Source organism: Haliotis rubra, unplaced genomic scaffold (assembly GCF_003918875.1).
Source record: "Haliotis rubra isolate DU_JTF1 unplaced genomic scaffold, ASM391887v1 Scf1, whole genome shotgun sequence".
Taxonomy (NCBI): Eukaryota; Metazoa; Mollusca; class Gastropoda; order Lepetellida; family Haliotidae; genus Haliotis; species Haliotis rubra.
Window position 1 is genome coordinate 7,902,180 of NW_025764891.1, and position 72,089 is coordinate 7,974,268.

A 72,089-nucleotide genomic window follows, 5' to 3' on the forward strand; every position below is an offset into this window, starting at 1 on the left:
TGTTATAGGCCGGATCCAGATATCTAGCATAATGGGATGGTGGTATAGTGGATAATTTAGCGTGCGGAAAGCATCGCGATCTTCCGTGCAGCGACTCGTGGCGTTGTTATGAAACATCGCCCCTAGAGAATTCTGAAAGGATTTCTTTTCAACTCTGATTTTTAGCTAGATTTGCATCGAAATACATTTTGTCACATCTCTCATCACACATGAAGTTGCTTCGCTTACAAAGTTACATTACCCAGGTTAGAGGGTATTCTCTCTGACTGACTGACTGAGTTTGGTTTTCCGCCGCTTTTAGCAATATTCCAGCAACATGACGGCGGGGGACACCAGAAATGGGCTTCACACATTGTGCCCATGTGGGGATTCGAACCCGGGTCTTCGGCGTGACGAGCCAACGCTTTAACCATTAGGCTACCCCACCGCCCCTATTCTCTCTGACCATGGCTTACCAGTTGCCTGCTGGAGAGTATTCTCTCTTATCTCGGCTTACCGGTCCAATGCTTAGAGTGCATTCTCTCTAACGTTGGCCTACCAGGTACCTGGTTTGAGTGCATTCTCTCATATCTCGGCTTACCGGTCCGATGCTTAGAGTGCATTCTCTCTAACGTTGGCTTACAATTACCCAGGTTAGAGCGCATTCTCTCTAACGTTGGCCTACCAGGTACCTGGTTTGAGTGCATTCTCTCATATCTCGGCTTACCGGTCCGATGCTTACAGTGCATTCTCTCTAACGTTGGCTTACAATTACCCAGGTTAGAGTGCATTCTCTCTAACGTTGGCCTACCAGGTACCTGGTTTGAGTGCATTCTCTCATATCTCGGCTTACCGGTCCGATGCTTACAGTGCATTTCTCTCTAACGTTGGCTTACAATTACCCAGGTTAGAGTGCATTCTCTCTAACGTTGGCCTACCAGGTACCTGGTTTGAGTGCATTCTCTCATATCTCGGCTTACCGGTCCGATGCTTAGAGTGCATTCTCTCTAACGTTGGCTTACAATTACCCAGGTTAGAGTGCATTCTCTCTAACGTTGGCCTACCAGGTACCTGGTTTGAGTGCATTCTCTCATATCTCGGCTTACCGGTCCGATGCTTAGAGTGCATTCTCTCTAACGTTGGCTTACAATTACCCAGGTTAGAGTGCATTCTCTCTAACGTTGGCCTACCAGGTACCTGGTTTGAGTGCATTCTCTCATATCTCGGCTTACCGGTCCTATGTTTAAAGTGCAGTCTCTCTAACATTGGCCATTTTGATGTCAAGAGTACATTTTCTTTAAATTTGGCTTACCATTACGATTTTAGAGTACATTCTCTCATATCTCGGCTTACCGGTCCTATGTTAAAGTGCAGTCTCTCTAACATTGGCCATTTTGATGCCTAGAGTACATTTTCTTTAACTTTGGCTTACCATTACGATTCTAGAGTACATTATCTCTTATCTCGGCTTACCCGTCCGATACTTAAAGAGAGCATTCTTTCTGACCATGGCTTACCATTACGATGGTTAGAGTAAATTCTCTCTTATCTCGACATACAGGTCCGTTGCTTTTAGCGCATTCTCTCTAACGTTTGCTTACCAGTACTCTGGTTAGAGTGCATTCTCTTTAACACTGGCTTATCATCTGGATGCCTAGAGTACATTTTCTCTAACTTTGGCTTACCATTACGATTCTAGAGTACATTCTCTCATATCTCGGCTTTGAAGTCCGATGGTTAAAGTGCATTTTCTAACCTTGGCTTGCCACTAATCTGTTCAGAGTTTCATTCTTCTTGAAAATATCAGTGGTCACATTCAGCGTAGAGTCTTCGTGTTGTAAAAGACAGCACTAAATAATGAAAAAAAATCATGGTCACTTAAAATTACTGGATGGATATACGTTTAAAAACATAACAGTCATCACAGCTGTCAGATTTCTCCATATGCATTCATTCTTTCTCAACAAAAGCCCCACCAGATAGCTGGAATATTGCTGAGTGCGGCGTAAAACTACACTCACTCACTCACTCAACGAAAGCCACTGGCAGAACGACTGATTGGGTCAGTAGAATCTACAATAACGATGCTGAGAGTACATTCTCACTAGCCTGGGCTTGGAACAGGTTACAGTTCCGCTGCTGAGTGACCAATGTCTATACATTCAGATACCACGTTGAGAAACATTATCTTTGACCAATGCTTATATATTTAGGATGCTAACGACATATTAACCTCAGGGGCATGTAATGAAGACACCAGCAGCTAAAACATGCATGTACGTTTGAAGCCCATTTATGGTGTCCCTAGCCGTGATATTGCTTGAACATTGTTAAAAGCGGCGTAAAACGCAATTCACTCATTTACTCATTACTGGATAAAGGGAAAGAGATCCAGCGAGACCAACTCACAAAGATCGTTGGAAGACCAGTTCAAATGGTGTCTTCGCATGACGGCGAATGAACCGTTTGTTGTAATTATAGTAATCATTTGAACGGTTCATTCGCAGGAATAAAACTACACACATATCAAACTAATATATACAACTAGAGAAGGAGACATGGATTGTAATATACTGAAGCCGTAGTTTAGGAGCTGGCGCATTTTTCTATTCCGTGCTCAAATATCTACTCAGAATGTTTACAGCTGTCGAACGAAATTTGGACGATTTTGTTTGTTTAGTAGAACGTGTACATAAACATCAGGTGTCAAAACAGCTGAATCGTTGGCACATGTCAGTCCGCCCATTGTCTTCATTTCCGGGTCACATAAACCTGATGGCATAACTGAGTATGATAGATAGATAGATATTCTTTATTTCCTCCAACTGAATGAAGATTACAATGTGTGGTAATAATATATTTTACGTGAAATGATTAAGATAGATTATTGATAGATTGCGTACAGTCTTTAGCCAGGCTTACCATTACTGTGCTTAGAGCGTACATTCTTTAGCTAAGGCTTGGCATTACTCTACTTAAAGCGTACGCTCTTTAGCAAAGGCTTATTATTACTCTGTTAAGAGCGTACATCCTTTAGCCAGGCTTACCATTACTGTGCTTAGAGCGTTCATTCTTTAGCTAAGGCTTGGCATTACTCTACTTAAAGCGTACGCTCTTTAGCAAAGGTTTACTATTACTCTGCTAAGAGCGTACATTCTTCAGCAAAAGCTGACCATGAGCGTTTTCTCTCTACTTAAGACGTACCATTAAGAGCATGAGCAGGTTCATGGTACAAAAGGCTTACCACTACCCAGTCTTGAGCTTATACTCTTGATCAAAGGTTTATCATTACGCCCCTTAAAGCGTATTTACTCCAGTTTAGGCATACGATTACTCAGCTTAGAACGTATACTGTTTAGCAAAGGCTTACCATTACACCTCTTAGAGCGTATTGTCCCTTCTTAATGCTTACCTTTAGGGCCTTTTCTCTCTTACAAGGCCAACTATTACACCGATAAGAGTATATTCCCTTTACTAAAGGTTATCCCCACGGTGGTTCATGCATATACTCTGTAAGGAAGGCTTAGCATTACACTATATGCGAGACATGTTCTCCCGAGCAAGGGCTAGTGTATTATGCTCATAAGAGCATGTTCCCTTTCAATACAAGCTACCAGTTTTATGCTCAAGAAATGATCCCGTTCCTAAAGCCTGTTCTTACGATTCTTAGAGGTATGCTATCTCGAGATATCCTGCTGGGAGATATACTCTGCAGAAAACGTTAACCATTACGCTGCTTAGAGCGTATAATACCCAATAAAAGATTGCCATTAAACTACTTAGAGCATATTCCTTGTACTGTATAGTACAATGCTGGGCTATACTCTCCAGGAAGGGCTCACGATCTCTCTGGGTAAAACGTCATCTCCTTAAAATGGCTAACAGTGACTACGCGTAAACGTTGCTTCGAGTGAATTCTTTCTCGCCATGAAGTGATGAAATGGCGTTTGACTTCGCATTCACGTGCTCGTGCGTGCCTTCGCGCGTGTGTTTCTACTGGTCTCGAGGTAGGCCGGTTTTATGATACTAGCCAACTGAGTTATCATGCCAGTTTAACATATATATATCTACCTCATTCAGACATGGTTCACCGGTTCCCATCGCAGATCCATTTGTGTATTCCTTTAATGCCTAACGCCAGGCAGAGAAACAACAAGTACCAGGATGTAACGTCTTTTGGAATGACGCGGTCAGGAATCGAACCAACGACCCTCCGTTCTCCAGTCCGAAGCTCCATCCACTGGACCACTGGTTCACCATGACACAGATCGCATTTCGTCTCCAACCATAGATAACATAAGCCTGCATTCTTTCTAAAACAGGCGTACCAGTCACTGCTCTAACGTGCCCTGTTTTCCAACACGTTTAATGATCTAAATCTGGCTTCCCTGCTTCCCAGAGCTTCCTTGTTTCGCCTCACCGCTGTATGAACCCTTGAAATGATGATACATCGTGGTGTTTAATCGATGACATGCTCCTATAGCTAACAGGTATGTGATAACGTTTCACATTCATGTCACTCGAAGTTCGAGAGTAACGTTAATTACACAAAACGTGTTCCATGAACTGTGTGATAAAATGTGCATCTTTCATTAAGTATGTGTATCTGGAACTACCGCTGTTTACCTAGTTCCGACGTTCCTTGGTGCCAACACCCTTCCAGAGGAAGGGGATCGAACGCTGGGCCAGCGAGAAGTAATATCGATTCATGGACAAATCTTGGTCATGCGTCACGTGGTAATCACGTGACAGGCAGCGTCAGTGGCAGAGATCGAGGGGCATTAGGAATAAACCGCCGTTCCAGTGCATTGCATCTACTCATAGTTACATGGTGTGGTGTGTTGCAACGGGCCGTGTGTCTTTGTGTTAACCATAATGACCAAAAAGCCGATAAACATGGTTGCATCAATTACCGTTATGAATAAACCTAAGCATACAGAAATTGTTATCAAATAGGGTTGCAGTCCACACTTGAGTGGCCCATGTTTCCACAATGCATGCATAGCATAAATCTACAGTTGGGAATGATGTCAATGTCAAATTTTGGTCTTTGAAACGCCTCTCGCTTCCTACAGATTCGCGGTGGCCTCAGAATTCCGCGCTTACTGAGAGATAATGAAAACACAGTACAACACAGCGACCAAGTAGGCAAAACAACCTGATGCATATTTACCTACGTAAATGGATTCCTTGTTTAAATATTCATGATAATCTCTATCACATGTGTCTGTTATACAGCGGATGGAAATACCTAATTTACATTCATATCAAGTTTCACAACACGGAAACTTACAGTAAATATCCCATACCAATCCATGCAATATTGTTTCTTATAGAATGTGTATATCGCACACAATTAACAGGCTATAACAAGAGCCACCGAACCACACCCTTATACACTACATGGGAAGGTGTTTCAGTGGTACACGGGGCACCCAGCTGTTCTGCCTGCCCAAGTGAGGTGGGCTCTACACACGACACTTTATAGGTACCTGGCCAGGCACAGACGAAGTCACAACCTGAATGTTGAAGGTACCTGGCCAGGCACAGACGAAGGCACAACCTGAATGTAGCTGTGATGCCGCCATGATGCCGCCCCTGATGCCACCAAGTCCATCAATCCATTGTGACCAAACTACACCGAGATGACCTAGAGCTGGTGGAATCACGTTCGATAAGTATCACCACATGCCTCTCCAGCCGTGACAACAAACGGCAATGTATTATGAATTAAGTCCTAATGTTTTGAAGACAACTGTTTTTTGATGTTTTCATTTAACAATCATTTCTACTGTATAGTGTGTTTTGTTCTGTTAAGACTACTGTTGTATGGGCCTTGCAAATATTCCCGGATATGTTCACGGTAAGGAAGAAGTAGGCAAGTCTTTTTTGTCTGTTTGCTGTTGTCATTCCCCGTGGTGGAGAGTACATGACAAAGCCTGTACAAGGTGAGTGAGTCTAGTTTTACGCCGCACTCAGCAATATTCCAGCTATATGGCGGCGGTCTGTAAATAATCGAGTCTGGAACAGACAATCCAGTGATCAACAGCATAAGCATCGATGTACACAAGTGGGGTACGATGACATGTCTCAACAAAATCAGTGAGCCTGACCACCCGATCCCGTTAGTCGCCTCTTACGACAAGCATGGGTTACTGAAGATCAATATTGTAACCCGGATCTTCACGGTTGTTTAACGTTACATTTGCCTATACCTTCGTCTTTGAATGGACGCACTAAGCAATATTCCAGCTATATGGCGGCGGTCTGTAAATAATCGAGTCTGGACCAGACAATCCAGTGATCAACAACATGAGCATCGATCTGCGCAATTGGGAACCGATGACATGTGTTGTACAAGGTAAACTCGTTTTTGTGCGACCACAGCTGCACACCGTCTGGTTAGGTGAGACGAGTGAGTATAGTTTTGCGCCGCTTTTAGCAATATTCTAGCAATATCACTTCGGAGGACACCAGAAATGGGCTTCACACATTTGACCCATGTAGGGAATCGAACCCGGGTCTTCGGCGTGACGAGCGAACGCTTTAACCACTAGGCTACCCACTGCTCCTGGTAAGTTGAAATGGGGTGTAACGTCGCGTTAACGGTTATTATCCCCCGCTATAAAGACGGAAAAGTTTTCTGCAATATTTAAGTTAGAGAAAGGGAATTTTAAAACGTGATGAGACAGACGAATTTGAAACTTTGAATCTTAAAATATTTGTTTTACAGAGAAGACCCGGGTTCGATTCCCCACATGGGCACAATATGTTAAGCCCATTTCTGGTGTCCCCCGCCGTGATATTGCTGGAATATTGCTAAAAGCGGCGTAAAACTAAACTCAGTCAGTCAGTTGTTTTACAGAAATAATGCCTGTTATAGTTTTTTTCAACTTATTCCATTCTGTGTAAAACGGGGACACGTTTTTAAAAAATGATATTTATATCAGGGAAATGAAATCTTACACACTGATTCCGCGATATCAGAACAAAGTTATGTGTTAAATCAATTGTTACATAGTTATGGCCGCTGTTCCACGGTTTTTATGTTATTGAATGCCGCATAAAATGGGTACAAGTTTTCTCAGAGACTAGTGACGGCACAGGAGTGAATGTCATGGTTATCTCAGGGATACATGTGGATACTGCGTTCGAAAATTGGCGTCGTAAATTATTTTGAGGATACTGCGTTCGAAAATTGCGGTCGTAAACTATTTTGAGAATACTGCGTTCGAAAATTGGCGTCGTAAGCTGTGTTGAGAAAACTGCGTTCGAAATTGGCGTCGTAAACTATTTTGAGGATACTGCGTTCGAAATTGGCGTCGTAAACTATTTTAAGGGATACTGCGTTCAAAAATTGGCGTCGTAAACTATTTTGAGAATGCTGCGTTCGAATATTGGCGTCGTAAACTATTTTGAGAATGCTGCGTTCGAATATTGGCGTCGTAAACTATTTTGAGGATACTACGTTCGATAATTGGCGTCGTAAACTATTTTGAGGATACTGCGTTCGAAAATTGGCGTCGTAAGCTGTGTTGAGAAAACTGCGTTCGAAATTGGCGTCGTAAACTATTTTGAGGATACTGCGTTCGAAAATTGGCGTAATAAGCTGTGTTGAGAAAACTGCGTTCGAAATTGGCGTCGTAAACTATTTTAAGGGATACTGCGTTCAAAAATTGGCGTCGTAAACTATTTTGAGAATGCTGCGTTCGAATATTGGCGTCCTAAACTATTTTGAGAATGCTGCGTTCGAATATTGGCGTCGTAAACTATTTTGAGGATACTGCGTTCGATAATTGGCGTCGTAAACTATTTTGAGGATACTGCGTTCGATAATTGGCGTCGTACATGTAAGCTGTTTAATTATATACAGTAACGGCACTTGATCCATGTTACTTCACCCACTGCATGTTGTCTGGAATAGGTACAGGACATACTGAAGTTATGTGAATGTAACTTTGCAACCTTATCTGAATGTTAATTGGCAAGAATCGCCATAACATAAGTTTTTCCAGAGATTGGTCCATTTCTGTAAATCCATTATTTTTTATGACATGAAGTGACCCAAGTTGGTAATTTCCTGATCAACAATTTGATCGAATCACGTTGTATAATCATAAGCCCCTTAAGATCCTCATCATCCACAAAATAGTATGGGAATGACTGCATGGATAAATGCCTCTTGGAACATTATTTGAGACACAGCCAAGCGTCATAACTATGAGTGAGTGAGTTTACTTTACGCCGCACTCAGCACCGCAGCAACATACAGCGCGGTCTGTAAATAATCGAGTCTGGACCAGACAATCCAGTGATCAACAGCATGAGCATCGATCTGCGCAGTTGGGAACCGATGACATGTGTCAACCAGGCCAGCGAGACTGACCACCGGATCCCGTTAGTCGCCTCTTACGACAAGCATGGGTTACTGAAGATCAATTCTAACCCAGATCTTCACGGATCGTAACTATGTACAGATAATTTCGATAGGACTTACTAATTACACACAAGTCCTTCAACTGTGGTTAGGTAACTGGTCAGCTTCACTGATTATCCCCTTCAAGCAATTTGTTTAATGGTTTCATTTGGTCTGGCCGTGGATCCAAATTCTCTGACGTATATCAAGTTGGTAAGGGTACTGTTAGTAATATCAAGCCGTTACAGGGGACACCCAAAGTGGTACCATGATGGGAATCGAACTCGAACTTTCGAAAGTACAACTAGGCCATAAAATAAATCTATCAAAGATGGCAGCGGATACATTATGGCAGATTAAGGTGACAATTTCAGGGAGAGAAGGAAGCCTTAATAAAAACAAGACAGCATTAATATGCCGTAACGTCAGTGGAAGATGGACAAACTCAGATATGGCAGCCCTATCTTAATATGACAGCCTAAATGAAACACCACAGAGTCCTTTGAATATGACCGACTCGTTTAAATATGGCAGAATCATTTAAACTTGTGACAGCCCGTTACAAAAGGCAGCGTCTGCACAAGTCAAAGACGGCAGTCAAAACAGAACTCAGCTAAGGCGGTAATGTAGAACACACACACACACGCACGCACGCACGCACGCACGCACGCACACACATCATTGATGATGACATCACGTCCACAGAAGAATCAGCCTGTGATAGCATCGTAAAGGCCTACAGAAGCATCAGTTTATGATGGTATGCTAAACAGCAAAGGGAAGCATCACCTTATGATGATATCCTAAACAGCCAAGACAATCATCACCTTATGATGATATCCTAAACAGCCAAGACAATCATCACCTTATGATGATATCCTAAACAGCCAAGACAATCATCACCTTATGATGATATCCTAAAAGCCTACAGAAGTATCTGATGGTACCCTAAACAGCCAACAAAAGCATCACCCTGTGATGGTACCCTAAACAGCCAAGAGAAACATGACCTTATGATGATATCTAAAAGCCTACACAAGCATCTGATTGTGTCCTAAACAGCCAAGAGAAGCATCACCTAATGATGATATCCTAAAAAGCCTACACAATCATCTGATGGTATCCTAAACAGCCAAGAGAAGCATCATATTATGATGATATCCTAAAAACCTACACAAGCATCTGATGGTATCCTAAACAGACAAGAGAAGCATCATATTATGATGACATCTCAAAAGCCTACAGAAGCATCTGATGGTACCCTAAATAGCCAAGAGAAGCATCATATTATGATGATATCCTAAAAGCCTACGGAAGTATCTGATGGTATCCTAAACAGCCAAGAGAAGCATCATATTATGATTATATCCTAACAGCCTACGGAAGTATCTGATGGTATCCTAAACAGCCAAGAAAGCATCATATTATGATGATATCCTAAAAGCCTACGGAAGTATCTGATGGTATCCTAAACAGCCATGCGAAGCAACATATTATGATGATATCTTAAACAGTCAACAGACGATTCAGGTTACATCAATAATCTTTAATAAGTATGATATGATTAAAACGTTTAAACATTAATAGAAAACGCAGAATATACAACAGATATATGGCTGTCTCAGAATCTTATCTCTGAAAATCATTAATTTGCTCCAAAAGGTTATATATCAAACATGGTAGGGGTGGTGTGGTTGCATATTCATTTCTTACTCATTGACGTCACAGAACAAGCTTACTTTACACTTAAGTACCCTACTACAGAGTACTTCATTTACGGAACAGTGGGGTAGCTCAGTGGTTAAAGCCTTCTCTCGTCATGCCGAAGGCCAGGGTTCGAATCTCCACATGGGTACAATTTGTGTAGCCCATTTCTGGTGTCCCCCGCCGTGATATTGCTGGAATATTTTAGCGGCGTTAAACTCACTCCTTCATTTTCACAATCCGTTGCAGGGACGAGTGATGGTTGGTTAGACAATTTGGGGTGATGGGGTAGCCCAGTGGTTAAAGCGTTCGGTCGTCACACTGACGGCCCGGTTTCGATTCCCTACACGGGTACATTGCGTGAAGCTCATTTCTTGTGTTCCTCGCCATGATATTGCTCGAATATTGCAAAAAAAGCGGCGTAAAACCCAACTCACTCACTCAGTCACTTACACAACACCAACACCAACACCAACACCAGTACTCTCAGACTCGATAGGCTTTCTTAGACGCTCAATTTATGTAAATTTGTACCAGGTATGTACAACATATGATCATGTACTGGTCAGTTATCCAAAGAACAAGCAACTAGTGCATTTTAGCATACTGCAATGCATTCAGGTTACCAGCCACACAGCTGCATAACAGATACATATTAATGAACCACCTGTGACTGACCTCACCACGAAGGTCAAGGTCACCAAGAACCTGGTCTGACGGGCAAGTGCAGCACGAGGGTAAGAATAATGGCCAATCACTGCATTTTCCTGACAGAGCTAGACTCACTTTTATCTGGAGATCAATCCAAGAGCCCAACAAACGTGAGATGACTTACAGTACACTGCCGCAGCCATTGCAGGCGAAATAGGAGAAACGAGAAAAATAAAATCTCAGTTTATTTTAAGCTGAGACAAAATCGGTCAAGATATGTAGGTTGGGTTCATCTAAAGCTATAATGGTTGAATGTATATCAAACATCCTTCTCCATGTTCCTGCCATCCACATCAGATTATAAGTGTATTTAAATGTACCTCAAACCTCTTAGAGCAATCCTGATTGTACATATATGACATGATCTTTAATTAAGCACCACCTGAATCAAAGAGAATTTTTGAACATTTGGTCCAGTCGTATCCGAGGATACTGGAATGCACCTGTAATGCACGTGCTTCATACAAAATCTCACAAGGTCGCATGTTCACGTGATAGGATGGCGCCATACTAATTGGGGTATGAATTTCATAATTGCACTATGTGCGCTTAGTTTTCTGACCTGATTTAAAAGACGACAGTACTAAAAAATATTTTCTTGACGTGGCAAGTGAGAGACAAAATACACGATGGCAAGTTATTGGCAGGCATGACGCAGGGCTATCATTGCTAACTTGAACATTAACCGCCTGGAAATATGTTACAGTTACCATGTTATTCCGCGGAGGTTGGTTTTCAAAGCAGATGTAACGACATGTGTGTGTGCGTGTGCTTGCGCTTGTGCGCGTATCTATGTATTCACGCCCATGGACCACGGTTGATTGATCATATACGCGCCGTCTCAGACCTCTTCAGACTCAACTGCGGACTTGGAGGTGGGCTGCAGGGATGCGCAATCCCTCCCTCCCACTTCAAATAAATAATACATACGTTATCACTGATAGGTACTTGTGTTTGTGTTTGTCTGGCCTTGTTATCATTACCTCGTTAAAACGTTTTCACCACAGTTGCTTTACCACACATATACTAAGTTCATTGTATGTACCAGAGACCATAAAATATCTATATGGTCTCCGATTGTGCTCATACGAGATCTGAACCTCGGCTAATTACATACACACAAGACATATCAAACATTTGCCGGTCTCATTTCCTTATGACCCAAATTAACAGCTAGCCTACGTCACTACTCGGCAAAACGGAAGTCTACACTGATACCGTAACATACAGTATGGGTGAGTGAGTGAATAAACTTATACGTCCCATCGGCATTGTTTCAGCCAGAGCGACATGTACCATACGCACGGTGGCTTAGTATACAAGTAACAACTAAAACGTGTTGTAGCAAGTTGGTAAGGTCGTAACTTGCCGATTCAGTAATTTCCGCAATAACAATCCGTATCAGTAAACTTCCTACTTGTAAGTAATCAGTTAATATTTTATGTCCGCTTCAAATATGACGCGTAGCCGGTATCTTGAAGCAATCGGAGTGCTTTACTTCTCGGTCAACTGTAAGCGTGAAGAGCAATTGCTCCATCTTAACTGCGTCTGACGTTTTATGAAAAAATATACTTGTTGTAAAGAATATAACACAAATGAGCTGAATTCATACCCAATTATTCTAACAATGACTAGAGAGATCTCTAAATGTCCCTTAAATTTCACCCCCCTTAAATTTCGCAGATATACATCCTATGCCGTATACCTATAGATCCTGCCTGTTATACTATACACTGTAATATAACATTGTACTATATTTAGACAGTGCTGGATTGTACTACCCTCCTCTGCTGAAGAGACCTCCCGTGGAAATGTCTAGCAACCTATTTTTGTGTATATAAGGGGAGCTAGCTGTTCTCTTATCTCTCATTACATTTCAAGTCACTAGAAGACCAGCCTTGTGGGTGATGATCATATCCTAGTTTGCTTACCCTAGATGTCTAACCCTAGTTGCAAGATGGATTGCTGTTGCTAAGGAGTGAATATTACCGTGGCCTTTATTGCTATAACCACTGTTCTGGTATATATTACCTCTGCATTTGTTCTGCCAGAGTGTCACACAGAAGACCCTGGTTCGAATCCCCACATGGGTACAATGTGTGAAGCCCATTTCTTGTGTCCCCCTGCGATGTTGCTGAAATATTGCTAAAAAGCGGTGTCAAACCAAACTCAGTCAGTCTGCAGAGTGATACCTTTATTTTGATAAAAAAAATATTTATATTTGTGAACTTACTTTATTTTAGAATACACTGTTAATGACAGCAAATCTTTTTCGTTGCTTGTTGTTTTCTCATACAGTTCACTTATGGGCTGATTCCTGGTACACTTTCTAGTTTCACCATGGGAATCAACAGGTGACACACCTAACATTAACTGTGCCCTCAGCCAAGCCACAGGCTCGGGGATTATAGGCATTTTTTTTTTAAATCCTGGATTAGCCTCAAACACACATAATAGAATTTTAGTTAACAAACTGTATTTTTTATTTTATTCAAACTAAAATAAATAAATAATTGTTATAAAAAATATGGTTCACAGTAGAAAATGATGAAGACCTGCTAGTCTTTTGTCTTTGTCATACTAAACATTCCCTGTTGTTAAACAATGACAATATTGCAATCAGGCAATGACTGGGCAGATCTTCTTATCAGTGTAACCTGAGAGGGGTCAAACTGTACATACTGGACTAAACAAGTAGAGGATCATGAATATTTTGGGCCATATTCTTGTGCCGTGGAGACAGACACTGTCAGGTGCAGCATACATATATGTATTTATAAACTTATCCCCATAACTTTTCTCATTATCCATGAATGTTTTTGTTCACTTAAGTCAATCAATCAATCTTTATTCATACTGAAGGCCACAGGCCCATAGTATACAAGAACATAGTACACAATATCATAGAAAAGAGTAATATAGTCATATCACAACATGTCATATCACATCAAAATGTATCACATCATATAACATCGCATTACACATACTTTGTCGTATCACATCATATCATAACACCCCATATTACATCATGTCATATCATACCATGTATCATATCATATCATATCGCACCACATCATACCATATCGTAACAAATAACAATATGAGTACATACATTCTATGAATTATTATGTTTGTTTCTTAGAGACAATGCTTGATAGATAAAGGTTGACAACTTATAGATAAGAACATTGTCATCAGAACTCAATAACAGAAAATTTCACCCTATCGGGATATACAGAATAGTATCTTGGGACCTTTTTTTTTCTTAACTCACAATATAATGGGCAAATTAAGAGGAAGTGATATTCATCTTCTACACAATTAAGATCACAAAATGTACAAATTCTATTTTCCCTCTCTATTTTATGATATCTCCCTGTTTCGATTGCCAAGTCATGTGAGGAACACCTAAACCGAGCAAAAACCTTTCAAAATTTCTTGATATTTAGTGAGAGCAGATAATTCTCTCTGTATATATGGGATTTAAACATTCTATAATAGAAACATTTACTTGACAATGACAGTGCTCCTACCAATTCTTGTGTATATATATCTTTGAGCCTTTGAGTAACATTATTCACAAAAGTCATGATAATGTCAGTCTTTAGGTCACACCAACAGATTTATGTTTTGCATATCTTTAATCTTCAGAATACTTGAAAGTATAAAGGACACAAACATCAATAAAAGAATTTATATTTTTATTATAAAAAATATACATTTGTTCCAGTTCCATGAATGCCATATTGAAGACACATTATACCAACATATACTAATAATACAAAAAGCATGATTTTATAACCTTTATCACGTGTATAACATAAAATTTGCTGGTCAATTCAACAAAGTTAGGTCTTGGAAATATTCTGCATATAATATATATACAGCATATTTAAAAATTAAAAAGAAATCCTGAAAATGAAATCACCCTGTGTTTGGAATTCAGATGTATATTTGCAATATGCAACAAGTTCACAAAATATAACAATTGTATGAAATATTCATTTCTGGTAAGCACTGAATACACAGCCAGTGTTAAAATAATTCATTTGGTGATGGTCTGACATGACAGACATATGCATGAGTGAGTGAGTTTGTTTTAAGCTTCTTTCGGCAATAATATGGCCCCATCACATATGGGACACCTTGAAACCATTTAAATTAAATCAGACCTTTCAGTCCAACAAGCTATCTCCCTGTCTGAAGACCTGAATACACTTTAAAGGTGGCGTCATTTTAAGACATTCAGGATCAGACAGTGAAACTCAAATAATGAAACCTTTAAAGTTGAAAGACCTCTAATTCAGAAACTTTCATTTGCTCTATTCAAGCTCACTATTTTATTATATATCTGATAGCTAGAACCCTTCTTGGATACCAGCTACCAGATACATTTAAGGGTGACTACAAATAAATGATGAAATAACTGTTTAGAAATATTTTCTGGGTCCCTGAATTTTCAAATTTATTGTTAAAGCTGCAAAAAGACACTTCTCAAAGACAATATGTTCAACATAATAAGGCATGGAAACACTAAACATAAACAGCAATCAACAGTAACAAATATATTTAAAAGAAAAATAATAGTATCACAATTATCACAATTAAAATACAGTCAAAAAGACCCTCCTGACTAAGTAAACACTGATATATGTTTTAGTAATAGATGTCGAAATATTCAGCAATACATTGTAAAACTCGACACCTGTCACTATAATGATCATATTCCATCATGAAAGAAACTTAGAACCCTCACCATACAGTAAATTTGAGTCCATTTAAAACAATATTGACTAGAGAGCAGAGAAAAAATATAATTCCTTTTGATATTTATTTCTCATGGCTTCAACATGTATTGTATTGTTACATTATGTTTCACAATGTATGAAACAATAGGTGAATAACTGCATCCCTAACCTCATAAACAGTGTCATCAAAAAAGATGCAATCTCTGAAGGACTTGTTTGGTTAAAAAGTTAATGAATAAACCAATAAAACTAATCCAAATGATAATGAACGATACATATGACTTTATGATGCTTGCATAAGTGAAATTATTGCAGCATATTATAGTCAAAAGCAGACTGATGAATTGGGATCTAAATCGAAAACTAATAAACATGTAATACTCAATGAAACACTGATCATAATCAAAACATCAGACCAACTCTGTGATTTGTGTGCAGAATTTATGTCATAAAAATAAGAAAGTTGTTTAACAAACTATCATTAAAATAGTTCACTATTGAGGATCAGCCAGGTGTACGCGAAGCACGTAAACAAGTGCCGACAAAGTTATTCATTTACCTGTGCTGTGCCGTCTCCATCCTTTCTCGCACACCTGGCTGTTCCTCTCTTTGCACCCCTCCCTCTTAACAAATAGTGAACTGTGTCAAAATTTTGATGATAGTTTGTTAAACAACTTGTTTATTTTTGGGAAAAAAATCACAGAAGTGGTCTGATGTTTTGATTACAATCAGTGTTTTATTGAGTATTATATGTTTATTAGTTTTAGAGTTAGATCGCAATTCATCGGTTCACTTTTGAGCCAAATGGACTATATCAGGCTTTTGATGATTTATGTATAAAGAACCCAGTATTATACTGCAATGACAAGGCTATCAGTACCTACAGTTATGTACCAGCAGAGACCATATAATATCTATTATATGGTCTCTGGTACCAGGAGAGTCCAAAGGATCATGAGGTAGTGTTATCTCCCCTTGCAACCAAAGCCGTTCCTTCAACAACTTAAGTTTTGTTAGTTTGTTTATTGTTAAACAGCACTCAGCAATATTACAGCAGGGGGTGGAAATAACCCATTGCCCGACGTCCGAGTCCAGTGTTTTATTCTGTCGAGCAAGCACATTTGTATATCACGCTGTACCGGTGTCCAGTTGACATTCCAATGTTAATTATGTTGTTTATTTAAAGAATCACCAAGAAAATCGGCCGGTATAGCGGATAAATTATCAGGGCAAGTGATTTTACATGTGCCACTGTACCGGAGTACACTAGCAATTTTAAAGTTATTTCCACCCCTGTACAGCTATATGATGGTGGTCTGAAATTAATTAAGTCCGGACCAGACAATCCAGTGATCAACAGCATGAGCATCGATCTACACGATCGGGATATGATGACATGTGTCAATTAGTCAGCCAGTCTGACCACCCCATCCTGTTAGTCACCTCTTACAACAAGCATGGGTTACTGAAGATTCATTCTAACCTGGATCTCCTCAGTATCAACAAGTTAAGTGGAATCCTCATCATGAAACTTTAGTATGGTGTTGCATCAGTGCTTTGCCACTTTATTTCTTTCGCTGAAGCATCTTCACCCAGATTCCATTTTCTGCTTCCAGGATACCAAGTTTCTTGAAAGTCATTGGAACCTGTTGATAATTAAGTGCCATATTAACCACTTTATATGTTGAAACTAATAACAGACGTTTGGTTTTGTGGCCTTACATGTTTGAGCTACTTACACAATTCTAGAATTTTATCATGTTTCAACTGATCATCAATATAGAAAGACAGACATTTCGTAGCGTTTTCCTTACCTGAGTTTTCTCACTCCTGATTGGTTTAAAGTTCTGCAGAAGTCTGGCAATCCCAATCTTCGCTTCCAATAGCGCCAGTCTCATCCCAATACAGTTCCTCGGCCCAGCACCAAATGGAATATATGCGAGAGGATTGCGTTTTGCTTTGGCTTCGGTGGTAAATCTAGAAACATGGACATAGGAAACATCAGGCTGAACTCTCCACAGCATCACATTACTGCCTCAAGCTAATTTGTAGATCATGTCACCATACTTTTGTCTTGTTTGTAAAAAAACATGCTTATTCTGGATTAAACAGACTGGCCTAATGTTAAGTTCAGAGTGCCTAACATGTTGTATCGTGAAGTGTCATGTCGTGTCTTGACGTGTTGTGTCGTGTCGTGTCGTATCGTCTCTTATATACAACAACAGTAAGGAGGATAACAATATATCTCATAGGGAATGTATCACAATCTGTTCAAAGAGCTTTGATGACAGCCAAAGGAGAGGTAAAAACCAATTTAGACCAAGCATAAATATTCAAAAGGACACAATTTTTAATGTTTTTGCCCATGTTATCAATGAAAGGTAATCATTTTGTCTGAAGGTGTAGACGTTTAAAACATACGACAGATGAAAGATATAATTTGTTAAATAAAGTGTGTAAGAAGTGAAGAATGACTACATCTCACTAGTCTTCAAAACCTAAATCTAAACTGTAAACCTAAAAGTCCCATACTTTTAACTACTTTAATAAGAAAGATAAATATATTGTCATATGTAGAGTGACCTTTAAACAAAAAGACATTCATGATTTATTTAGACCTATTAGGAGGCCAATATTGAACCCCAGGTCAGAAACAAATGTCTGTAAAAAAAACCTAAACACAATAAAACACTACCCATTTCATGGTGTTATATGTAGATGGCTTGAACACCCAATCGTGAAGGTCCGGGAAAGAATTGATCTTCAGTAACCCATGCTTGTCGTACGAGGCGACTAACAGAATTGGGTGGTCAGGCTCGCTGACTTGGTTGACACATGTCATCGGTTCCAAATTGCGCAGATCAATGCTCATGCTGTTGATCACTGGATTGTCTGGTCCAGGCTCGATTATTTACATGCCGCCATACAGCAGGAATATTGCTGAGTGCGGCGTAAAACTCACTCACTCACTCACCCATGGCTTGAACAGCTGGGATAAATTCAAAAGGTGATATATACCTCTCAGGATCAAATCTCTCTGGGTCGGGCCAGTACTCCTCATCGTAGTGGATGGCAGCTATTGGGATTGTGATGTCCATATCCTTCGGGATCCTGATGCCACAGACCTCAACATCTTCCGTGCAGTGTCGGTCAAACCTACAATTAGTCATTAGGTGGTTGATTTATTCAGGTCTGAATCTATTTCAGCTTATAGTGAGGTCTGCTTGTCCATCTGTTTCAGAGAAATGTTGAAATAAAGCTTACAGACTGATGCAATGTCATTCAAATGAGAGCTGATCTTCTACACTAATTGTAGCACTCCCATGTGCTTCACGAACTAACTCCGGAGAGCGGAAGGTCGCGGGTTCGATCCCTGACCGCGTCATACCAAATGATGTTAAAATATGGTACTTGTTGGTCCCTGCCTGGCGCTCAGCATTAATGGGTACATCAAGGACTGGTCGGCTCGGAGTCAGTATAATGTGTCTGAGTGGGGTATTCATGCTTCACTGCGGCATGGTATCTCAGTGGGCTAGCACTATAAAACCAGCTTCAGTCTGGGCTAGTACAAGCAGCCGCACCTACACATACACAGGCATGCACGTCGTCATACGAGCGAAATATTCTCAAGCACGACGTTAAACCCAATTTCACCTCACGAACTAACTAAACTACAAATGTCATGAGGTTTGAGTCAAATGCCATGTGACCTCTGTATCTAGTGACCTTGACCTAAATATCGAGGTCACTCATGTGATTGTGGCCTGAACCAGACCTGTTTAAATGGACTGCTCAAGACACATAAACAGAGATTACACGCCCTGGACAGAGAGACAGATGACCAGGACATGAGCAGAAGCTACTGACCTGGTAGAGGGAGGGAAGAGTCGGATTTTCTCACTGACGCACATATCCAGGTACTGAAGCTCACTACTGACCTGGTAGAGGGAGGGAAGAGTCGGAGTGTCTCACTGACGCACATATCCAGGTACAGAAGCTCACTACTGACCTGGTGGAGGGAGGGAAGAGTCGGAGTGTCTCACTGACGCACATATCCAGGTACAGAAGCTCACTACTGACCTGGTGGAGGGAGGGAAGAGTCGGAGTGTCTCACTGACGCACATATCCAGGTACAAAATCTCACTACTGACCTGGTAGAGGGAGGGAAGAGTCGGAGTGTCTCACTGACGCACATATCCAGGTACAGAAGCTCACTACTGACCTGGTAGAGGGAGGGAAGAGTCGGAGTGTCTCACTGACGCACATATCCAGGTACAGAAGCTCACTACTGACCTGGTAGAGGGAGGGAAGAGTCGGAGTGTCTCACTGACACACATATCCAGGTACAGAAGCTCACTACTGACCTGGTAGAGGGAGGGAAGAGTCGGAGTGTCTCACTGACGCACATATCCAGGTACAGAAGCTCACTACTGACCTGGTAGAGGGAGGGAAGAGTCGGAGTGTCTCACTGACACACATATCCAGGTACAGAAGCTCACTACTGACCTGGTAGAGGGGAGGGAAGAGTCGGAGTGTGTCACTGGCTCACACATATCCAGGTACAGAAGCTCACTACTGACCTGGTAGAGGGAGGAAGAGTCGGATTTTCTCACTGGCAGCACATATCCAGGTACAGAAGCTCACTACTGACCTGGTAGAGGGAGGGAAGAGTCGGAGTGTCTCACTGACGCACATATCCAGGTACAGAAGCTCACTACTGACCTGGTAGAGGGAGGGAAGAGTTGGAGTGTCTCACTGACGCACATATCCAGGTACAGAAGCTCACTACTGACCTGGTAGAGGGAAGAGTCGGAGTGTCTCACTGACACACATATCCAGGTACAGAAGCTCACTACTGACCTGGTAGAGGGAGGAAGAGTCGGAGTGTCTCACTGACACACATATCCAGGTACAGAAGCTCACTACTGACCTGGTAGAGGGAGGAAGAGTCGGAGTGTCTCACTGACGCACATATCCAGGTACAGAAGCTCACTACTGACCTGGTAGAGGGAGGGAGGAAGAGACACATTACATCCAGGAGTGTCTCACTGACCTGGTACATATCCAGGTACAGAAGCTCACTACTGACCTGGTAGAGGGAGGAAGAGTCGAGTGTCTCACTGACGCACATATCCAGGTACAGAAGCTCACTACTGACCTGGTAGAGGGAGGAAGAGTCGGAGTGTCTCACTGACGCACATATCCAGGTACAGAAGCTCACTACTGACCTGGTAGAGGGAGGGAAGAGTCGGAGTGTCTCACTGACGCACATATCCAGGTACAGAAGCTCACTACTGACCTGGTAGAGGGAGGGAAGAGTCGGAGTGTCTCACTGGCACACATATCCAGGTACAGAAGCTCACTACTGACCTGGTAGAGGGAGGGAAGAGTCGGAGTGTCTCACTGGACGCACATATCCAGGTACAGAAGCTCACTACTGACCTGGTAGAGGGAGGAGAGAGTCGGAGTGTCTCACTGACGCACATATCCAGGTACAGAAGCTCACTACTGACCTGGTAGAGGGAGGGAAGAGTCGGAGTGTCTCACTGACACACATATCCAGGTACAGAAGCTCACTACTGACCTGGTAGAGGGAGGGAAGAGTCGGAGTGTCTCACTGACACACATATCCAGGTACTGAAGCTCACTACTGACCTGGTAGAGGGAGGGAAGAGTCGGAGTGTCTCACTGACACACATATCCAGGTACTGAAGCTCACTACTGACCTGGTAGAGGGAGGGAAGAGTCGGATTGTCTCACTGACACACATATCCAGGTACAGAAGCTCACTACTGACCTGGTAGAGGGAGGGAAGAGTCGGAGTGTCTCACTGACACACATATCCAGTTACTGAAGCTCACTACTGACCCTGGGAAGAGGGAGGGAAGAGTCGGAGTGTCTCACTGACACACATATCCAGGTACTGAAGCTCACTACTGACCTGGTAGAGGGAGGGAAGAGTCGGAGTGTCTCACTGACACACATATCCAGGTACTGAAGCTCACTACTGACCTGGTAGAGGGAGGGAAGAGTCGGAGTGTCTCACTGACACACATATCCAGGTACTGAAGCTCACTACTGACCTGGTAGAGGGAGGGAAGAGTCGGAGTGTCTCACTGACACACATATCCAGGTACTGAAGCTCACTACTGACCTGGTAGAGGGAGGGAAGAGTCGGAGTGTCTCACTGACACACATATCCAGGTACTGAAGCTCACTACTGACCTGGTAGAGGGAGGGAAGAGTCGGAGTGTCTCACTGACACACATATCCAGGTACAGAAGCTTACTGAAGCTCACTACTGACCTGGTAGACCTGGGAGGGAGGGAAGAGTCGGAGTGTCTCACTGACACACATATCCAGGTACTGAAGCTCACTACTGACCTGGTAGAGGGAGGGAAGAGTCGGAGTGTCTCACTGACACACATATCCAGGTACAGAAGCTCACTACTGACCTGGTAGAGGGAGGGAAGAGTCGGAGCGTCTCACTGACACACATATCCAGGTACTGAAGCTCACTACTGACCTGGTAGAGGGAGGGAAGAGTCGGAGTGTCTCACTGACACACATGTCGAGGTACTGAAGCTCACTACACTGCTCATAGGAAACCTCTTGCTGGAAAAGACAGATACTCTTTCTTACAAAGGAAACTACACAAACGAAAGAAACAAACTTTTATGCACTTCTTCATGATAAAACAAAGCCACCGGATTTGCATTCTGAGATACGTTTTTAAATTATACTTCAGTTGGTAACACTTGAATAAAGAAATATTGGTATGTGACTGCTTGGTTTGTATTTAGGAAACAGTTTGACATCACCAATAATGTCGTCATCATCAAATGCTGAAATGTACTGCCCATCTTGCTGCATTATTATGCATTATCAATTCAAGGATTGTGCAGGTTACAGGATAACAAGGGTGTAAGGCGGAAAGTATTTACAGGTATCTGCTCAAATAGAAGCAGCACTTTCGCTGATATTCACTTAGCATTTTAACATACCACCATCTACATCCTACCTCAGAACATTACTTATTGCCTTGAAATTAATCAAGCTAAATTGTAAGGCCCAACAGTTACCCAGTCTCAGGTTTGTACAAGAAAAAGAATATCAATGTCTGGTAATGAAAGATATAACCATATTTTACAAAAACTCAAAGATGACCTTGACCTTTGATAGAGATATTACCAATATTGCATGGGTAGGAACTATGCAAATGTAAGGTTCCATGCCTGTAGAGGTAACCAGGGCTCAGAACATGACAATGATATAACCATCTATAACGAAACCATGACCAATGACCTTAATAAAGTGAATGCAGTTGACATTTGAAGTGGCTGGAGTTGTCAAGAAACATACAAATTTAATATTCCATACCAGTCTAGGTACACATACCTCAAAATCTGATTATAATCTACCAAAGTTTGAGAAAGTTGAGAAAAACGGAATGGTGACCTTGACACATCACTGATCTTGATCAAAATCTTTTCATAGAAGAGCCCCATACTAGAGTAGGTATATACAGTGTATATAACATAGCCCATCCCATCGTCCTTGACGGTCTATTTTTGTGAAGGATGGCCTATTAAATAGCACACTGGTAATAATAATACACTTGTATATACTGTTTCTAATGATAACACATGAACATTTTGATTAAAATCTTTTTTCATCTTATGATCTTGACCTTGAAATCTATGAAAGATTAATGTCTAGTGTCAATATCTTTGAAAAATTGAAAAATTCACTGAATTCAGGCTTCATTAGGCTGCATATTATCAGGAAATCAATACCAGCAGATTTATCAACCTTTTGTACATGTCTGTTCTTACGTTCATTGATTCACCTTATCTCCCAGTACTCTGTCTACCTCCTGGATGACTTGTTCACAGACGTCCGGGTTGAGGGCCAGGTTATAGATGAGGAACGCCATGGTGGTGGCTGTCGTGTCGTATCCAGCGACAAGGATGGTGAGGGCCTGGCCGTGGATATCTTCTGTTGTCAAGCCTGGTATGAAATTATCAAATTATTGAAGAACAAATGTGTGAGTGAGTGAGTGAGTGAGTGAGTGAGCGAGGTTCTGTAGCTCACCATTGAGTGAGTGAGTGAGTGAGTGAGTGAGTGAGTTTCGGTTTTATGCCGCTTTTAGCAATATTCCAGCAATATCAGGGTGGGGGGGACACTGAAATGGGCTTCGCACATCATATCCATTTGGGGAATCGAACCCGGCTCTTCGGCATGATGAGCGAACGCTTTAACCACAAAGCTACCCCACCGCCCCATATTGTTTGGAACTTTTGCATCATTAGAGGTATGTGGAATAAATTCAGCAGCATGTTTAAGATTATGTAACTCCTACAGCAACATGCATGTGGCTGCTTGTGCTGGTCTGCTGTTATACAGGTCTTATAGTGCCAACCCACTGAGAAACCATGCAACAGGTTAACAGCTTCCTCAGACACAGTATACTAACTGAGCGAACCTGTCCTTGTTTTATACTCTTAATGCAGAGCACCAGGCAGGGTAACAACAACTAACACTTTTTAAACATATTTGGTAAGATGCTACTGTATGACTTCCCACTTGCCGGGCAGATACTATATCAATGGAGGCAGTCTAGCAACGTTATATCAAGAAGAATAATGACAATTATTATGGATATACAACATCTTTTATTCTGTGGAGGCGACGTTTCGACATATGTTCTAATGTCGTTGTCACTTGCTTGACAACGACATCAGAACCAATGTCGGAACGTCGCCTCCACAGAATAAAAGAAGTTGTATATCCATAATAATTGTCATTATTCTTCATCAACTCAACTTCTAAATGCCCATCAAAGAAAACTTTAAATCAAGAAGATGAAAATACACCAAAATGTTACAGAAGTTTCTATTTGGCAATTATCACGTGTCCCTGTGTCTTATCTCTGACTCACCCCTGCTGCTCCAGGTCTGTGAGGTCACTAGACTGTCTCTGTGATCAATCTCCTTGTCCACCTCCTCACTACCAACCTCTGCGTCGATCATCATCTGGAGGAGGTCGTTACTTTTCTACAATAGAAGTCATAGTTCTGAACAAACCATCTCAGAGCTGGGTCAGCAAAATATCATGCAGTCAGATGTCCAATATATTATTATTATCTACAAAAAGAAGTAAATTGTTTGGTGGTGAAAATAGCTTTAGAATTGAAACTGCTGATTTTGGGAAAACCAAGGTATTCAGAAACAGTGAGTGAGTGAGTGAGTTTAGTTTTACGCCACACTCAGCAATATCCCAGCTATATGGCGGCGGTCTGTAAATAATCGAGTCTGGACCAGACAATTCAGTGATCAACAGCATGAGCATCGATCTGCGCAATTATCAGAAACAGTGGTCACACACTCTTCAGTTACAGTAATTTTGTATTCTATATTGTAGGTTGTTATTGCTTGAACACAATTACCTGGCTACTGCTTCTCCGTTGTTTGATTGCATCATCAGTGACCTTCACAAAGAAACAGGTGAGACTCTTCGGCCAGATACTAATATTGAACAGTTTCAGCAATGGCACAAGGAAGGGAAAGAAAACTGAAAGAGGTGAGTAACAGAGTTAGTGAAAGTTTTATTATGCCAGGGTCAGAAACAATCAATCCCAGTAGCCTGTAAATGATCAAGTCTAGCCCAGTCAACAGGTTGATAGCATGAACAGAGACCAATATCATTAGGTCACAATGACCAGTCATAAATATTCTAAGACAAACCAGTGATTGGCATCATGAGCAGTGTAGAAATATGACAATATGTGTAGAGATAGTTTAACAGATGTGATTTTTCAGATCTTAACTGACTAAAGATGATGCGGAAAGTTTGTTCAAGACAGTTTCACTAAACCAATAATATACAGACAAAAGGTCTAATTTTTTTACTGATTTGTGACACCCCCCATCATGACTCTCTTGTAAACCAGAATCCCCTGGGTAATGTGATGAAGTAGCCTGTCTCACAGTGCCTGAAAATTATTTTCTGCTCCACCCTGTAAAGATGTAAATGAATGAAGTCTAGCTTTTCCTCTGGTTCAGGTTCTCAATCTCCAGCATCAATGCTGCTCCTTCTCAGTTTAAATTACATATTTTCAGAGACTAAGGGACCATTCATAATTTATGGCTAGGGGGGTTGATGATGATTTTAATGGGGGGGGTCACCCATTTTGTTCTGGGGAGATAGGTGGGGTCAGTAAATTTTGTACACACTTACTAGGGGGGTCAGTAATTTTGTCTGGAAATTGGTAATATAGTAAAGAAGTCAGTGCCACAAGACCCACTTACAAATAAGAATAATCAGCCAGATCTTTGGGTTAAAGAATGCCTTGGCACCCCTTACAAAGGCATTGTTGGGATCATTCATGGAGTCGATGTCAATGCCAAATGCTGTGCTGCATATGGTGTCCATTGTATATGCTCCAGTCAACCTGTCAATAACAAAATGAGTGTAACAGTAAAGTCCATCCTTGCTTGGACAGCATATGTTTTTAATTAATCTTAACTCTAAATAAGTTGCTAAATGTGATTTAAAGAGTGGTAATTTCTGAATTTTCCTAAATCTGATTAACATAGAATTGGGTTTGAATACACTGTCATCAACAGGGATGGAAATAACCCATTGCCCGACGTCCGAGTCCAGTATTTTTCCCAGTTGGGCAAGCAAATTTGTATATCACGTTGTACCAATGTCCAGTTGACTTTCCAATGTTAATAATGTTGTTTATTTAAAAAATCAACAAGAAAATCGGCCGGTATAGAGGAAAAATTATCAGGGCAAGTGATTTTACATGTGCCACTGTACCTGAGTACACTAGCAATTTTAAAGTTATTTCTACCCCTGATCGATATCACATCCATTGTGTATAGATGATCATTAGCAGCATCCTGTAAACTTGGGGTAAGATGTCATGAAACCTCTTGTACTTCCAAAAAGGTGTGTCCAGCTTATTCATCAAAATAGTGGCAATCAGTGTGCTTATTCCAAGCCAAGCAGTGCTTGTTTTATTCACTTACTGCAGAGTACCATATGTCTACACTCTTTCATATGACACAGACCGCCTCCGTGGTGTTGTGGTTAGAACGTCCGCCTGGAGAGCGGAAGGTCGCGGGTTCGATCCCCGACCGCGTCATACCAAAAGACCTTAAAATATGGTACGTGTTGGTCCCTGCCTGGCATTAATGGGTACAACAAGGACTGGTCGGCTCGGAGTCAGTATAATGTGTCTGAGTGGGGTATTCATGCTTCACTGCGGCATGGTATCTCCGTGGGCTAGCACCATAAAACCAGCTTAAGTCTGGGCTAGTACAAGCAGCCGCACATACACATACACACGCATGCACATCGTCATATGAGCGAAATATTCTCAAACACGACTTAAACCCAATTTCACCTCACCTCATATATGACATGGCCAGGCATTAAACCAACAATCTGCTCTCAAGGCAGATGCTCTTATCTATTGAACCATAGTGGTGGCTTATTACAATATACTGTAACATGTAAACAATGAAATTTCAGATTTGTTACTTATTAATTGACTGACTGAGGTTGGTTTTACGCCGCTTTTAGCAATATTCCAGCAACCTGGCGTGGGACACCAGAAATTGGCTTCACACAGTTACTAATTAAACTTCCTTGAAATTGTCTTTCTTAAGGAATGCAAAAGAGATAAACTTTATTTTTGCAATCAACCTCAAGTCAAGTCTCATTTGAATTTTACTCTTTTTCAAAGTAGCTGTAATATGAATATCTTGTCACTTTAAATAATATTTTGGTATCTTTTCTCTTTTCCTAGATTAACTCCCCAACAAAAAAACAACCCAGAAAGCAATTTATTATGTTTGTCTCACAAACCTGGTCTATATAGCTGTTGATTTCAGTATAATTGTTCATACTTTGGGGTGGTATTGTTTTGTTGCTGTATTTCTTTGACCCAAGAATGGGTTGCTGAAGATCAATTCTAAGCTGAAGCTCCCTGGGTACTGTCTTAAGTGTATGTTTATACCATCGGTATGGCTTCATCTTGACATACTAAATCTTCACTTACTCTTTCACCTCAAATTCTTCTCCAGACTCGGCCTTGACCTTGAAGTGTTGGACAAGAGTGTCTGAGGTCTTGTTAAGCAGGCCGACCATCTATATTACACACGGACATTATGGTTCACAAAATGCATGACAGTAGTTACAGCAGCAAAAGTACTAACGACACCTTTGGGAGGTTCATTTCATGTGACCATTCGGCTGAATAGCCATTATATACAATATAATGAACCTCAAAGGTTAAAATAAATATCAATGGACCACACTAACAGCACATATATAGGTAGCAAAGAAAAGACCCCGAATAATATAAATAACATTGTGAACTATATAAAGTGCCGTATAATATGAATGATATTGTGCTATAAAGGTGCCCACAAAAGGACAACAAATGTTATAGAACAACATTCACTAGCAAGAACACCAGATGGTGCTGTCATCTCTGCAACAGCCTCAGTTAGATCAACTTATTCCACTGTGTAGATGACACATGTGTTCAATGTTGAGTTCAACTACTAATAATACATATAAAACATTGTATTTCATTTTGAATGAAGATGGCTGAGTAATGGCCACAAATGTGTCTTCCAATATGGAGTGAGTGAGTGAGTGAGTGAGTGAGTGAGAGTGAGTGAGTGAGTGAGTGAGTGAGCGAGCGAGGAAGTGAACAAGCATGGTTTAATGCTGTTTAGGAATATATTCAAAATGGTCATCAAAATGGTATTCATCCACTGCACCCATGAGAGCAATTATACCAGTCATGGGTGTTGATTTTTTTTGTTTAACGCCCCTGGACCAGACAATCCAGTGATCAACAGCATTAGCATCGACCTAATGCAATTGGGATGTGATGATGTGTCAACCAAGTCAGCGAACCTGACCACCCGATCCTGTCGCCTCTAACGACAAGCATGGGTTGCTGAAGACCAGTTCTAACCAAGATCGTCAAAGGGTCCAAAGTCATAGGTGGGATGAGGGAAAGCCTAACCACTAGGCTACCTTACTGCCTGGACTTTCAGCCTGGTCTGGTAAACTAAAAAGACAACCTTTAAATAATTGTGCAACCAAATACCTTTTTGAGTTTTCCTGAACTGAATGTAGGCGACAGCAAGCTTCTGACGTGTTTCCAGTGATCGTTGCGTATTGTTGTCATGGCATAGTTCAGAGGGTAGTCATTCACCCCTTCAAAAGCCTGGAGAATACAATATACAATGAATACACATATCAGCTCTGCAGCTGTTAGAGACCATAAATATACAGTAATTGGTCAACACAAACGTTTCAACAACTCAAACTTCCAAATCTTCTGAAATAACAAATCCCAGCTTACAAATCATTATGTAGACAAACATTTGCAATCACGATATAAAGAAGCTGTTATCCATAAAGTTTGTCAATATTCTACTTCCCAGCTTCTAAAATGCCACTCAAAGAAGTGACAAGTCACTGTTTGTACAAAGTATTCACTGTACAAAGCATCCTGTTCCAATTAGCGACTCCATCCAACTTCTACACCAATATGTTACTGATCTATGTACGCGCCCCCTACTGAGGGAGAACATGTAAAACACTCCTTATTTTCTTGTGTATTGATATACCACAGAATTGTTAAACTGAAACAATTGGAGCAGGGGTATATTGTCACTAAATAACTTTTATTGACAAAGGTTTATGCTAAGCAGCATTTGAACTTACTCACTGTTTTATTAAAGGTTTCATTAAAGGCAACATAAAACACAACTTTGCAGATTCTGATACCTTTCGGTATGGACATAGCGAAACAAATCGTCAAAAATGCAAATTCAACTTATAAAGTTGAAAAATAACGCGATGAAAAAAAACGCGCGAAATCGGAGTTCAAACGTTTCACTAATTTTCCCCAGACTTTTCTGGGGAAAACGGGTTTCAACAGCTGGGCTGCGCTCATAGCATGTGCGCAGTGAAATAGGTTCGCGCAGCTTGGAAGCGGGTTGTCGGGTGAATACTCGGTGAAGGCTTTGGTGTGAGCTATTTTTCTAATGTTTTGTTGATATCTCACAGGCCGTGAGCTTTTTATATGTTATGACAGTAAATTAACTGTTTATATAATTTCATTTGTCTATTTCACCACATGTTCTTCTTACCGAGACACTTTCTCAGTTCGATACTTAAAAGCAATGTCATTATTTAAGCGTTGACACAATTTCTAACTGTGATATAGATATGTCGTTGTCACAGACAAAACTCAATGTCTTGTTTTATTGACACCTGTGTGTCTGCCTGCCTGTCTGCTAATGACAATATTCAATACACAACTGCGATCACTGACCACATGCAATTTGAACTTAACACCAATCAGGCTATACACCATAAACAAAACGCATTGATTTATGGCCCGAGTTCGGTCTCTGTCACATTATGTAATTACACAGACAGGCAGGTGTGATACTTGAACATATGACATGTTATGATGTCTGTTGATTGCAAAATGTTATACACAAAAAATGAGCATGTATTTACAAAACCCAACATCTCTATATATACACACACAATGAGCCATGAAGGCGTCATCTGCTAATGAACCAGCCGTTACACTTGAGTGCACACCCACCCGCTTTGACTGGGTTCGGTATCCCGGCTGCTTCGTTTCGAGGGAGGTAAACCCAAGTACAAAATATTGCACTTTTGATTTGCGATTATTCGCTTATAATTTTGTTTATTTGTTTTTTCATAATCAGCAATGCATATTATATGTCATGAAGAAGTGATAATTGTGTTTTAATTATGTTTGATTTTTTGGTTGCATGTGACCTTTAAGTGCCCTAATTTGTCAATTTTCAAGCTTCCTTTAAACTGAAGGGCAAAGAAGTTTTCTAGTATGTAATGGAACATTGAAGGAACTGTATATTTAACTATTACTCATTCTGAAACTATTAGTTGAATGTGGCTTGGTAACGTTTTATAAAAATTGGGTAATATTGAGTAAAAACTGGATAATATTGTGTAAAACCTGGGTAATATTGTCTAAAATCTGGGTAATGTTGTGTAAAAATACACTGGTTCCATGAAGACTGGCATAAGAATTACATTTGTAGCCACATGACCATAATCATGTTTTATATGGTGTGAATTTGTCCCCCCCCACCAAACCCAACAAATTTACTGATTCCCAAAGAGAAGCTATCCATCAGCAGTTGTGTAAGATGTTCATCTTATCTTTAAATTTTTTAAAGCTAAATTATGTTTTACAAAGTGAAACCATGTAGAAGTATTCTTTGAGGTTTGTGGGGCGGTGGGGTAGCCTAGTGGTTAAAGCGGTTGCTCGTCACGCCGAAGACCTGGGTTCGAATCCCAACATGGGTACATTGTGTGAAGCCCATTTCTGGTGTCCCCTGCCGTGATGTTGCTGGAATATTGCTAAAAGCGGCGTAAAACTTAACTCAGTCAGTCAGTCAGTCTTTGAGGTGTGACTCACCACCAATACAGTTCAATATATTTGTGTAAAATTGCCAACTTAACATATTTACATTTAAAAATCAAACTGAGAGGTATAGTTTCTTTTGCCTCTCAGTATATCATGGCAACAGGTATTCTAGAGAGTCTCGATTTCCCAGGTACCATATTCACCTTAATACATGCCCAGTGAGTAATAAACATGACAAACCCTTCTGTTGATGAAACAGTTGAACTTCTTGATGAGGACTTCCTTCATGATGTTGATGTCAGTGATGAACATCATTGGGTAGCTGCCTTCAAATATCCTACATACAGATAAACATATATCATTAGTGAATCCTTTTGTGCACTGTCGTATCAAGTCTAGATAATGACTGTTCTGGGAATTATATTGACTTGCTCAGAGACTCATATTTGCCCCTAAGTCTGTAACAAATGCTGGTAAATATTCCCACATTTGAATTAAACATTTTTGATTTCTCTAACTAATGTTTCAGCTTTGTATTTCACTGATAACAAAAACAATGAAGCGTGACAAAGTTCTGATGCCTAGACTCACATTACTGAATTGAACAGATCCTAGGTGTAGGTAACGAAATGTGAAATGCATGCCCATGATATATATTTTGACAAACTGAAGACTCTGCATAGACAAAAGATGTCCACTTAATGTGTGATCAGTTTCATAAAATAGCTATATTGCTATTGAGGTTGATCACAAGTAAGGTTTTTGTTTTATCAGATATAAAACGACATGAATTTGAACAAATGTAAACAGATGTCATCCTCACCCAAATGCTTTATCCTTCTTGTACTGTCGATACCATTTTCTCTCCACAACCACTGATCCCTGTTACATGCAAAACGGTATTCTACATTACATATAATACACATAATATCAGAAAGTAGTGGCATTTCAAAACAAGAGTTACATAATGTCTTTCATGATCAGTGGCATTTAGAAGTTGTACATTGATGTCCAAGATATTTTTATGGATTAAAAAAATTAAAAATTAAAAAAGAAGTTTAATCCATAAAAATATCTTGGACAAGAGTTACATACCTTAGCAGTCTCACAATCTGCTGACTATGGAACCATCAATTCCCAAATCTCACAGAGTATAGTCGAATTTCAACTTGATTTAATAAAATGCCAATACTTTTTTTATAACAGGGATTTGGGGTGAGAACATAGGTGGAAACAACCAATCCTGGCCACAATGGGAAACAAAATGGTTTAGGTGGTCAGCCTCGGTCAGTTGGACAACATGGATTATTGTTTACAACATCAATCATTGAATTGTCTGGTCCAGATTTGATCATTTACAGGTCACTGTCATCCTACCGGAATATTGTTGAATGTGGCATTAAACAACAACCTCAAATAGAAATATATTCCCTTAATAGCATGAGGCATTATCACAAATATCTTTACCCCAAAATCTTGATTTAAGAAACATTGCACAAATTTTGAAAGTATACATAGTGATTTTACTTATTCACTACTATATCTCACTACACTTTATGCCAGGTAGATACAGCTAATGGGCAAGCAAACATCTATAATTCAAGATACCATTTTCTTGATTGCCATCACAAGAACCGATTCTCTAAGTAATTTTAACCTTTACCTCAGAAGATAGAAGATGGAAATGTCCAAACACAGGCACTGGTTTTGGTCCTTTCACGCCAAGTTTCTTGAATACGCCAAATTTGCGAGTCATGTACCTGTTGGCCAACAAAGTGAAGGTGAGAGAAATGGGGTTATTGTACTTATATATCAACATGCATAACGTCTGTGGGTGTGAGGTGGTGGTAGAGGTAGTGGTTGCGAGCATAATGGTGGTAGTTGCTGTTGTTGGTTTGTCTCTTAACGCCGCTTTCAGCAATATTCCAGCTATATGGAGTAAGCCTGTAAATAATCAAGTCTGGACCAGACAATCCAGTGATCAATAGCATGAACATCAGAACTACATTTGACATTTTTAATTATTTTTACACAGGAAAATTTCAACAGTGACTTCTTTTACCCTAATTCACATAATACAGCATTTAGCTACCCTGGTCTATCCAATAAGTGGTTCATTATTTTATACAACATAATAAGTTACATAAATTATTTTTCAGATATCAACATGTTAATGTGATCATGGTTACATTTGCTGCTTAATTTCACTAACAACATTTCATTCGCACAAAATTTGTAAATTTTTACCATGTTAACTACACATTTTGTACAAATAAAATCAAGTTTGATTTTCCAGTAAGGCCAATTGATTATTGATATTGCTGAGAATATAGAAGAGGTATTTGAAGTTGACAATATGTGTTTATAGGGAAAAGACTGCCTAACAAATTATCAATAAAACGTTAACTTACAAAACATATGCAATGGTTAGACCCACTCCACACAGTGACATGTACAAAAGGCCCATCCAGATCCCCATTGTGACCGCAATGAGCTTTCTCAGACAGATGACAGCAGGAAGAGTTGTTGGAGCAAAGTCAGCGTTTTGTTCAGCTGGAAAACCTCCCCATGACGTTCCTCGACCACTGGAATGATGATAAAAATCTGTAGGTTTTATACATTTAAAACGACCCTGACCTCTGATATGACGCAAAGGTTAAATGCATTTCAAAATACGATAAAAGCCTGTTGTACATAGCGCTATCTGAAGTGTCAGTGACACTGTCACCGGTTTCTGGGTCACAGTAGTACAGCAATAACACGACCGGGATCTTATGCTAGCCTAGAGGAACACGCCCTTGCAATCTCCGGGGACAGCATACCGACATATGATACTGTCCCTGAATTTTACCATTCACATCAATTATCAGCTGCCAATTGAGACAAATCGAGAATCCGCGTACCGTGTACCTTCAGTTACATGGCAGATGACGCTGATAACCTTGTCATCCACTTGGCCAACGGTGTCGATGTTGACCGCGTTACTATCACCTCAGCGACAAATTAACGCTACTGTGTAGTTTAGTAACGGTCAAAGGGAGATAACTTTGAATTAATCTAAATCCATAAAATCTGGTCTAAGTCGCCCTTACCAGAGACTATCTCTATTATATGGTCTCTAAGCTGGAAAGTATCGAGTCCAGAGAAACTCATATAAAAACTGGACAGTATTACGTACTTCGAGACTCGACAGTGTTATTTTATATATCACATTAAAAAGGGAAGAAATACAGAAATAGCATAACCATCAAAACTTCATATGAAGCTATTATTCTTACGGCGCAGTAACAATTTGTGATGTCATGAACAAATGGTAACGTCAGATCATTTCGTTCAAAACTATGCAGAAATGTGACGTCATATCTGACCAATCAAGATTTAAAAAATCGATAAGACGCAAACGTGTATATATTGATAGGGATAGAAAGGAATGAATAGAGGATATTATAATCGTGCCCATGTCATACTATGTTTACGACATGCGTGCCTAAATGTTGGTATTTCCCGAGCGAGAGCGAGGGATACACCGATATTTAGGCACGAGTGTCGTAAACATAGTATGACATGGGCACGATTATAATATTCTGTTTATTACCGAATTCGTCAAATTGAGGAAAATAAACCCAAATCTACTTTCAAACACAGGCTGGCTACCCACCGTCGCCGCACGTAGAACGCAACGTCACAGAAGAAACGTGACGTAATAGCATTGTTCATGACGTCACGTCATCTTGACAAAGTGATAGTTTGCCCTAGGGCATCGTATGAAATATATGAACCCCGATATGTTCGCCCTCGTAGGTAATAAAACTCGATATTTTAAGCACCACAAAATGTAAGTCTTATTACCCATGGGTTAGAACTATTGTTCATAAAATTGTATCTAAATGTGCAAATGTCACTGAACCCGTACCATTGTATGGTAACGTCATCCATGCGGCATTGTTTACGTCATTCGAATGTTATTTGTGTCGGAATGACGTCATGTTAGAAAACGACGTCTTAGCTGAAGATAGTTGACGTCATTCGACATTTCATTCGTGGTCAGTGCATTTTTCTGAAGAGGATCCTAAAACTTATGTTTGTTTGTTGGTTGAAGTGATGGTACTGCTGGATTGGTTGGTTGGTTTGTTATTTAATGCTGCACTGAGTAATATTCCAGCTATATGGCGGCGGTCTGTAAATAATCGAATCTGGACCAGACAATCCAGTGATCAACACCATGGACATCGTCTACGCAAGTGGGACACGATGACATGTGTCAGCCAAGTCCTCAAACTGACCACCTGATCCCGGTAGTCGCCTCTTACGACAGCAATAGGTTATTGAAGACAAATTCTCTGACTGAAACATCTACATCAAACATCAAGCTATTTGAGAAAAGGTCATGACTGAGTGCTGGTGATGATATCACATGCATGTTTTGCTGTTGCGCGAATGGCACAACGAGTGGAGCAATGATGTTTTCCCGTTAGTACTGAGTGGTGACTCTGACATGGACAATATGGCCAGTCGGCCTGTCATTGTGATACCATTACTGAAACTCTACCGAAACGTCATGGTATATGTCGTTAACGTCCATGAAACGTTCATTGGGACGTCTCCAAACTCGACTTCTTCTTTTCGTGTAAGCCCAATAGATTGCAAAGCTATATATTTAGATAGTATTAAGGACTTGTCCAACCTTTTTAGCAACAATCATGTGTAAGCCCGGGCTTTTTTTTATAATGGTAGCTACGCCCCTGTTCGGCCATGAAGTCGAGAGTGAACCTCGATTTGCCAGGAAACATGTCATAACCCCAACGTCAATTATCGCAGTGCTTACGTTCCAGACACCACTGACGTCTCTGACTCAAATGACGTCCAGTATGTTGTGGGGCGACACGTGGACATTGTACACGCCATCTGTGCTGACGATGTTGCACCGTCAGGGCATGTACTCTTACACCAGTTGCAGCAGGTCACCCGTGAAGATCCGGGTACGAATTGATCTTCAGTAACCCATGCTGTCGTAAGAGGCGACTAGCGGGGTCGGGCGGTCAGGCTTGCTGACTTGGTTGTCATCATATCCCAATTACGTAGATCGATGCTCATCTGTTGATCACAGGATTGTCTGGGGAGACTCGATTCTTTACAGACCGCTGCAATATAGCTGGAATATTGCTGAGTAAGGTGTTAAACAACAAACCAACCAACCCTTGCGTTGGAGGGCATGGCAGTTCATCAGCCGCTCCCTCGATGCCATCGTTCTGACTAAGTGAGTGAGTATGGTTTTACGCCGCTTTTAGCAATATTCCTGTAATATCACGGCGGGGGACACCAGAAAATGGCTTCACACATTGTACTGCTGGGAATATGTGGGGAATCGAACCCGGGTCTTCGGCGTGACGAGCGAACGCTTTAACCACTAGGCTACCCCCACCGCCCCCGTTCTGACAAAGACAAATCTTCCCTTGGTTGGAGTCAGAGCGGTGTCGTCCATCCACATTATGTTTTTTATGGTATCCGGCGCACAATCAGCTGATGGTAGATAGAGGATATGACACAACACAATTCTGAGGTGTGCCCACCTGCAACATGAATGTGACTTATACATGTTAGGATGATCAATAATGCTAGTTCCCCAAGGAATAACTATTTTTAATAAATAGGCTCTTTCGTTCTAAGAAAACAGTATGCGCCTGACCATAACCTCATAACCTCGTCTGAGCTAGAATGGTAAATCTGGCAAATCAACCCCGCCTGTGCTATCCGAGATGACTATCACAATGTTTCGTTTTGGAACTTGCTTTCTTCCGAAATGTTCTCCCACACAAATCATTGTAAGGTGTTGGGTATGTTCATGTAGTTACGTCTCAAATATCCCCCCACCGTTCTAAACAGTATTTTCTGCTGGTTATCTTTACACACTCAGAGACAGAATCAACATGTACAATATTTATAATGAATGAAAATCGTCCTTTTACATAAATAGGTGTTATCTATTGCCACAGTTGCTATTAATATGACATATCTGCCATATTTAGTACAATAAATGCCCCACATACCTTATCTGTACTTTGAAGTCGTGATCTGGGTAAAGGGCCTATATGAGCTATCTTTTCCACGTAGGTCACAGTGTAGTGCCTTGTCGTGGATTATGGCTACCTTTTTAATACGTCTGTTATATATTGGTAAGCAGTAACTCTTCGATTTTCCATTTTAAAAGGATGTACCATTCTGATGTTTGATCATTTGGTATCAGTTATTGGTACACGCATTTCCATAAATGATCTCATGTTTTCTATGGTGTACAGAACCCAGTCAAGTGTTTTTGCTTTACGCTGCACTAAGCAATGTTCCAGCTATATCACGGAGGGCTGTTTAAAATAGTCAAAACAGTCATTGATACAATGAGCAACGAACCTTACCATCGAGCCTGACCATTGGATCCATTTTAATCCTACTTTATCACCAGTATATGCTGCTTGGGACATATTTTCACCTGCATTCCCCCCAAGAAGTAGTTCAACTGTTTAACATCACTCACACACGCACGTGCGCATAATAACTTTCTTTTCATCAACAATAATCCGTTAATGTTTTTATGTTTCATGTTCTCCAGCAACGATTAGCCAGTCTCTAACAGTATCTGACGGTAGGTGTATACTTATCTATTTTATTTGTGCGGAGTGTGACACTGTTGTGTTTACGACCTCAACTAACAGTGAAACAATCTCACCCAAGACAACGTGCGTGAGTGAGTGAGTGAGTTCTGTTTACCACCGCATTGGACTGTATTCTAGTTATATCAGGGCGTGTCATCTCATGAGGGAGGAAAGCCCAAGATGATGCCGGTCTCCGACTTTTACCATTTTGGTGAACCCACAAGCATATGGATATGTCCAATGGCTTGTCAATTAGGTTCAATATGGAATTAATTTTTAGCACTGCTGTAAACTCAAACCTCACGGACCGACTATTTTGTTAATATCCATTACTTCAAGTCATACTTTAGATGGAAGAGATGTACTTTTTTGCCACGACATAATTTTATGTGTGCGTGCGTGCGTGCGTGCGTGCGTGCGTGCGTGTAAAATGTGAAGAAGCATGTTTTTTAGTTTGTGTTATCCCCGGAACGCAAAAAAACATAACCAGTCATTATGCAGTGTGATAGGAATATACGATCTGTGTCATTTTTAATTCCACTTACATAGAGAATCTCACCCAAGTGTCTACTGATATCAATTATATCAACACGAGTTCATAAAGTTACAAATGGTTTTACTTTTATCAAAGAGTGTTGATATATTTGATATCAGAAGGCACTTTTCATTAGGTTTTCCATGAGGGTGAGATTCTATTTATTATAAAAAATCACTTTTCATTAGTTTTCCATTAAAAATGTACATCTCTGAACATGGTACTGCCATTACGCTTGCATCGCAGCGATGTCATAGCATTGTGACGTCATCAAGTTTATGACGCCATAGCCTGTGATGTCCACCAGATAACACACCTCTCTGTTTACAGGAAACCAGGCACCTGTTAGTTGTGAGGTATGTGACGTCACAGATTCCGATTGCGTCAAGGGCGGAGCACGCACTGTTTGTGACGTCACACAGCAATACTGTCTTACAGAAGTGACAGACACATTGGCTGGAGATCGAACGGTGGGCAGAAAGTAAGTATTGTACTCTAATGTCACTTTAGTTATACTCCCAGCAATACAGTTTTACATAATAGAAAACAGAGTATACGAGCAAAGTTTGTCTTTGGAACTTAAATGTGATTCAGACTGTAGAGTACACGAGAGTTAACATGGTAGAACATCAACATTTATAGAACAAAAAAATGCAACCACAATAGCCAAATATTTACCATTTGCAGATGTGTTGACGCAACAGAATGTGAACAGAAATTCGCAGTGACTGAAGAGAGGTTATTTTGCTATGAAGTAGACATGGGCAATCTAAGGGCTGATGTCACGTGTAGCTTCTGTTGCCAGGGCGACCTGTGTAACCAAGGGCCAGATTTGATCCCTCCGGCACAATTTCTGTATAACGGAGGTTCGTTTTTAAAAAACATATATACCATGTAAAGGATGTTATACTTGAGAATACAGTAACACTGTTTCAGTAAAGTAGAAATTCTAGTACTTTTCTGGGTTGAGTCTCCGGGATGCGGACCTACATTCTCAGGGTGAGGCACCAACTCGTCAACAAACAAAGTGAGCGATTTAACCCATTCAGCCTCAAAGATGGAAGTCTGACAACTAGTTGTCAAGATTTGTGTATCCCACTGACAAGTGTCAACTGGTACTGACTCAACCCAAAACAGCACTAAAATATGTATTTACGGAGAAAGTGTAATCAAACATATATCATATGTGCGTTACATCTGGCGCACATCTAATGGCATTGTGCAGTCATACTTACAGATGAAACATGTTTTGTAATATACTATAATACATATAAATTGATAACCGTTCAAGTTCCATCCAGCCCTGTGTTTTTGCGAGGATTTAAGATGAAAAAATATTGTTTTTGAGATGACCCCCGACTCAAAAAAGCTTCACAGTACAATACATCATGACGTCAGTACGTATTGTACTGTGAAGCATTTCGTGTCGGGGGTCATCTCAATTTTTTATATATTTTTAAAAAATCTTTAATCCTCGCAAAGACACGAGGGCCTGTGGTTCCATCAAGTATTACGGTCTCCTTTACTTTATTAAAATACTGTATTAAAATGTTTTGCATGAATGGCTCTTATAACTTCCGATTTCTCTGAACAGATCTAAATGTCACCGGACCATCAACACCCAGTGTGTTGCCAAGCCAACCAACAGTAATGACGTCATCAATTACCGATTCATCAACCCTTAGTCTGACAACGATGCCAGTCGGTTTGTTAACAACTTGCTTTTTTGATTGAAATAATTGTTTTAATTAGTTGATTGATGAATATTTGAGGCACACAATGATATATTTTGAAACAGGTCATATACTGAAATGAGATTTTAATTTTGTGTGTGTTAATCAAGCGCAAAAGATTGCCTCCCCTGATGTCCTCTCCAATGGTATGGAAACCGTGAGGTCGACAACAATCATTATCATACACAATCTATCGAAAAACACCTAGTTCCCCCAAAATGTAATGTCAACAGATTGGGATAAGGCAATTATCTTTTGGTTTTACTTTCAGACATGTGTGAAGTTTGTGACGTCACAGATCCCGACTGTTTCCACGGTGGCAGGCCAACGTCATGTGACGAGGACCATTCCTTCTGTATGACAACCATCCATGATAATTTTCCTAACAACATGACCGTCAGTAGAAGGTGTGTGTCTTAACAATCACGGCGGTAGGGAGAAGCCAACACATTTAAAGTAAACGAGGGACCAGCATGTTAAAAGCGAATGTCACAATGGAAATACGTTGCTAACATAAAATAAGGGAATTCCGCGATATTGTATATTTCCCCAGCTGCATTAACGCCTTACAACGAACGTTCTAAACTACGCATCGCCACCATATAGCTGGAATATTGCTGAGTGAGGCGTACAACTAAACTCACTCCAAACTAAACATATCCTATACAACGACTACCGTGGTAGCCAAGGCCCCGGTGAAGCTTTCAAATAGTGCTGGATATTGCCCTGATTCTCATATTGCGATATATTGCAATAACTTAAGAGATATTGCAATATATTGTATATGCTTCTCCATAAAAAAATCATCACCCCCAAGCCATAAATTATGAGCGTTCCCTTAATTCCTCCAAAATGTCACATATGAAACAATTCAAACCCACAAAACGTAACGCATTTGGTAGAATATTTGGCACATTTGGAGCCACTTATAAAGATACTCCCACTTGTAAAATGTAACATGAAACCAACATAAATAAAAGTATATTTGGCACTTTTAGAGCACATTTATTTGCTTGGAAATCAAAGGCAGATAATGCAAAGGGAACTAACTCTGGATGACCCAATATATTGCAGAATCTGAACCATATCGCGATAATCGTATCGCGAGATACTGTACCGGTATATACCGGTTTACCGGTAATATTGCACAGCCCTACTTTCAAAAATATATTTTTTATCCGGAGAACAGTTTCAGTGACAAAATGGTTTCCGATGTATTTCTGTATTGCGACCTGTTCCTGCGTTTTCCCTTGTTCAGGTAAATAGTTGACTAGCCTTTGCATGTGTTTGTGACGGGTGCCTGCGGATACACTCACATTTTAGTGATCACCTGTAAGTAACTATTTGATAGTGATTCAAAAACACATGCTCACGATTAGAACAGTATGGTCGACTCTGCATTTAGCAGAGATTTCTTGTGGATGTAGAAAGGGTTTTGTCGGTTTCATTTTGTCTGTTTAAAGTTGTACCCGGTATTTCTTCAGCTGCGTGAACGAGTCTGTGTGCTACGAAAAGTGGTACATGGAGACTTCATGGCGTCACTACTGTTACGACATCGACCAGGGCGAACTATACTTCCCCGTCGACTGCAACTTCTGCTGTGTTGGGGACCTCTGCAACGCCGGACCTACCCTTGTACCGTCTCCTGAAACACTTTACCGTTAGTCACACCTGCCAATACGTGGCTAGTACTTTCTTCAATGTGAATATTTATTTTAGTTATTTTTGGGCGGTGGGGTGGCCAAAAGGTAAAGAGTTCGCTCGTCACGCCGTGTTCGATTACCCGCATGGGTACAATGCGTGAAGCCCATTGCTGGAATATTGATAAAAGCAGCGTAAAACTCGCTCGACGACAAGATATAATGAGATAATAACTAAACTGATTATAGTTGAACCCTTACGAACATATGACGAACGCTACTTCATTTCTTTTACGGGGCGGTGGGGTAGCCTAGTGGTTAAAGCGTTCGCTCGTCACGCCGAAGACCCGGGTTGGATTCCCCACATGGGTACATTGTGTGAAGCCCATTTCTGGTGTCCCCTGCCGTGATATTGCTGGAATTTTGCTAGAAGCGGCGTAAAATCCCACTCACTCACTCATTTCTTTTACAGAGCCAAAGGTTGTGCCAACTGTATTGGGCACGACCTCATCATCTGTTGTAATTTCCGAGGGATCGTCAACCACGTCTAACGGTTTGACAGTTCCCGTCTCAGTCCTACCCACTTGGATCTACAACAGATGTTTTGACTGAATCAATACCTCCAAGTACACAAGAGTTTAGCACAGATAGTCCTTCAAAAGCAAGCACAGATGGTTCGACGAGCCCAACATCTCCAAATACACAAGGATTGAGTTCGGATTATTTCACGGGATCAACGCCTTCAAGTCCACAGGGTTCGAGCACAGGTGATTTGACAGGTCCAACATCTCAAAATCCACAAGAATCGAGCACAAGTGGTTTAACGGGTCCAACACCTACAGGGCCATTAAGTTCGAGCATAGATGGTTTGACAGGTCCAACCAGTTCAGGTTCACAAGGATCGAGCACAGGTGGTTTAATGGGTCCAACGCCTTCAAACCCACAAGGTCCGAGCACGGATTATGTCACGGGTCCAACGTCTTCAGGTCCACAAGGTCCGAGCACGGATTTTGTCACGGGTCCAACGTCTTCAGGTCCACAAGGTCCAAGCACTGATTATGTCACGGGTCCAACGTCTTCAGGTCCAAAAGGTCCGAGCACGGATTATGCCACGGGTCCAACGCCGTCAGGTCCACAAGAATCGACCTCGGATGGTTCGACTAGTCCAGAAGGATCGAGTCCTGGAGGCAGCATAGCAACATACGTCACACAGCCGACAACTGTGTCCACTACGGAAAAGCATAGTGAGTCGTTGAAGTCTTTTTTTTATCGATTGTTGAGATAAGTCAAGACATTGCTTCCAAAGTTATGATTGTATTGGTTTTCGTATTTGACAAATCATAGATTTATTGACTTTGTATGATATTGTTTCTTATGATGTCTTTCTGAGGTATGTCAGTGGACGAGTGCATGGCCATTACTAAACCACTTTTCAATTATCTCGTAGGAAATTTACATAGTTACATGAACCCTTTAATTGTCATGGATAATCATAAGGACACGTTCTGACATAATTCATACATTGAAATGACAATAATCCACATGTCAATATTGTACTGGAAAATGTATGGCTATGGACTGAGGACAGGGTTGACCACATTCAGTATTATAGATTATATATCTTAATGTACAATATAAGCATTTCCACCCCAGCAATCTGCGAGGTGTGTGACGAGTCCGATCCAGAATGTTTCACTTCCGGTACGCCGACACGTTGTGACCTTGAGGAATCGTACTGCATGACCACCGTCCATGACAACTACCCCTCCAACATGACGGTCAGCAGGGGGTGAGCGCACCTGTCTACAATATATAAAATATCTACCAAACACATGGAAAATACTTGATTGTGATTGGTAAACCTGGGATTGATACAGTTAACATGCAAGATGGGGTATGTCTTGAAGTCTGCGATAGTGTAGTTAAGATCAAAATGTCTCCTTCACCTTTCAGTGGACGAAAATATATTGTGGGAAAAAATAAGGGATCACATGAAAGCACAGTTGTTTTTTTCCAGGCTTCATTACAAGTTATGCGATACAAAGCTTGCGAAGAAACCTGGGAAAACACATAAAGGAACGCTTGTGCTTTTTTCACCTCAGTACGTGTATATCTGATGTAGTGGCTTAAACTGCATTGAACAATCACATTCTATGCTTCCTCGCCTTCATGGACGAATATGCGTTATATGACACCATGTACGGTATCTTCACACCTCTAGGAACCAGCCCGTGATAGACAGACATTACATTTCCTGAGGGGTTTGTTTGTTGAATATGCAATATTCTAATAAGCTAATATCTGTATTCCATAAGCTTATCAAACTTAAGTGTATTTTGTAACCTTACGCCCTGTATTTCTCCAGCTGCGTGAACGAGTCTGTGTGCTACCAAAAGTGGTACATGGAGACGTCATGGCGTCACTACTGCTACGACATCGACCAGGGCGAACTATACTTCCCCGTCGACTGCAACTTCTGCTGTGTTGGGGACCTCTGCAATTCTGGCGCTCTTGTCCCTAATCCCGACACACTGTATCGTAAGTTGTAATCGACAGTATCTGTGAATACTGCCTTGAAATTATTTTACGAATTAGCATATTTAACGCACATGTGATACCAATGTGAAAATACCTGAATTAACTTCTGATTGGATCACGGTCTTGTTCAGGGCCCCGGCAGGAACTACGGAAGGTAGCACCGTCCCAACAGCATCGTCTTCACCCAACCCTGCGACGGCACCATTCTCGACGGACACAAGTATGACGACACCATCCACAACGTCTGTGTCAACAACGGAAAAACACAGTAAGTGATGGCGTAACCTGCCGTGAAGATGAAACCGAAATACCCCACAGGTACACGTTGATGGGTAATGGCACAGTAGTGAATATTTTCAGATGCACAAACATTATGCATCTTTGTGTTTTCTCTTCATAAACAATGAGAAATATGTTACATGATGTGTTCCAAATTATAAGGAACTTTGCCAGTTGTTATTTTCCATCTTTGAATCCAGGGGATAAAGTACTGTGAATGTGGGGTGGATAAGATATCCTTGGAGTGTTATGTATGCTCTCTTTGTACGCAGGTGAGCACGGGCCATGGTAGGCAAAGTGTCAAAACCCAGGTCATTCGTGTAGCAGAGATGCGTTTTCGGTCTTGTCTAGATGTTCAGATTCGGTTTACCAATATTTTATTCGATCTGTTAATGATCGTTTGTTTTCCCAGCGCCCTACCCTTTGCTTGAGGGTTTCACCAAAGTCGTAGGCGTTTGAGACCTGCATCTCTTTACGATGCCCTCACACATTGAACTGATGCGACGATTCAGTTTCCCTTTCTGAAAATGACTAAAGACCACATTGAAGTGAATGTTTTTCAGTGGCAGAGCCAAGGTGGGGTTCAGGGGGTTCGAACCCCCTGAAACCCCACTCGCCCCCTTTGAAAATTTCTGGATCCGCCTGTGTGATTAATCATTAAAAAATGTTAATAAAATCACAGTTAAACCGAAATTTCTCTTTCTACTATGACGAAGGTAGGATACATGTTTTACATACATCAAGATTCCTTGTCAATTACGATGTAGTACATGTATAACCGAGAGTTCTCTCTTTGACATTTTCTCCCCAGCAATCTGCGAGGTGTGTGAAGAATCCGATCCAGAATGTTTCACTTCCGGTAGACCGACAAGTTGTGACCTTGAGGAATCGTACTGCATGACCACCGTCCATGACAACTACCCCTCCAACATGACCGTCAGCAGGAGGTGAGCGCACCTGTCTACCGTATATTTAATATTCTACCTTGAATTTCTGAGACATTCGATTGTGATTGGTGAGACAGGGGTTTCAAATCACAATGACAGCCTGTATTGAAAGAGCTGACATATGCCACAGATGAACCTCCAAGACTGCGGCAGTGCATTCATAGTCTTCATATTTCTCGAGCTGATTGAACAGGTCGGTGTACAGTCACACTCTACATTTCCCCAACGAGCAGTCTAAGTAAACTTAGGCTCAGTATTATTCGTTACACTGCTATACTGAGTCTAACAAACCCTAGTAGAAAGTCGCGTCAGCTAACCTTTTGGACTGACCAATCAGAACACAGCTTACCAAATCGCGAAAGTTAACACTCGCACATACCGTTTGAACCTTTACCTAAACAACTCGAACGATTCCGAATGCTATTTTCCGCACGATCGCTTCCCAGTGATACACATGGAGGACGCAATGAGTAAACAGTAGTTGAAAATAGCATTTTTGTCAATATTCAAGGATGTCATCTTGCGGAAATATAAACTAATAGTAACCATGTCATTAGAAACCCATAAGCGTAATATACTGCGGGTCAAATATATGTGATTTATGCGGATTTATAGGCTCTCAAAGGCTAGCTGACGCGACCTTCTACTAGGGTTTGTTAGACTCAGTATAGCAGTGTAACGAATAATACTGAGCCTAAGTTTACTTAGACTGCCCCAACGTGTTTAGTGTGTGTGATATAACGGTATATCTTGTATTTCCCCATTTATATCCTGTATTTTCCTGTATTTCCCCAACTTCGTGAACGAGTCTTAGTATGTGTGATATAACGTTATACCTTGTATTTCTCCAGCTGCGTGAACGAGTCTGTGTGCTACCAAAAGTGGTACATGGAGACGTCATGGCGTCACTACTGCTACGACGTCGACCAGGGCGAACTATACTTCCCCGTCGACTGCAACTTCTGCTGTGTTGGGGATCTCTGCAACTCTGGCGCTCTGGTCCCTAATCCCGACACACTGTATCGTAAGTTGTAAAATACCTACCACACAAATATGTCAAAACATCCCCTAGACAAGAAATGGATGAAATGGACAAAATTATCGATCCATTTAAAATATATTCTAAAATCGTATTAGATTTCGATGGTACGGTTTAATCTGTGTCATAATATACTCTCCCAAAAAAGAAACGCATATATGAATTTCAACTGTATTTTTATGTCTATTTTGAAACATCTTGTAGGCTTTATGAGTCAATGAAATATAGCGAAATTGCACACTTGGAATGCAGACCTATCCGTCTTTGGCACCAACTCGAGGAAAGTCAGTTTGAGTGTCACATGGAGACATGTGGTGGCGCTGAAGTCAATACCTCGTGTGACCACCGTTGGCATCCAGAACTGCACGGCATCGCCTCGGCATCGAACGAATAAGTCTCAGAATCTCGTGTTGCCCAATCGCAGCCCGCTGAAGTGTCTGGGGCTGAGGGTTACGGCGTCGCACCCGTCTGTCCAGGGCATCCCACAGATGTTCGATCGGGTTTAAGTCCGGTGATCTTGAGGGCCTGGGCATTGATGTTATGGTTCTGGAGGAAGTCTCTAGTGTGACGTGCTGTGTGGGGCCTGGCATTGTCCTGTTGAAACAACTCCCTCTGGCGATCAATGATTGGAAGGAGGTGTGGGCGTAGGATTTCGTCACAGTACCGTTGAGCTGTCAGGTTGCCCTGGATCATCACCAAATCACTTCTCCTACGGCAGGTGATCTCCCCCCACATCATAACACTGTCCCGGCCGAATCTGTCCACCTGGGGAACGCAAGCGTCGGCGACACGTTCACGTCGACGTCTGTACACCCGCATTCTTCCATCGCGTCGTTACAATAGAAATCGTGATTCATCATTGAACCAGATTCTACGCCAATTCGGTAGGTTCCAGGCCTGAACGTTGGTGCACCATTGAACTCGATGTCGACGATGTTGTTGTCGAAGCACAGGGCCAATATAAGGTCTTCTGCCATGTACACCAGCCTTCTCTCAACCTGTTCCTGACGGTCTGTGCAGAAAGCCTCCTCAATCCGGGTATTTGTCGAGCGGTACTGGTCGCCGTAGCTGTTCGATGACGCAGGTGACGTACCCGGATGTAGCGATCCTGCGCCGCAGTGGTCGCTCGAGGTCGCCCACTACGAGGGGCATCTGCTACCGCATTCTGCCGGCGATATCTCTCCCAGAGCCGTGAAATGGTGCTTTGGTGAACATGCATGCATGCGTCGGGCAACTGCACGTTGAGACTGGCCAGCTTCAAGCAAACCAATGGCGATATGACGGTTGGCTTACCTTAGACGTGGCATTTTGCGTTCTTCAACAATATTCCAAATACAGGGAATAATCGACAGACAGCGATCAACCTTTTATACCCATCATTGAGACTATCTGATCCCCAACTTTCACGTGCATTGCATGTGAATTGTGTATTTTGTGACACTACACGCCGAAATTGAAAATCATGCTGTTAAATACGGGTATTTTACGGATGGTGCGTTTTGTTGTGATGTTTCAAAACATAAACACCATAGGACTCATAAACAGAGCAAAACCTTTTGTAAAATGAATCACGTTTTAATTCATTGCTACATGAAATTGCTATTTTCATGATGCGTAACTTTCTTTTTGGGAGAGTATACATTTCCCACCCATTATATTGCGCAACTGGAAGAAAGGACTTCAAGACATGCTAATATCTTAATGCGAGAAACATACATTCATGACAGGGGGACAATTGATTCATGAATTGCTCGATGAAATAGATGCAAGTATTCATGTCTTTGCGTAAAATGGATACATTCTCTCTGTATGTTGGTACGAATAATTATGGATCCCTTCATGTCTTATAAGGTCCCCCTGAACCCACAAACGCCACCGACCTATCTACGTCTTCAGAGACCCAAGACACACCAACTCCAACAGTGCCGACGACTCCACACATTGGTAAATTGTCCGATACGCTGTTCCTCTTGCCGTGCGTATCGACTGTCTGTGTATTCGCCACTCTCTTCACCCTATTCCTCCAGCCATATAGAACAAGCGGGGGGACAGCCTAGTGCTTTAAGTGTTTGCTGGTCACGCCAAAGACCCGAGTTCGATTCCCCACATGGGTACAATGTGTGAAGCCCATTTCTAGTGTTCCCCGGCGTGATATTGCTGGAATATTGCTAAAAGCGGCGTAACACTAAACTCACTCACTCACTCTAGTCGTAACAGAACAAGCGGGGGCGTATTAGTTCAGTCTCTTATCCTGTTCGTCGCTTAGTGTGTGCGTCATGAAGTTGCGTAAGCATTAGAAACCTTTTCGTGTGCCTCAATCAACGTGTGATGTATAGGTGTGTATTCATTTCCCTTCTCAAGCCTCTAGATATGTAACCTGTGAAGATCCGGGTTAGAATTGGTCTTCAGCAATCCATGCTTGTCGTAAAAGGCAACTAACGGGATCGGATGGTCAGGCTCGCTGACTTGGTTGACATGTCATCGTATCCCAATTGCGTAGATCGATGCTCATGCTGTTGATCACTGGATTGTCTGGTCCAGGCTCGATTATTTACAGACCGCCGTCATTTAGCTAGAATATTACTGAGTGAGGCGTAAAATAGCAAACCAAACCAACCAAACAACCTCTAGGTAAGTTGTACTTATTAATCCTTTTCCTGTTCCCCAAGCCGTGTGTGACGTTTGCAGTCGGGATGACCTCGGGTGTGTTCGTGGAGGTCGCCCTACCCTGTGTGACCCGGACAGACCATACTGTCAAGTCACTGTGTATGAAGACAATCGCTTTACCCAGTATGCCGAAAGAAGGTAACAATGATTCAGATGTGTTATGCTAAGATTATATAGGGGTGAAGGGGACATATGTCATTAGTTATTGGAACTGAGCTTGCAGGGATGATCACTATCAATATTCATCGTTTTCAACAAATGACCATTGGAAACAATTGGTCCATATTCAGTGTATTTCTGACCTGTGTTCGTGTAAGACTTATTCCAAAATAGGGAAGCGGGAGTATACATCAACCAAATATCTGTATGTCGAATCGGGGCGCCGCGTTGGGTAGCCTTGTGGTTAAAGCGTTCGCTTGTCACGCCGAACACCCGGTGTTGATTCCTCAGATGTGCTACACTGTGTGAAGCTTAGCGGGAGAAAAACTCAACCCACTCACTCACTACATGTAGAATGAAATGACACATTGTAGTTGCTTGAATGTCCTTGGCCTGTTTTCCAAACAATTCTAAGCAATATTACTGGTAGGTCCTGATTAAGTTTCAGAGTAGTCTTTTATATGTCCTGACAGTCAGGGAGGAGAATGTTATTACGCTTGGTAAAAATAACGTAAAAATCAAGTCTGACTAACGTAATTGCAAAACAGTATGAACTGCTCTCTGCATCATAATTTGAATATTTATTGATTAATTTTTACGCAAATGACATGATAACTAATAGTCTGTATGAGTCCCTGAACCACATTATTTTCCCTCCGCCCAGCCTATTCTGCAATGCAAAAAGCCGTACATAAAGCAAGTCTAGATTATCCACGTTATCACAGTTGCCTAGGTCTCTTATTCAATTTAAATGGAGTTAGTTTAGTCAAATTATTCATATTCAGAGGCACACTCCGGCACAGCGATGACTAACATAACAGTACTATGCTGGCTTGCCGCATGGAACTCTTGGAAGGAGAGTGATTCAGAGGCCATGCGTTTGTCAAGATAACAGTCTCAATGGTCTTTAGATTCAAAGTATAGGGCAAAACAGTGATGGAAATTACGTTTTATGCAGAGTTTTCTCAGATGTCAGAGGTAGGGATTGGTAAATATGGCAGATGTTGTTTGTGTATAAAGATTCAAATGAATCCTGACACATTGATCTGGCCTCCCACCTGACGACCAACAGGACATTCCTGTATTTATCATGCCAAATACTTGCAATCAGATAGTCTCCTATAGTCTACTAGTGTACATACATATCAATGTTCGGATTATCGTCGACAGCCTTTTCAACAAGTTGCCGGTGTTTCGTTGCATGTACCCGTGCTTAGAGCATCAGAACCGTTATCAAACATTCGCATCTTGGCTATTCCTAAGTGTTCGTCAAGATGAATCAATATCCAGGCACATCGATCACCACTCGAGGGTCAAATGCGTAGCGGGCGTCAGATTGGTGTCTATACAACAACCGAGAATATATTGTCTGAACCGAATGAAATAAGGTGATTTTAAATTATTATTTCATGACCACTTATATAGCGCTGAACCTCACACTGACGGACATGTTTTAAGCGCATACCCCATGATGGACATTAATACCCTTCATAACCCAAGCTGGCTGTGAGACGCTGGAAGGTTAATAGTCCCATTTTCTGCTGGATGAACAGAGTTTTTGAACAAACTCACTTGCCTAAGGTGAGACCATATGCTTCGTTGTGGGGCAGGATGGAAGTCCTAGAGACTCTCAAGCTGCCAAAGACGGTCACCCATCCAAGTATTCTCCGTTGCTTAACATCATATTTCTGACCTGCGCCCTATGCACAAGACCATACACCACCATTTAGGCCTAAGGAAAAGCTACCATTACTACAAAGTTTATTGGGTATAGTTGTAGAACAATTCTTCAACTCACGTCAACCATAATAACCATTTCTACCATACATGTGTAGTGTAGCTATGTAATATCTTTGTATATATAATGGTTGGTTTTGGTTTGCCAGCTGTGCTGATCTCAACACGTGTGTGAAGGACTGGATCAATCACACTTCTGGGCGGCCATACTGTTTGGAAGTGGACAAAGGGCCACTGTTTTATCCCAATTACTGCAGCTTCTGCTGTGTGGGGGATCAGTGTAATAATGGCAGCCTGGTGCCAAGTTTAGAAACTTTATATTTGTACATGTATATGCATGTAACTTAATTGTACATTTCATCTTCATGTTTAAAGAATACATATCTCTAAAGGTTTGTTATTCAGACCAAACCTGATGAAACAGTTTCAATCCAAGATATACCATTAAAACAAGTAGGGGATAAGCCATTTTGCGAATAGCCAATGCATATGAGAAGAAGTAATATATATCCATACATATGAAATATTTCCAAAGGAATGGAATAAATTGTCACATTTTCCCTTAATTTCTCTTCATCAACTGTTGGCTTCATTATTTTCATTTTATCAATCTTGTAAATCCAACATCCCCTACTTTTTTTGAATGGTATAATATAGTATTCCTATGGTACGTTGTCGTTTATGATATCACACAAAGAGCAGTTCGAGTCAAGTCAGATCTTTTATTCGTATGTATACCACTGGTTCATATACAGAGAAAGTGCGTATGTGCACATTACAGTCGCCTTCGTACATACTTACACGTTGTTGTTCGTGTGCATTGCAAAGTATATAAAGTAGAAACCGAGTATATGTTGTTGTTCTTTTAAGATCCGATGGTGAGCCTATCAACGCCACTACCAATGAGCACTGCGAATCCGGATATTACACAAACTACTCCGGATGAGACACAAACAACTTTGGACGTCACAGAAACATCAACAGAATCAACTACTATACATTACCGTAAGCCTAAATATATATATCGACAATTTTCCATATGGAATTGTAACCATGGTTACCTATTAATTACACACAGTGGTAGTCTGCCAGGAAATACATTTTAAATGCATTCTTGAAAAGTATGATTTGGTTCTAAGCCGATAAATGAATCGGAATTACCGTTTCTGTATGAAACGCATTCTGGTCAGTTTAATATATATCAGATGCTTACGATTAAACACGTGTAAACTATTACTAGGAATTATATTTCTCCAACACCTATTTCTTGTCATAGCGGCCAAGAAATGTTGTGATCTGGGGGTCATACTGTGACTTCACATTGAGAGACATCGCATACGTAACCCCAATGGCAAGGTCCGTTTTTCAGTCAGGGGTTTTCCTGGCCCAGACCCGATTATCTACAGGTGACGTTAGTGGATTATTGTTGACAGTGGAATGAAATCAGTCTTAAAACAGAACGTTCATGTTTTGTCATAAACCTTTAAACAGCATTATGTGACACCTGCTCTGCCGATGACCCCAAATGCATGACGAGAGGTCAACCCACGACGTGTGACCTTGACACACCATTCTGTATGACCTCAGTAATTGAAGATATGACCTCAAGGCAGACAGCTAGAAGAATGTAAGTTCTAGAACTACGCTTCCTTTTCTAGAATCATTGATTAAACATTCCTGTGCAGAAATGATCACAAGTGTCAAATCAAAGCATGTCAAGAGATGATTCTTTTCAGGGTGAAATATGTTCCAAAGCTGCAAGTATTATGTGGTCATGGGTTCGAATCCAAGATTCGAATGTACTGTGGCGCTAGGTGTGGTCAGGACCATACCTCTGTATTTGGGCTTGTAAACGTTATGGAATGCCTCCGTGGTGTAGTGGCTAGAGTGTGTGCCCGACAATGCGGAAGGTCGATGGTTCGATTTCCCAACAGCATCATATCAAAAGATGTTTTTAAATGGTACTTGATAAAGGATACAAAAGATAACACTAGGACTGGTCGGTCCGGAGCCTGTATCCTGTGTCTGAGTGGGACATTCATGTTAAACTGTAGCATCGTATCAAAGTCGACTTGCACTAGCATCTTAATCTGGAATTATTCTTCAGCAACCCATGCTTGTTGTAAATTGCGACTAATGGGATCGGGTGGTCAGACTCTCTGACTTGGTTGACATATATCATTGTATCCCAATTGCATAGATCGATGCTCATGCTGTTGATCCCTGGATTGTCTTGGTCCATAGTAGATTATTTACAGACCGTCGCCATATAGTTGTTGATTGTGTAACCTGTCGTATTTTCCCAGGTGTGTAAACGAAACAGTTTGTCAAGTAGAATGGCTACAGAAGACTTCCTCCAAGTACTATTGCTACAGGGTGGACCAGGGGCCTCTCTACTTCGCCAATACCTGTAGTTTCTGCTGTAGAGGAGACCTATGTAACAGCGGAACCCTTGTTCCGGACACACACAAACTTTACGGTAAGATCCTTCTGATCCTTGTCTTACAATACAAGTAGTTAGAATAGGTTTTGATCTTTTAATATATATACTCATGCCAATAATGGTTGTCAACCCCTCCCCACCCCAACCCCACACACCCAAGCCACACCCCACACCCTCTCCAAAACATTGAAGGGGGTGACAACCATTATTGGCATGAGTATAGTTAGTGGTCCTAGAGATCTAGTAAAGCTTTTAATTGTTTCAAAGCAAGAGACACAACAAGTGCTACTGGAACCACCCCAGTTAGACAAGGCCATTCAAAGAATTTATTCACTGTATAGTTTCTATTAGTTGACAACAAAATGCCATTTAAATTCTGTGTGGAGACAACTGCGTCTAGCTAACTGTGTTGAGTTGCACCATTTTGGCGTGCAGAATCCAGTGATGGTGGGTAGATTTGCCCTGGTTGTGATCTTTGGTTTGTCAACAGCTTATATTCGTTGGTTTCGTCAAACTGGGTAACACGTACTTTCTGCACCTATCGGATTCTCCTCATTAAACTGATACACCTTGATACGACTGATATACTGTTCAAAGCGACATTCAAAGTCCAGCAAAAATTGGTTGACAGGGACTCTGTATCACGTCGCATTGTTTAAACGAAAACACCTCACGGATACAATGGCAACGCCTGATTTATTCACTCTATAGAAATATTTACACCTACTGAGATGCAAGTAGTTATTGACATGTCGTTTTTAATATATTTTCCAGTTTTACCGCCAACCATAGGTAAGTATTTGTTCTCAATAAATCAAAGACTTGCTCGTCTTCAAATATCAGAATATGGTTCCCGGATAATGGTTTTCCTACTTCATCTTGTGTTGTTACAAATCCAAACAAACAAGCAAGTGTTGAAAAAGATACAATTTTATGCCAGTCTCAAGTTGTATGGAAATTGTTTAGTGAGCGGGCGAGTTTAGTTTTACGCCGCTTTTAGCAATATTCCAGCAATATCACGGCGGAGGACCCCACAAATGGGCTTCACATATTGCACCCATGTGAGGACTCGAACCCGGGTCTTGGGCGTAACGAGCGAACGCTTTAACCACTAGGCTACCATGAAAATTTAAATTACAATGTGACTTTCTGCAGTTTTCATCCAATAGGTTAGTAGTTTTCCTTTTTTCCCAGGAAGGATGCTATTATACTAATTCCTTTCACTGAGTGTGTTTTTTTACAGCACGTATACATTTGTTACACTTAGGCGGTGGGGTAGTCCAGTGGTTAAAGCGTTCACTTTAGACCCTAAGACCCGGATTCGATTCCCCACATGGATACAATGCGTGAAACCCATTTCTGGTGTCCCCCCACCCTGATATTGCTGGAAAATTACTAAAACTATACTCACTCACTCATTTAGGGTTTATGTATTTTGCTGTTATTCACAGGGCCGACAGCAACAGACATGGCCTCCACCACGCCGTAAACAACTATGTAACTGCTGGCAAAGGTCTTACGGTGAAACGTATATGAAAAAAATATGATAAACCATTTTGAGACTCCAGGAATAAGACAGTGGGTGGTTGCCGGAGTAGCGCGAACTGCCATCTTGTTCTGTACAAATGTATCTATATCTTTGTGTCGCTTCGATTAAACAAACATAATCCAGTACCTTGGTATTTCGTTTTATATTTTGTGGAACTGCAAATTTGGTTCGAGGTAAAAAAAACAATAACAAATTTTAACATAAGTTGCACTGTGGGCTTTAAGGACAATTGTATCATTATGATGGTGTCTCACTGTTGTGAAGCCATTCTGAACGCGCATTGTGTATTAATTTTGTAGATCTGACAACTCTACAAATCATAATTCAAAATTTCGAATAAGTCCGAAAAGTCTGTTGATTCTGGAAGTAGAAAGCACCCACAGTTCATGGCTGGATGAACGTGCTTCCGGAAACCAGTCAACACTCACACATGGCCATTCAAACAATAGCTGCCAGAATCATAACTAGATGTCCCCGACGAAGTACACCTTACAAGCAGTCACTACTCTGGGAATGTGTCAACCAAGCCAGCGAGCCTGACCACCCGATCCCGTTAGTCGTCTCTTACGACAAGCATACTTTACTGAAGACCAATTCTAACCCAGATCTTCACGGGTCTGAAAAGTGATGCTAGAATCTTTTTTTTCCAAACAGATAAAGTATGTTCTGCTCTGCTGGTAATCAATTTAAACGTCAAAGTCGTTGAAAGTGTTTTTAAACCAAATCCATATATAAACTCTGTCCTCAGATATGAAAAATGCGTTTGAATGAAGTTATTGCTTCCAAACTAAATTTTATGCGAATGTATTGAAATGATACACGTAATTAATGAAGATTACCATCCAAACAACTGCATTTGTACGCATAAGTGTATTTTATTGCTTATTCCGTCACAACGCATGAAATGACCCTCATGGTGACTTCGCACAAAAAAAACAACACATGCAAATCATGAAAATGGCAGTTAATGTAGGGGTGTATAAAAGCCCATGTGCTTCCGTATTATATTCATTCATTTGTCGCCGAAAAGCTGTGTTAAAAATGCCACGATTGAGTGCTGCCGACCGAAATATCGCCATTGGTCGTGTTCAAGCCGGAGAAAGTTTTGGAACTGTTGCACGGCACCTAAATGTTCACAAAACAACGATATCCCGACTTTGGAGCCGCTACAACAACTTCAATTTGACCAACGATCGCCCGAGAAGTGGAAGGCCAAGAATCACGACCCCCCTTCAAGATCGGTACATCCGGGTCCATCACCTGCGTAATCGGCATGCCCTACCAACCGTGACTGCCACACAAATACCAGGTTTGAGGAGAGTGTCAGCTCAAACGATTAGGAACCGTCTGAAAGAAGCGGGTTTACGTGCCTGTAGACCAGTTGTTGGACCTGTACTACGCCCCCTACATCGACGCCGACGACTCAGGTGGTGCAACAACGTAAGGATACGGACTTTACAAAACTGGAGGCGAATCTGGTTTTCTGATGAATCACGTTTTCTTTTGCAACGTCACGACGGAAGACAGCGTCTGTATAGGAGACGTCATAAACGTTTTGCGCCCATCTGCGTCCGACAGGTGGGCGGAGAAAGCGTCATGGTTTGGGGAACCATCTCATACAACCAGAAATCAGACTTGGTGATCGTTCCAGGGAACCTGACAGCCCAACGTTACATCAACCACGTGTTAGAGCTTCACCTTCTCCCGATTATTGACCAACAGACACAGATTTTTCAACGGGACAACGCCCGGCCTCATACTGCACGTGCAACAATGAACTTTCTGCAGAATTCCAACGTCAATGTCTTGCCATGACCCTCTAGATCACCAGACCTCAACCCTATTGAACACCTGTGGGATACTCTGGATCGACGCGTACGTCAACGTCAGCCGCCGCCACAGACGCTGCAACAGCTCGCCGTTGCACTGCAGGAGGAGTGGAGAGCCATTCCCCAGGAAAGAATCCGGCGTCTTATCCGTTCTTGTCCAAGGAGATGCCGTGCAGTGATTGCAGCGCGTGGTGCTCATACGAGATACTGAGAAAGACGCCCCCCTGGTGACCAACTGGTGTCTGTGAGATGACTTTTGAAATGACAATTTTAAACATGCCCATCTGGGTTATTATTCTGCCAAATTTCAGACTTCTGTCTTAAATAATAAAAATGCCGTGTCGTCCTAAAACTTCAGATCAAAATCTCTAAAATACAGGGGTTGCGTTTCTTTTTTGACAGAGTTTATATTGAACTGAAGGATGTCACGTGTCAGAGTTTACAAATAAATAGCCTCTAAGGATTATCCTAATTAACTCGATAATGAGCACCGAAATCAAATGCATTTTAAAAGAAGATTGTGCGATGTGTGTTTATTCAATACTTGATAAAAGAAGTATAAATATTTGTTGGCATAAATAGCAAACCATAATAATAGCCGTACGTTGCAAATGAGTAGTTCAAGAGAGAACTGTTTTGTCTTTCAGCGAAGACGTCTTGCAATGGTTGTTTGTATCAGCACAAATTGGTGAATCCTATCAAAAGGGTGATTTCATATTAGATGAAATGCATACAAATTCAGACAAAAAGTATCCACACCACTATATGACAAAAGGAGGCGAACATTGATCATCCAATAGTTTGAATTGCCATGGATCAGATTCAGCTGAAGAACGTTGTACAACAGATTTTATATCAACACTAAAGGCCTCAACAAATATAAGCGACGAAATTGTGAAATAATCACATTCTGGTGTTAAATGTTGCCGAGTTTTCAAAAGATCGGGTTTGGAATTGCACCATATGTCCCCCGAAATTTTCAGGTGAACAATCCAATGTGTGTGTGTGTGTGTGTGTGTGTGTGTGTGTGTGTGTGTGTGTGTGTGTGTGTGTGTGTGTGTGTGTGTGTGTGTGTGTGAGAGAGAGAGAGAGATTGATTCATAGACACATGCGCAGTGATGTCATGTGAAGCTGCGCATGAATACAATGATCGAGTGAACCACAATGATCGAGTGGGATGTAGTGCCATACAAACTGTATGGATAACAACTTCTTATCTTTCGTCTTATCCATGAAGTATGTCAACAGTGTACTTCCCAACTTCTAAAATGATTGGAAAATGAGGAAATGCTGGAAATAAGTTGAGATACCAGGTGCCTGCTCTACCGGTAGCTATGTATAGGCTATATGTGTACACAAACAGCCACACATTAAAAGAAATCCATGTAAATTCAGACAATAATTTACTGACCAAAGAAACATGAAATCGATGTATGGAGCTCGTTGAAAGTAGCTCCTTTTAGGTCACATAAGTATCGAATATATGGTCTATCATAATATGAAGAAGTTTTAAATTAAAAAAAAATAACCTTTCCCTTTCATTTGGCAAAAGTAGCACATGTTTTGTAACATCGAAGCTGTATAGCCGTATTTCGGGTTATTTTCACATCTTCATCACAAGTCGCATAGCCTTGGTAAACATACTTTCTTTATCCTCTTGGATACATAAACCGCGAACATTGATAATGAAAGCAAGCGTCGTATTGGACGCCTTTCCCGTTTAGTGAGAGATGTGGTGCACTGTTTAGTGGTTGAATATTTATCTTAAGGAAACTACAAACAGCTTTCCACACGAAGGGTCTCAGGAAATGATGAACGGCAACTGAAGGAATTGATTTTATTTCCTCTTCAAGCTGTTAATTTCGTATCCTGACATACAGATTCATTACAAATCTAAAGGAAAATACATGAAAATTTAAATCGTACAAAATGATAAAGTGCAATTGTAGAAATGATTTAGCTGAATATTTTGATAAAAGCGCCATTTGATATCCGTTAGAAACAGCCACTTGCATATATATATATATATATAAGTATATATATATTTTAAAAAGGTGAATTGGATAGTAGCATCTTCACAAAATGGCAGTTTCACCCTTTTTGAAGTGAATGCATTGCCTCTATTAAGAAACCATCATGAACTCCTACAAAGGAATCACCTTTATAGTCTAATTTATGTCTCTCCTTGACACGAAACATTGGAATATTATCCTGACAAATCTTCGATTTTAGTAAAACATTTGCATTATGGACAGACAATTATAATAATTGTAATAATATTTAGAGAGTTTTCCGTAACTTAAAATTTGACACTTCCAGTGGGCCAAGGTTGGTACTTGCCCTACCTCGTACGTTAATACGTTTTAAACAGTAGCAGGCATCGGCGAGAAGAAAGAGTACGCCGGTAGCAACGAGCAGTGCTATACCTATGGCGCCGATGTTTTGAGCACTCGGTCTGTTGTCAGGGGCACTGATTTTCTTTCTAATTCTCTTCGATGTTTTTGCTTTGTCAGTGGTTAAGTCTAAAATTATTTTTTCGATTTTCTCCTTCAAGGTTTGGTTTGATAACCCACTGTTGCAGGGACATAGTCTGGACGGCCTTCGACTTCGCGCACCTGCAAAAACAGAATGAATTTATTAAGTCTCCGGTTTGGTGATATGTGTAGTGCATTCATCATACCTATAATAAATAGATACGAAGATTTCACATTCTCACATGACTCTTGCTCAAACGGAGCGGTGGGGTAGCCTAGTGGTTAAAGCTTTCGTTTCGTCACACTGAAGACCCGGGTTTGATTCCCCACATGGGTAGAATGTGTGACGCCAATTTCTGGTGTCCCCCGCCGTGATATTGCTGGAATATAGCTAAAGTGGCGTAAAACCGCACTCACTCACTCACTCACTTACTCAAACGTTGTTTACAACATTCAACAATTCTTCACGAAACATCATTGTGGACATGACACATCCAAATGTGACACATCAGCTACGAACGTATTTGCATTTCAGCTTTTCGCGTATACCTGGTATCATGCACTATTTTGATTGAAATTCATGAATGCATGATCATGATATGGTCGGACTTGTACAACCGACTCACTCAACTTAATGAAGTGAGTAAGTAGCTAGCTAAGGTGGATTGAAAAGCTCGCTGCTCATGCGCTTAACCATTGCTTTGCCTGTACAAAACTTATTTACTTTCAGGACGTCATGATATAATAGATGGACTATTGCTGGCGTAAAACAACATGCGCTCACACACAGCAACGATTACATACCTGCGGTTGTGTTGACTGTTGAAGTGTGAGCTGCTGCTGTCGCCCTTGTGCCAGGAGACGCTGTTGTAGCCGTGCCACTGTGAAGCTGAGTCGGTGTAATGTCTGTGCCTTGAGTAGTTGTTGTGTCTGGAGTACTGTCCGTGTCCTGAGTATTGGTTGTGTCAGGAGTATTGTCTGTGTTTGGAGTACTGGTTGTGTCTGGAGTACTGGTTGTGTCTGGAGTATTGGTTGTGTCTGGAGAACTGGCCGGGTCCTGAGTATTGGTTCTGTCTGAACTACTGGCTGTGTTCTGAGCATTGGTTGTGTCTGAACTACTGGCTGAGTCCTGAGTATTGGTTGTGTCTGAACTACTGGCCGTGTCCTGAGTATGGGTTGTGTCTGAACTACTGGCCGTGTCCTGAGTATCGGTTGTGTCTGAAATACTGGTCGTGTCCTGAGTATTGGTTGTGTCTGAACTACTGGTCGTGTCCTGAGTACTGGTTGTGTCTGAACTATTGGTCGTGTCCTGTGTACTAGTCGTGTTCTGAGTACTGGTTCCGTCCGGAGTACGGGCCGTGTCCTGAATATTGGTTATGTTTGGAGTACTGGTTGTGTCTGAAGTACTGGTCGTGTCCTGAGTATTGGTTGTGTCTGAAGTACTGGATGTATTCTGACCGTTGGTTGTGTCTGAACTACTGGCCGTGTCCTGAGTATTGGTTGTGTCTGGAGTATTGGTTGTATGTAAAGTACTGGCCGTGTCCTTCGCATTGGTTGTCTCTGAAGTACTGGCCGTGTCCTGAGTATTGGTTGTGTCCTGAGTATTGGTTATGTCTGAAGTACTGGTCGTGTCCTGAGTATTGGTTGTCTCTGAAGTACTGGCCGTGTCCTGAGTATCGGTTGTGTCTGAACTACTGGCCGTGTCCTGAGTATTGGTTGTGTCTGAACTACTGGCCGTGTCCTGAGTATTGGTTGTGTCTGAAGTACTGGCCGTGTCCTGAGTATTGGTTGTGTCTGAAGTACTGGCCGTGTCCTGAGTACTGGTTGTGTCTGAAGTACTGGCCGTGTCCTGAGTATTGGTTGTGTCTGAAGTACTGGCTGTGTCCTGCGTAGTGGTTGTGTCTGAACTACTGACCGTGTCCTGAGTATTGGTTGTGTCTGGAGTATTGGTTGTGTCTAAAGTACTGGCCGTGTCCATCGTATTGGTTGTGTCTGAAGTACTGGCCGTGTCCTGAGTATTGGTTGTGTCAAGAGTATTGGTTATCTCTGAAGTACTGGTCGTGTTCTGAGTAGTGGTTGTGTCTGAAGTACTGGTCGTGTCCGGAGTATTGGTTGTGTCCTGAGTATTTGTTATGTCTGAAGTACTGATCTTGTCCTGAGTATGGGTTGTGTCTGAAATACTGGCCGTGTCCTTCGCATTGGTTGTGTCTAGAGTATTGGTTGTGTCTAAAGTACTGGCCGTGTCCTTCATATTGGTTGTGTCTGAAGTACTGGGCGTGTCCTGAGTACTGGTTGTGTCAGGAGTATTGGTTATGTTTGAAGTACTGGTCGTGTCCTGAATATTGGTTGTGTCGGGTGTATTTATTGTGTATAAAGTACTGGCCGTGTCATGAGTGTTGGTTGTGTCTGAAGTACTGGTCGTGTCCTGAGTATTGGTTGTGTCTGAACTACTGGTCGTGTCCTGAGTACTGTTTGTGTCTGAACTACTGGCTGAGTCCTGAGTAGTGGTTTTGTCTGAACTACTGGCTGAGTCCTGAGTAGTGGCTGTGTCTGAACTACTGGCCGTGTCCTGAGTACTGGTTGTGTCTGAACTACTGGCCGTGTCCTGAGTATTGGTTGTGTCTGGAGTATTGGTTGTGTCTAAAGTACTGGCCGTGTCCATCGTATTGGTTGTGTCTGAAGTACTGGCCGTGTCCTGAGTATTGGTTGTGTCAGGAGTATTGGTTATGTCTGAAGTACTGGTCGTGTCCTGAGTAGTGGTTGTGTCTGAAGTACTGGTCGTGTCCTGAGTATTGGTTGTGTCCTGAGTATCTGTTATGTCTGAAGTACTGATCTTGTCCTGATTATTGGTTGTCTCTGAAGTACTGGCCGTGTCCTTCGCATTGGTTGTGTCTGAACTACTGGCCGTGTCCTGAGTATTGGTTGTCTCTGAAGTACTGGCCATGTCCTGAGTATTGGTTGCGTCTGAACTATTGGCCGTGTCCTGAGTATTGGTTGTGTCAGGAGTATTGGTTATGTCTGAAGTACTGGTCGTGTCCTGAGTATTGGTTGTCTCTGAAGTACTGGCCATGTCCTGAGTATTGGTTGCGTCTGAACTATTGGCCGTGTCCTGAGTATTGGTTGTGTCTGAACTACTGGCCGTGTCCTGAGTATTGGTTGTGTCTGAACTACTGGCCGTGTCCTTCGCATTGGTTGTGTCTGAACTACTGGTCGTGTCCTGAGTACTAGTCGTGACCTGAGTACTGGTTCCGTCCGGAGTACTGGCCGTGTCCTGAATATTGGTTATGTCTGGAGTATTGGTTGTCTCTGAAGTACTGGCCGTGTCCTGAGTATTGGTTGTGTCTGAACTACGGGCCGTGTCCTGAGTATTGGTTGTGTCTGAAGTACTGGTCGTGTCCTTCGCATTGGTTGTGTCGGGTGTATTTATTGTGTATAAAGTACTGGACGTGTCCTGAGTGTTGGTTGTGTCTGAAGTACTGGTTGTGTCCTGAGTATTGGTTGTGTCTGAACTACTGGTCGTGTCCTGAGTACTGGTTGTATCTGAAGTACTGGCTGAGTCCTGAGTAGCGGTTGTGTCTGAACTACTGGCTGAGTCCTGAGTAGTGGTTGTGTCTGAACTACTGGCCGTGTCCTGAGTACTGGTTGTGTCTGAACTACTGGCTGAGTCCTGAGTAGTGGTTGTGTCTGAACTACTGGCCGTGTCCTGAGTACTGGTTGTGTCTGAACTACTGGCCGTGTCCTGAGTATTGGTTGTGTCTGAAGTACTGGCTGTGTTCTGACCATTGGTTGTGTCTAAAGTACTGGCCGTGTCCATCGTATTGGTTGTGTCTGAAGTACTGGCCGTGTCCTGAGTATTGGTTGTGTCAGGAGTATTGGTTATGTCTGAAGTACTGGTCGTGTCCTGAGTAGTGGTTGTGTCTGAAGTACTAGTCGTGTCCAAAGTATTGGTTGTGTCCTGAGTATTTGTTATGTCTGAAGTACTGATCTTGTCCTGAGTATTGGTTGTCTCTGAAGTACTGGCCGTGTCCTGAGTATGGGTTGTGTCTGAACTACTGGCCGTGTCCTTCGCATTGGTTGTGTCTAGAGTATTGGTTGTGTCTAAAGTACTGGCCGTGTCCTTCGTATTGGTTGTGTCTGAAGTACTGGGCGTGTCCTGAGTACTGGTTGTGTCAGGAGTATTGGTTATGTCTGAAGTACTGGTCGTGTCCTGAATATTGGTTGTGTCGGGTGTATTTATTGTGTATAAAGTACTGGCCGTGTCATGAGTGTTGGTTGTGTCTGAAGTACTGGTCGTGTCCTGAGTATTGGTTGTGTCTGAAATACTGGTCGTGTCCTGAGTACTAGTCGTGACCTGAGTACTGGTTCCGTCCGGAGTACTGGCCGTGTCCTGAATATTGGTTATGTCTGGAGTATTGGTTGTCTCTGAAGTACTGGCCGTGTCCTGAGTATTGGTTGTGTCTGAACTACGGGCCGTGTCCTGAGTATTGGTTGTGTCTGAAGTACTGGTTGTGTCCTGAGTATTGGTTGTGTCTGAACTACTGGTCGTGTCCTGAGTACTGGTTGTATCTGAAGTACTGGCTGAGTCCTGAGTAGCGGTTGTGTCTGAACTACTGGCTGAGTCCTGAGTAGTGGTTGTGTCTGAACTACTGGCCGTGTCCTGAGTACTGGTTGTGTCTGAACTACTGGCTGAGTCCTGAGTAGTGGTTGTGTCTGAACTACTGGCCGTGTCCTGAGTACTGGTTGTGTCTGAACTACTGGCCGTGTCCTGAGTATTGGTTGTGTCTGAAGTACTGGCTGTGTTCTGACCATTGGTTGTGTCTAAAGTACTGGCCGTGTCCATCGTATTGGTTGTGTCTGAAGTACTGGCCGTGTCCTGAGTATTGGTTGTGTCAGGAGTATTGGTTATGTCTGAAGTACTGGTCGTGTCCTGAGTAGTGGTTGTGTCTGAAGTACTAGTCGTGTCCAAAGTATTGGTTGTGTCCTGAGTATTTGTTATGTCTGAAGTACTGATCTTGTCCTGAGTATTGGTTGTCTCTGAAGTACTGGCCGTGTCCTGAGTATGGGTTGTGTCTGAACTACTGGCCGTGTCCTTCGCATTGGTTGTGTCTAGAGTATTGGTTGTGTCTAAAGTACTGGCCGTGTCCTTCGTATTGGTTGTGTCTGAAGTACTGGGCGTGTCCTGAGTACTGGTTGTGTCAGGAGTATTGGTTATGTCTGAAGTACTGGTCGTGTCCTGAATATTGGTTGTGTCGGGTGTATTTATTGTGTATAAAGTACTGGCCGTGTCATGAGTGTTGGTTGTGTCTGAAGTACTGGTCGTGTCCTGAGTATTGGTTGTGTCTGAAATACTGGTCGTGTCCTGAGTACTGTTTGTGTCTGAACTACTGGCTGAGTCCTGAGTAGTGGTTGTGTCTGAACTACTGGCCGTGTCCTGAGTATTGGCCGTGTCCGTCGCATTGGTTGTGTCTGAAGTACTGGCCGTGTCCTGAGTATTGGTTGTGTCAGGAGTATTGGTTATGTCTGAAGTACTGGTCGTGTCCTGAGTATTGGTTGTCTCTGAAGTACTGGCCATGTCCTGAGTATTGGTTGCGTCTGAACTATTGGCCGTGTCCTGAGTATTGGTTGTGTCTGAACTACTGGCCGTGTCCTGAAAATTGGTTGTGTCTGAACTACTGGCCGTGTCCTTCGCATTGGTTGTGTCTGAACTACTGGTCGTGTCCTGAGTACTAGTCGTGTCCTGAGTACTGGTTCCGTCCGGAGTACTGGCCGTGTCCTGAATATTGGTTATGTCTGGAGTATTGGTTGTGTCTGAAGTACTGGCCGTGTCCTGAGTATTGGTTGTGTCTGAACTACTGGCCGTGTCCTGAGTGTTGGTTGTACTGTCTGGAGTATTGGTTGTGTCTGAAGTACTGGCCGTGTCCTGAGTTTGGGTTGTGTCTGAACTACTGGCCCTGTCCTGAGTATTGGTTGTGTCTGAACTACTGGCCGTGTCCTGAGTATTGGTTGTGTCTGAACTACTGGCCGTGTCCTGAGTATTGGTTGTGTCTGAAGTACTGGCCGTGTCCTGTGTATTGGTGGTGTCTGAAGTACTGGTCGTGTCCTGAGTATTGGTTGTGTCTGAACTACTGGCCGTGTCCTGAGTACTGATTGTGTCTGAAGGACTGTCCGTGTCCTGAGTATTGGTTGTGTCTGAAGTACTGGCCGTGTCCTGAGTTTTGGTTGTGTCTGAACTACTGACCGTGTCCTGAGTATTGGTTGTGTCTGAACTACTGGCCGTGTCCTGAGTATGGGTTGTGTCCGAATTACTGGCCGTGTCCTGAGTACTAGTTGTGTCTGAACTACTGGCCGTGTCCTGTGTATTGGTTGTGTCTGAAGTACTGGTCGTGTCCTGAGAATTGGTTGTGTCTGAAGTACTGTCCGTGTCCTGAGTACTGATTGTGTCTGAAGTACTGTCCGTGTCCTGAGTATTGGTTGTGTCTGAAGTACTGGCCGTGTCCTGAGTATTGGTTGTGTCTGAACTACTGGCCGTGTCCTGAGTATTGGTTCTGTCTGAAGTACTGGTCGTGTCCGGAGTACTGGTTGTGTCTGAAGTACTGGTCGTGTCCTGAGTTTTAGGCGTGTCCTGAGTACTGGTTCCGTCCGGAGTACTGGCCGTGTCCTGAATATTGGTTATGTCTGGAGTATTGGTTGTGTCTGAAGTACTGGCCGTGTCCTGAGTATTGGCGGTGTCTGAAGTACTGGTCGTGTCCTGAGTTCTAGTCGTGTCCTGAGTACTGGTTGCGTCCGGAGTACTGGCCGTGTCCTGAGTATTGGTTATGTCTTGAGTACTGGTTGCGTCCGGAGGACTGGCCGTGTCATGATCATTGGTTGTGTCAAGAGTTGTGATATTTTCCTGAGTGGTTGCTGTTTGTGAGAATGTTGTTGTGTAAGAGGTCGTGGTTGTGTCCGGTGTAGTGGCTGCAGGATAGACGCAGACTTTCAATAAATGATAATAACATTGAGAAAGTCGAGTCTAGATACGTATGAAGTAGGCAGCATCACATGCATAGCGAAAATCTTAATCTCATCCTACGACTCCATGTATGGCTTTTGCCACCGTTAAACACGATAAGCTAACCATTTTCTATATCAGCTGGTGTTATTATTTAAGTTTTTGTTGTATAATGCCGCACTCAGCAATGTTCCAGAAATATGAAGACGGATGGTTGGTTGGTTGGTTTGTTGTTTACGCCGCACTCATCAATATTCGAACTATGTGGTGGCGGTCTGTAAATAATCGAGTCTGGACCAGACAATCCCGCAGTGTAATAGGCCGTAACAAAGCTTGTAGACGGTCCGTTGTGGGTCCGCAGTGGGGCAGGAGGCATGTGTATTCCCCGGCATCTCACGATCCTTTCAAGTTTTGTCACGTGCGGCCACGTTTGTTTGGCGTTTTGTCAAGGTTGTTTCACCCTTGCTACCCGTTTTTGCTACCAAGCTTGGTTGTATGGGAGCCGATTCGTCCCGTTCCATCACGACGCATGTGACGGTTTACAGGGCAGGCGAGATACGGCACGTTGCGTTCTCTGGCATTCCCTCTCTTCAGCTCTTCAGGACTCGATGTATGCCCCCAGCAAACATACAAACACAAAATCTTCTTCATCTTTGGGGTTTTATGCTGCTCTTTTGTCTCAGGCTACAATGGCTGCTATTGCTTGGGAGGCCTTATTTTTATACCGTGGGCACAAACGTGGTCCAAAGCTGGCCGGCGTCTACGATTCATCCGTAGAAAATCTTGACAGAACGCGCAAAACGTATCAAAACCTTGATCACAACGTGAGAAACGTGAGGGAACCCATCAGAACGCGACAGCCTGCCGGGAGGAAACGTAATGGCATCCGTAGTGGACTGCGGGCCGAACCGTATTGCACCTTTGAGCTTCCGGGACTCAGCAGCCCGTTTTTCCCAACGGCCTATCACGGATACCGTGATAGACCGTGAGAAAACTTAGCAGGAACTAACTTGTCTTTGGAGGAAAAAAATAGGCAAAATCCCACGGAGCACTACGTTTCGGGGAAACAGGGCTGCCGTGGCCGTCGGCGTCGTGTAACCGTAGCATTAAGATCAATTATAACCAGGATTCTCACGGGATGGTATCAACACTGAATTCCGGTAGTCTATTCATGTAATTTTCGCCAATATTTTGTGTAGAATCCTGAAGGAACATTGTTGCGTTGTCAAAAGTGTCAAAATGAATCAAAGTGCGACAATGCGAGAACGCGACACATGCTGACCTTGAAAATCGTCGCTGAGTCGCTGTGTCGCCCCTTTGGTTGAATAACTAAACATTATTCAAAGCGCGACAATGCGACAAATGGCCAAAATGTCGCTTTATCTCATTGTCGCATGGGTAATTTTGACACTTTTCCTTGTTTCGGTAAGGGCGACAACGCGTCAAACTGATAATGTCCCTTCGAGGATTCCATAATTTTGCCTTGTACGTCAAATGGAATCTTTTGGGGGCAAATAACCAAGACTGATATTCTTTGGCGTCGTTTATATTTACCTTCACCTCCAGTAGCGCCATCAGGGTTGCCATCGGTACTGGTCACACTATCATCATACTCGCCTAGAATAGACCAAACAATTGATTGTTAAAAAGGTTTTGATCGGACGAGACATCATGAAGTAATACTGGGCTGTGCTTTATATCTATGGAAACGACACTGTACTGATCACGAGAAAAGATATTTCTGTTGCAACAAAAACACTCCCTCGCAAACCCCAAATATTGCACGGTTAAATGGAATAGCAGTCCATGTAAATTATTATCAAATCCCCTTGTAAAGAAAACCCCCAACGAATAAAGCAGTTTCCAAGCAAAGCGTGATCTATATGTTGCTCCCTTTCCAGTAGGGTAACATTTACTGCTGACATGCCAATAGGTCAACTTCCCGTTAAGTTTAACGGAACATTTGTTTTTGATTTCTTCTTGTTCTTCAACCCCGCACTCAGCCATGGTCCAGCTGTTTGAAGTCTTGAAATAATCGAGTCTGGACCAGACAATTCAGTGACTGACGTCATGAGAATTGATCATCGCATTTGGGATATGATGACATGTGTCACCCAATTCAGTGAGCCTGACCAACGGTCCGTTTGTCGCCTCTTACGACAAGCAAGGTTTGCTGAAGCTCAATTCTAACTCGGATGTTTACACGATGTAATTAATGAGGCGGTGGAATTATTACACAGCTGTTTACTATATTACGGTTTATATAATACGGGAAATCAGGCAAACACAGAAGCCACTGTGTTTCTTCACGAATTACAGTGGCGTCCCTAGTAGTGAACTCTACTGGTTACTTGTCGACTGTAAACTAAGGCGAAATTTATTAATGTGGTTCCGACCTGTAAAACATTTCTTGGCGTAGAAAGGTGACGTAGATTCATTGTCCATTAATATAATTTGGTGTCCGGCTACGTACAGAGTACAGTTCGAACCGAACACATCGAAAGTTACGCCCCAGCACTCCTTGGAATTGTTTGTATAAGTCAAACACTCCTCCTTGCACCTGTCGATATCTTTCATATGGACGACTCTCCGTTCTCTTTCTCCAACACAAAAAGAATGTTGGTTCATGATTTTTTTTGGTTTCACTTACTGTTCATAGGGAAGACAATGATTTGCCTCATTAATTTCATAAAATAAAATAGGACAATAAAATAAAAAATAAAATAGCTGCAAAAGCAACATACATCAATATGTAACAGCGACGACTGCAACATTAGTATCAGTGGACACGTTCACGGTACGTGATACTTTATATTTGAACGCCTTGACGTAAAAGAAAGCATAAATGCGAGACGTCCAGACACTCCTGGACAATTGTTTATCTGTACGATTTGAAGACAAGTAAATGAAGGAGAATTAATTTGTTTTGTTACCTCCCACTGACTCACAGATTACCATCTGTACTTGGTCACAATTCGCTGTTCTCCAGGCAAAACTGGATTGTTCCCAGACAATCTTGACGCACGTATCATGGTCGTTGTTGAGAGGTTCATTTTGGTACCAGTCAGTCCAAGACGTCGCCCCTACACGATAGGGCGCACGGTTACTGGCCCAACTGTACTCTGAGTCTGTGTAGTGAAGGCCTATCCAGCTGTTCTGGCTGAAAGCAAGCTCAAGGATTAAGCCCAAAACAACGCTGTTATTTACGACTTGCAAACGATAGGAATCAGTTGTATGCTCTGCTGGTTTGATGGCTGCATACAACTGCACCAGGGACGGCTACTGAGAAACGAGAGAGAGAGAGAGAGAGAGAGAGAGAGAGAGAGAGAGAGAGAGAGAGAGAGAGAGAGAGAGAGAGAGAGAGAGAGAGAGAGAGAGAGAGAGAGAGAGAGAGAGAGAGAGAGAGAGAGAGAGAGAGAGAGAGAGAGTGCACACTCTTGAGAGAGGGGGGGGGGCGCACGTCATTTTCACACACCCCGTCCATCCAAACCACCCCCCCACCATCCCCTGGATCCGCCTCTATATGCACGAAGGTGTTTTCCACCAGAAACAGCAAACTGATTCGTCGCTGACCAATAATACACGTGATGGAAGGGAGGATAACGGATTTGATTCGATCACTCCCATTTTTAAAACTCTACTTATTTATGATTTTAAATGTAAACTATATTTAGTCACCTGAGGCACCTTTTAGTTTACTTAGACGTTTTGGGTTACAACTGATTGGTCAGATTTGTATTCCTGTTCCTTACCTCGAGCTTACCCATGAAGATCCGGGTTAGAACTGATCCTCAGCAACTTATGTTTGTCGTAAGAGACAAACGGGACGGGTCAGACTCACTGACTCGGTTGACACCAGTCATCCTGTCCCAATGGCGTTGACCGATGCTCATGATTTCAATCACTGAATTGTCTGGTCCATATTCAAATATTTACAGACCACCGCAATATACATGTAGCTGGAATATTGCTGTGTGCGGCGTTATACAACAAACAAACAAGCAAACCTGACCACATGCCTGCCATTAACATAGAACAGAAAGATACATGCTACATGTTCTGTGGGTAGGGTTTTAAGTAGACTGTAAAATCAAATCTGTAGTGAAAGTTTTCTTATGCACATCTGATGCTTTATAAATGTTTCTCCATGCCAATTTCATGATTTGTTTAGTGTGAAATCAATACGGTCTGATAAATATAAGAGACAATAGCATCCGTTCAAAGCCACAAGAAATATTTGCTTAAGGGAAAGTTCATTGTGTGATTCGGATTGTATGATAAATATAACCTGCTAAACGTAACTGTTAAACCACAGACTCTCATGTAAAACTATGACTTCAACGCCAGGGAATATTCTGCCTGATACTCTGCTGAAACATACTCCACTTGGCGTAAAAAGGCAAATTAGGTGAAAATTACATAAATAGATAACAGAAAATAAATGACGACTGCGGGTGCATTAAACATGTCCTACTCTATCTGTAGTGCGTTTTAGAACTATTCCTTTACCCATTTTGACAATCACTTCTGCATATATTTGCATAAACTTAAACGAAACCTGAGGTCCAAACTGTATCATACAGAAAAACACAGTGACGCGATGTTTCAGCACTACTGTTGTTAATGATACTACTCTGTTACCAATGTATAGTACTCTAATGTGATTCGAATTTAATAATAGTTTTTAACTCACAATCGATTTTTCCATATATCAGTTTGGCTGTAAATCCTGTCAAGAGCAGTGGCCTTGACCTTGGTCCTGACCTCCAAGAGTTGCATGTGTTTGGAGGAACAGAATTTCCGAGAATCACCCCATGTCCGGCGTTCCGTAAACAGCGTGATGGTGGTCATCTGTCTCTGGCTGGACGTTTCAGGAACTGAAATATAGCTCTATGAGAGGGGTTATGTTCATTTGGTGCAGCAACAGCAAACCGAAGATGACTAATCCCCCGCCTACCACCACCCTCTCCCCCTGACTAAATCCAAAATCATCTGATTGTTACAACAAGTCCTGCCATAGTGATTTGTCCAAATTGATGACACTACCCCTATCTCCTCTGGCTGTTCTAGAGTCAATGTATTTCTGAATTTCATTTTACAGATTAGATCATTATAACCACATCTTAACTGCGATGATAATACTCTTAATTTCCTTAAATCTATAGCTGTTAAATACTTTTCACGCCTACAATGTTGTTTAAACACTGAATACGAATATGAGCATTTTGAATAGTTCTAGTCCATGTTTGCACTTTATTGTACAGTGGTTAAAAAGCTGTAAAATCCCTGTCCAATCCACGTATGTCCAAGGCCCATTTGAAACAGTGAAGTATTAATTATCGTAGCACAGTTATGTTTATTTCTAGCATTATTTGCATTTTCAGCCAAATATAAGAACATGTTATCGGCTCTAGATGGAGCAGGGTGCCAGTGTATTTTATATAACGTGTATCTTTGTGTTCCCTAGTACAATGCCACATTTTGTTGATCTACAACACTATTTAGCTATGGGTTTTCACTTTTGAATACCCTATACCTGAGAACAACACAAGACAATCGTCAAAGACCTAAAAACATAGCTGGACATTTAAGAGAACTTTTTTAGTTTTAAGAGACAGATGGTTGATCGATGCTTGACAAGTGAAATATCCAGAAAATAGCATGCGAAGGTAGTTGTAGGAGCAAATACAACACTTCTGGAAGACACCATGTTTTGCAATGATTCTTTAAAATATCGATTTGTTCAATTACAGTATCAGTAAACAGAACAACAACTTCAGCTAGCATAGAAGGAACACTTTCAATAAGTCTGGGAATAAGTGAAGACCATTTGTACAAGTGGACGATCAATACAT

General features: G+C 41.8%; 3 protein-coding genes across 4 annotated transcripts; 1 reads left to right on the top strand and 2 right to left on the bottom strand.

The window, feature by feature from the left end:
• Positions 1-16,926: 16,926 nt before the first annotated feature.
• LOC124279834 (cytochrome P450 3A24-like) lies at positions 16,927-36,240 on the bottom strand. The gene is made up of 15 exons (XM_046715743.1): positions 36,224-36,240; positions 33,439-33,612; positions 32,691-32,787; positions 31,851-31,909; positions 31,268-31,364; positions 28,697-28,816; positions 27,632-27,720; positions 25,869-26,011; positions 25,007-25,131; positions 24,500-24,614; positions 23,408-23,568; positions 22,085-22,173; positions 18,577-18,714; positions 17,373-17,535; positions 16,927-17,204 (listed from the first exon to the last, which is right to left on the bottom strand). The coding sequence occupies exons 2-15, from the start codon at positions 33,504-33,506 to the stop codon at positions 17,124-17,126; spliced, it is 1,545 nt and encodes a 514-aa protein (XP_046571699.1). The 5' UTR covers positions 33,507-33,612; positions 36,224-36,240; the 3' UTR covers positions 16,927-17,123.
• Positions 36,241-37,138: 898 nt separating this feature from the next.
• Positions 37,139-55,065, top strand: LOC124279930. 2 transcript variants are annotated; one of them, XM_046715908.1, is made up of 22 exons: positions 37,139-37,200; positions 37,632-37,664; positions 38,540-38,690; positions 38,897-39,075; positions 39,804-39,914; positions 40,214-40,349; positions 41,427-41,602; positions 42,055-42,625; positions 42,674-42,826; positions 43,236-43,371; positions 43,948-44,120; positions 44,252-44,388; positions 45,211-45,346; positions 46,198-46,370; positions 48,237-48,329; positions 49,055-49,190; positions 51,098-51,270; positions 51,819-51,953; positions 52,440-52,575; positions 53,255-53,427; positions 54,166-54,183; positions 54,843-55,065. In XM_046715908.1, the coding sequence occupies exons 12-22, from the start codon at positions 44,343-44,345 to the stop codon at positions 54,878-54,880; spliced, it is 1,257 nt and encodes a 418-aa protein (XP_046571864.1). In that variant the 5' UTR covers positions 37,139-37,200; positions 37,632-37,664; positions 38,540-38,690; positions 38,897-39,075; positions 39,804-39,914; positions 40,214-40,349; positions 41,427-41,602; positions 42,055-42,625; positions 42,674-42,826; positions 43,236-43,371; positions 43,948-44,120; positions 44,252-44,342; the 3' UTR covers positions 54,881-55,065. The 2 variants fall into 2 exon arrangements, with proteins under 2 accessions (XP_046571864.1, XP_046571802.1); XM_046715846.1 differs by having other exon boundaries at positions 42,055-42,826.
• Positions 55,066-59,278: 4,213 nt separating this feature from the next.
• LOC124289458 (dentin sialophosphoprotein-like) lies at positions 59,279-68,891 on the bottom strand. The gene is made up of 11 exons (XM_046726115.1): positions 68,885-68,891; positions 67,789-67,851; positions 65,766-66,200; positions 64,521-65,033; positions 64,251-64,349; positions 63,769-64,097; positions 62,685-62,910; positions 61,983-62,297; positions 60,435-60,893; positions 60,048-60,192; positions 59,279-59,384 (listed from the first exon to the last, which is right to left on the bottom strand). Exons 1-11 carry the CDS (start codon positions 68,889-68,891, stop codon positions 59,279-59,281), a joined length of 2,697 nt encoding a protein of 898 aa, XP_046582071.1.
• Positions 68,892-72,089: the final 3,198 nt, after the last annotated feature.

Bases quoted from the DNA above. Each gene is read 5' to 3' on its own strand.
- LOC124279834 (XM_046715743.1), bottom strand. From the start codon at position 33,506: ATGGGGATCTGGATGGGCCTTTTGTACATGTCACTGTGTGGAGTGGGT. The intron at 25,132-25,868 runs GTAAGTGGGTCT...CACCTCTTTCAG, and splicing joins CTGGCTGATTATTCTTATTT to TTTTCTTTCCCTTCCTTGTG. The intron at 22,174-23,407 runs GTGAATCAATGA...TGTCTTTTCCAG, and splicing joins ACAGAGTACTGGGAGATAAG to CAAGAGGTTTCCTATGAGCA.
- LOC124279930 (XM_046715846.1), top strand. From the start codon at position 44,343: ATGACGACACCATCCACAACGTCTGTGTCAACAACGGAAAAACACA. The intron at 48,330-49,054 runs GTAAATTGTCCG...CTGTTCCCCAAG, and splicing joins GCCGACGACTCCACACATTG to CCGTGTGTGACGTTTGCAGT. The intron at 49,191-51,097 runs GTAACAATGATT...TTGGTTTGCCAG, and splicing joins ACCCAGTATGCCGAAAGAAG to CTGTGCTGATCTCAACACGT.
- LOC124289458 (XM_046726115.1), bottom strand. The intron at 62,911-63,768 runs ACCAATACTCAG...ACCACTACTCAG, and splicing joins CGACCAGTAGTTCAGACACA to GACTCAGCCAGTAGTTCAGA. The intron at 62,298-62,684 runs GTACTTTATACA...CCAGTACTTCAG, and splicing joins CAACACTCAGGACACGTCCA to AGACAACCAATACTCAGGAC.